Raw genomic sequence first — 72,089 nt, 5'->3', positions numbered from 1 at the left:
AAATAAAAGGTTGGTAACTGTCATCGATTTTCTCCACCTTTGGTATATGAACAGACGGCTTAACAGCTTTCACAAACCCTACGCTTTTAGGCTGTTGTTTGCGTTTTAACGTCAAACAATCTGCGATCACATGTCCTTGTTTATGACAATAAAAACATTCTCGATCCTCTCTAGCACGAGGTGGACTGTTTTTAGAACGAAACGTTTGGTTTTGCACAGGAACAGGCTGTGACCTCTCTGAACATGCAAGTGAAAAAACATTTTTGTGGGTTAAAACAAACTCATCCGCTAACACGGCGGCGTGAGACAACGAAGTTACTTTCTGTTCATTTAGATAGACCACAACACGATCAGGCAAACACCCTTTAAACTCTTCGAGCAGTACAAGTTCTCTTAACTCATTAAAGTCACTCACTTTGCTAGCTGTGCACCACTTGTCGAACAAAATGCCTTTGTCTCTAGCAAATTCCACAAATGTCTGAGCCGAATTTTTTTTATGTCCCCGAAACTTCTGCCGATATGCCTCTGGAACTAATTCATAAGCACGAAGTATAGCAGACTTCATAGACTCATACTTTAAACTTTCTTCTAAAGATAAAGTAGAACAAACCTCTTGAGCTTTTCCAATCAATTTACACTGTAACAATAAAGACCAGACGTCTTTAGGCCATCGAAGAGAAGTAGCTATTCGTTCAAAAGCATTAAAATAAGAATCTACTTCTGATTCTCTGAACTGGGGAACTAAGACAATGTGCTTACTTATGTCAAATCTCACCTGGGATGAATCAGACCGCGGAGGAACATCAGAGACCGGACCTGGATTCGACTGCGCAGCCGAACTGGCAGTGATCTGCATCGCGTCCAGATCGAGCTGTCGCAGCTTTACCTGAGTCTCAGCCTCAATTTCAAGCCTGCGTACTTCCAAACGCAGATTTATCTCAGCTTGACGTGCCTCGGCTTTCTCCTGCGCCTCATATTGTAAACGGGCTAAGCGGACTTTCAGTCGCGCGCCGTCTCTCGAATCAACAGAACTGGGAGAGAATGGATCAAACGGTGGCAAGCCGGCCTTAGCCTCGGCTCTCACCTCCGCCTCAGCATCAGCTCTACCGCTCCGCTTATCCTCATCATCCACAAAACTGCGATGTGCCACTGCAACGTCACTCACACCAACACCTCCGCTAGCCTCCTCATCACCCACGGCATTTGACATAGGAAGAATATTGATCTCTTTTAAACGTTGTATCAACTTACTTTTTATCTCACTCTTAAGAGCTTGTCTACTCACCACAACCTGATAGTGATCAGCTATCAGCACTAAGTCTTGCTTCTTACATGAACTAATCTGTTCAAAAGACGGGTTGGCAATGAACTTTTGCAAGCTAAACATTTCCATGATGCACAACCAGCAAACAAGTACAAAAATACTACTCTGCATGAATATGCCGCCAAACTAACGTAACGTCACTTACCACTAGCATACACACACACAATTGATCACAACTAAATTAACTTGAGATTAAATATCCCGGACGAGCCCCCATTAAATGTTACGCACCCTTAGACACAAAGTCTTTAAAGGGGCAACATTGAGGTCGTGATCAGAAGGTGGTGTAATTAAAATGGCAAGAGACGACACGTAACAAGGTGTTGTGAAAAGTAAAGTACGATTTATTGTACTTGTGAAATTTAAGTGCAAAAGATGAACAATAATAATACTAATAATGATAATACTTGTTGTGGACACAAAGAAAAATAAACAAAATATACAGTTTGAGAGTTCAAAGTAAAACCAAAGAGAATAAGGACAAATTGTGAAGCCAAATGAAAGAAAAGAACAGAACAAACTCCCGTTAACTTAATCCCAACCTCTTAACTAACTAATAACAAAAAGAAAAGAAAAGACAAAATTCTTCAGCGCAAAGCGCCCTCTCTAACTGCTCTAACTAATAATAAAACATCCAAGGGTGGCGTTCACTTCCTTACCTGGTGTTTGTATACATCGAGTTTGCTAAGTGTTGCGTTGTGTACGTCACGTGACATATTACCTGTCCGAATTTCTCTTGGTAACCTCAAAACACGCCATCATGGCAGAACACATTACTCTTGGCAATCTCAAAACACGCCGTCATGGCAGAACACATTACACTTGGTAATCTCAAAACACGCCGTCATGGCCGAAAGAAAAAAACAACAGGACAATATCTGTAACAGAAAATAACAAACACAAACGCGACAAGCAGAGCAACAGAAAGAAACAAGCCGACATGCGCTCCTCTCAGCTTCCTTTTAAACTCGGGTGGTAAAACCCGATAGGCTGCTGGAGGAAAGATGACGTCACGACGTAGATGGTGATTGACATCTCTCTCAGCCAACAGCGGGCGAGTGGTGACGCAAGCCTAAGAATGTGATAGACAGTAGAGAAAGAGAAACAAAAGAAACACACATGCGCGAGACCACAGGGACGTAACACTGTATTATTTGCACAAGTATGCATTAGTAAGTCAAACATTTTCAATGTTTTCCAGGTTGAAGAATGGGTCAACAGAACTGAGCTAGGTGAAAGGGTTGTGGTCGGCCTACAGGGGGATAAAACCTCAAAAATGCAGATCGCTATAACTAAAGAGGAGCAAGCTGTAAGTTTTAATATGATGCAAACAGTAAATTTCTTACCACCAGTGTTTTTTGTTTTACATAATTCTTTTTTTATTTTATTTTTGTAGTTCTTGGAACTACACTTTTTCAAGATCAGGCCTGAGAACCTACAGCCTCAAAAATACTGTAAAAGTTTTTTTGTTTCATCGGACGGCGAGGCAGTCCAGTGTGTCTCACGCGACATGAACCGGCTCCATGAATTGTAAGTACCTACATAGATTCATGTGCATGTGTGTAAATGGATCCACATTTTGTCAGTCACACTGTAACAATTCCCTTACGCTAAAAAACAAGGGAATAATACATCACGCAAATCATAAGGTAACGGGTGGATCTGATACCTGCTGGGGGTGAATACGGCCAACAGCCTGCTTACTTTCGTTAATCAACCCCTACATAAACCGTACACAACATCAATCAGCACTGGAATACACTCAAAATAATTATACCTTAACGAAAAGTCCATATTTGATAGGTTAGGCAACGTATATTTAAAGATACACCAGGTTTATACTGCGTCGGGCAATACACAGATATTGGAGGCTCGGCCGCACTCCAACACATCAAACAACATATTGCAAACCTTATCACAATCTTCCCCACACAATTAACCCTCAAAACCCCAATGTCCCAGCAGATTAAATGTTCATTCAAACATACTTAAAGAGTCCGGTTTAAATTAGGTGTCCTCCTCGGTAACGAGAAGAAAAAAGAACCAAAACAAAAAGAAAAACTGAGTGAAGCGTGGCGAGACGCCGCAGTCGGTAATAGTCCACAGTTAACTTACGCAACCTCGCCACAGTCTGTTTAGCCGATGGGATGTTGTAGTAAGTCCAGGAAAAATGGCCGCATATAATCCATCAAAGAAGAGTTTTTGTCCCTTGGTTGAGTTCCTCTGGCAAACATTACAAAGAGCCCGCTTCCCCGGTTACACTCCAGAGCGCTCTATTTCCCCCACGTCACTTCCCACTCTCCTTTTAAAACTTATCCAGTGGCAAAAACAATGAGGGAAAAACAAACACATAAAAGGAAAATCCTTATAACAATCCGTGATTACACCATAGGCATCTGATTTTAGTTCTTTTTTTCTTACATGTGAAGGAAAAACCAATACACACAATTATGTTTGTTTACCCACACATTAAAAGCTGTACATGAAGGCAGAATAGGTGACTATTACAACACCACAATTAACATTTCGTTTTTCATTGTCTTTCTTTAGGTATAAGATGGCCCCTTTTACCAGCCAGTGTTGGCGGAGGGCAGTTGAGGCGGCTGCCAAGAACCTCCCAGCGCAACAAAAGGGGGCACTTCTCAATTACATGGCCCCTAGTGCTGGTTTTTTCAAGCTTCAGGATGTCGTGGACGCAGCTCTGCTACTGGAATCATCGGCCAGGTATGTCTCTTCAACCAACCAGGACATAACTCATCACAACTATTTGCACTGCAGATTATCAAGTTTTCATTCTTATTTTTTTTGTTGCGTATTATAAACCTTGTATTCCTCACTTACACAGCGGGTCTGAGACATCATTGGCTACGTGTGGCGCTACTGGAGGACCTCGGAGAGACTTTGTGTCATTCTTAGAAAGATTTCCGGTTTCGCTGGACGGTCTGCCGCCATCCAAAAAGCAAAGGATGGAATCCGGCTTTCCAGAAGAGCGTGTCTTCAATGATAAGTTTCGGTTCTCTCAGTACGCTCAGAGAGAGAAACATCTGCTGTGTAAGTCTCCGAATCCATCAATACAGCATTTACAAGCATTGACTCAAAACAAACTAGGCCATTTATTTACAGTGATAAGTGAATCACATGAGTAAAGTTATTTCATTCTGTCTTTCAGCATACTTCACACTCTGCAAGCCGTCTGCAGCAAAGGTGGCAAGGTTAATTGCATGGGAGGGTTGGACGGTGTGTGTGTGTGTTGGCATCCTCCCCACCTGGCAGTTTGTTTTTGATACTCCAAAAAACGTTTTGCCCAATCGTAATCAAAGTCACTCAATTCAAATTTAAAAGTAGCATCACATATACAAACTGTCTTGAATTGCACAGATGGGCTGGTCATGTACATAATTAGGTTTGCAGCAAAAACACAAAATTCAAAAAAGAATCCCATCAGAAATCTTTTTAACAGCATTTCATTATAGCTGTGAAGCATGCATCATTAGCCTTTAAACTTCAGGACCACGGACAGCTCCCGTTAAGTACAATTACTTGAAAATATGTTAAGTGTGCATCATTGGCCTTACAACTTCAGGACCAGGACACATTTCCGTTTGTTCAAAACCAAATAATAGTTTTTTTCTTAGACAAATTAGTATAAAGTAAATAAACAGAAATTTAGAACAGATCATTAGTGAAACACATTTATTCTCATTGTGAATATGTACTCATGAATATTAACATCTGTAAAAAATGCAATCTGATTCATTATTGTCTTTGTAAACAAACAAAAAAAGCAGCATGACATCAGGGTGTTCCCATCAGTTGGCCACTGCTGGGTTTGAACCCAGGTCCTCACAAGCAAAGGGGCCCCAATAACATGACAGTCCCCACTGACCACTGTCCCAGAGAAGACATGAGAGTTACTTGACTGGTCCCAGGTAGTCTGTATGTGTGCATCATGGACAACTGTAACTCATTCAATGGACTCTTATTAGGGATTCTTTGGGCAAATTAGTAGGCTCTTTGTGAACTTTTAAATGCATTGTTCCGTTTTATGTTGCTCCTCTTAAAGTGGTCACAGCTGGGTTAGAACCCAGGTCCTCGTGAGCAAAGGACCCAAAACAAAATACAGTCCTCACTTACCACTGCCCCACAGACACATGTAAATTGCATGACTGGTCCCAGGTAAGTCCCAGCTGTAACTTATTTGACGGAGCCCCTGTAGGCAGTCCGTGGACAATACATTAATGGGTCATTTTTCATAACTACAGTGCTTTTATGAGGTTAAAAGTAATGTACACCACACAGGGGACACAGCACAACAGACTGATGTACATTACAGTCATTAATTATGCACAATTTGCATAATATTCAACTGTCCACAGACAGCCTATAGGGCACCCGTCAAATAGGTTTCAGGTGGGATGCTGTTTTTGACCGGGCATAACTTAGGAACCAAGCCGACTTGGGGCTCCATACTGTGGGGTCGGGGGGGGGGGGGGTGTCCAAACTCCGGGCACCTCCCCATGCCCGGAGTTTGGAGCTCCAACTCGGCTTGGTCCCCGAGAAACACCCGGTCAAAGTCCCATCTTTGACCGGGCATAGCTCCAAAGCCAAGCTGATTTTGAGCTCCATACTCAGGGGTCATGGGGGGCCCATGGGTACCTACTCATGCCCGGAGTTTGGAGCGGCAAGTCGGCGTGGTTTCCGAGATACACACGGTCAAAGTCCCATCTTTGACCGGGCATAACTCAGGAACCAAGTTGACTTTGGGCTCCATTCTCTGGGGTCATGGGGGCCCCATGGGTACCTACTCATGCCTGGAGTTTGGAGCTCCAAGTTGGCGTGGTTTCCGATACACACGTCAAAGTCCCATCTTTGAACGGGCATAACTAATAGGCCCATGGGTACTTACTCATGCCCCGAGTTTGGAGCTCCAACTCAGCTTAATTTCCAAGAAACACCCGGTTAAACCTGGACAGGAAGTGGCTGTAGCTCGGAAACGGAAGGTCCCATGAGCTGGGGACGGTGGGGCCCCATGGACACTCCTCATGCCCGGAGTTTGGTGCTCCAACTCGGCTAAACTTTCGAGATACACCCGATTATACATAAGGGACTTTTGGACAAAACAGTCTATATCTCGGAAAGGACGAGTCCCAGCGGATCGTCCTTTGGGGTGGTGAGGGGCTCCTAGGGGCCTTCTCAGACCCCAGAGTCCTGAGGTTCTGGGACCCTTCCTTCTGAAGTGAACCCTTTCATGTTGGCCCCCTATCTCGGACCGTGGGGGCACTAGAGCCTCGGGCTAGTGCCCGTTGGAGAGGGCCCCTCGAGACCCTACTTTGACCCGAGTTTGGTGCATCTAGGCGGCTTGGTCACGGAGTTTGCCATTTATGAGATCCAGTTGGGGAAGTCCCACCTGCAACTTATTTTACGGAGCCCCTGTAGGCTCCCCGTGGACATTGCATTAAAAGGTCATATTTCATAAATAAAGTGGTTATTTGTGGTCAAACCTACTATACAGGGGACATAGCACAACACACTGCTGTACACCCATTAATTGTGCAAAATTTGCATAAAATCACACTGTCCACAGACAGCCTACGGGACCCTGTCGAATAAGTAGCAGGTGGGATGCTATTTTTGATTTAGACATTTTCAGCAGGTGAATCCCTGTAAAGAATTGGGGATTTCAGCATATGAGCTGAAGTCCCACTTGTAACATATTTGACAGGGTCCCTGTAGGCTGTCTGTGGACGGCACACTTATGGGTCATTTTTCATCATTACAGTGCTTGTATGAGATAAAACCTGCTGTACACCACAACAGAATTATGTACATTGCAGCTATTAATTATGCAACTGCTAACAAGGGCCCTGTCAAATAAGTTACTCAAGGTTACGGGGGACACCATAGGCACTTTGTGGACGACTTCCGCACATATAGATTATTAGGGGACACCATAGGCCCTTCGTGGACGAATTCCGCTCATATGGGCCGTTAGGGGACACCATAGGCACTTCTTGGACAACTTCAGCACATATAGGCTGTTAGGGGACACCATAAGCACTTTGTGGACAAAGGGATGAATTATAGGCTGGAAGGGGACAAAAAGGCTTTCCGTGGACCGCGAGCTTGGCCTCCGTCGGGCGCACTTCCTCCGCGGCGGTGCGCCACGACCGGCTCCGGTTTGGCCAGGAAGGGTCAGGGGGCGAAGGTGGCTCGGGTCCCAAGCTTTACAGCCCCCTCCCGCTCCGGCTTTGCCACTCTCCCCGGGGCTGCGGGCAGTGTCCTCCGCGCCTTCCCTCCTTGGTGAGGGACGAGTGCCCCCGACGCTTGCATCGCCTGGACCGGACTGTTCCCAGTCCGAATCCGAAAGCGCCGTGCCGCCAGGACGGGGACTGGCCCCCGAAACGGGCGCTCGAGGTCCGCGACGATGTCGGCCACCCACCCGACCCCTCTTGAAGGTCAGATCTTGGTGGTAGTAGCACATTTTTTTAAACAAGAGCTTTGAAGGCCGAAGTGGAGAAGGGTTCCATGTGAACAGCAGTTGAACATGGGTCAGTCGGTCCTAAGGGATGGGCAAACGCCATTCGGAAGGGAGGGGCGATGGCCTCCGTCGCCCCCCGGCCGATCGAAAGGGAGTCGGGTTCAGATCCCCGAACCCGGAGTGGCGGAGACGGGCGCCGCGAGGCGTCCAGTGCGATAACGCAAACGAACCTGGAGAAGCTAGCGAGAGCCCCAGGAAGAGTTCTCTTTTCTTTGTGAAAAGCGCCGCAGTTCCGTCGGCCCTTGAAAATCCAGGGGAGAGGGTGTAAGTCTCGCGCCGGCCCGTACCCATATCCGCAGCAGGTCTCCAAGGTGAACAGCCTCTGGCGTGTTAGAACAAGGCAGTTAAGGCAAGTCAGCAAGTCAGATCCGTAACTTCGGGATAAGGATTGGCTCTAAGGGCTGGGCCGGTCGGGCTGAGGTGCGAAGCAGGGCTGGGGCCGAGACGCGGCTGGGGGAGCGGCCGACCTGCGGCGCCCCTTCCCGTTCCCATCCGAGGTCTCGGTGGGGCCGGGTGTGCTCGGTCCCTCTCCTCCCGCCCGCTCGGTGGTCTCCCTCGGGGCGGGCTCTCCGGGGGGGTGCGCGGCGGCGACTCTGGACGTGCGTCGGGCCCTTCTCGCGGATCTCCGCAGCTACGGCTCGCGTTGGGACCTCCGTCCGGGTGTCTCTCTTCACGGGTTCAGCCGGCTTAGAACTGGTGTGGACCAGGGGAATCCGACTATTTAATTAAAACAAAGCATCGCGAAGGCCCGCGGCGGGTGTTGACGTGATGTGATTTCTGCCCAGTGCTCTGAATGTCAAAGTGAAGAAATTCAATGAAGCGCGGGTAAACGGCGGGAGTAACTATGACTCAAAAAAACATAGTTACACGGCCTGGACACCTCCTCGTGGCGTCCGCTGGGGAGGACTTTATGTCTGAGCTAAGATCCAGACCACCCCCCGGGAGGGACAACTACCCTGCTGGGGAGATTTCGCTGGCGACAGGAACTGATAATGTAATGAGAAATCCTGGACCCTCTGGACTCCAGGAGAACAGTGAAGGAGGAGATACAAGAGGCAATGGCAGTACAGATGATGGAACATCTTGCAGAGATTGTGGAATGCACTTCCCCTCATTGAGGAGCCTGGGGATGCATCTACATCATAGGCACCCAGTAGAGCTCAATGAGGAGAGAATTGTGCTTCTGCAGAAGAAAAGGAAGTTTTGGAAGGTGGAGGAAGACCTACTGTTGACTGAAGTGGCAGACCGGGAATGGAGAGATGGTATGAAAAAGAGAGAACATCTGGCTAGAGTGAGACAACACCTTCCCTATAGGTCCATTGAGGCTCTGAAGAAAAGACTTCAGCTGTTGAGATGGTCGCCAGGGATTCCCTCTCAGCCGGGTTCAGCCATGTCGATCCATTCTATAACGACCAGGAAGAATAGGGAAGAGAGGGATGCCACCCATTGAGGCGATGAAGAGGATAGACATCTGATGGAAGACATCCACGTATTAGTGGAATCCGATCCCATCTCGACAACTGCATGATCGTCAATCGCACCATGTGCCATCCTGATGGGCAACCAACCAGTCGATCCACAACAAAGACCTATCTCTGAACCACCGTTAACTAGACGATCAAAGGTCTGGACGGCGGAGGAGGACAGAGAACTGCTGAAACAAGCAGGGATGCGGTGGAAAGCAGGGATGTTGAAAAAAGAGCTGATGAGTGCGCTGAACGCAGCATTTGAACATCGATCTGCTGAGGCCATCAGGAAAAGGCTGCAAAAGCTGAAGTGGCAGACTTCGCAGGAGCCTGATGTGGAGGACCCGACAGTAGTGGAGGAATCGCCCCGGGCCATGCAGAGTACCCACCAGCTTACGGAGAATGAAGATCAAGTCCCAAGAGAGATTCGATTCCAGGAAGGAGATTGGAGAACATCTATGCTGGAAGAGACCCGCGGGAGGTGTGACCTCGGCCACGGCTGGACCATAGCGTCCAACCCCAGAGGGGCTGGAAGACTGATGGAGAACCATAGATGACAATGCGTGGTCTCCTTGGAAGCGAATAGGTCCACCTCGGCGCGACTGAAACTCAACCAAAGGAGCTCCACCACCTCGGGGTGGAGTCTCCATTCCCCCGGCCTCGGCCCCTGCCTCGACAGGGAGTCCGCTACCACATTTAAATACCTGGGAAGATACATTGCTCTCAGTGATAGTAGCTTCCCCTGGGACCACAGGAGGATCTGACGGGCCAACTTGTAAAGCCGGCGAGACCGCAGGCCCCCCTGATGATTGATATAAGAAACCACCGACGTGTTGTCTGACTGAACTAACACATGATGACCTCTCAGGTCTGCTAGGAAGTGCTTCAGAGCCTGAAACACCGCCAACATCTCTAGACAGTTTATATGCCATGAAAGATGATGGTCCTGCCACAGACCTTGGGCTGGACGACCACTCATGACCGCCCCCCACCCTGTGAGGGAAGCATCCGTCGTTAGCGTTACGCGACGACAAAGAGCCCCCAGCACAGGACCTTTGGATAAGAACCAAGTTTCTTTCCACATGACCAGAGCACGAAGGCAGCGCCGCGTGACTCTGATCGTGCGGAGCGGATTTCCCCTCGGGGAGAATCGCTTGGTCCTGACCCACCACTGTAGCGGTCTCATGTACAACAGGCCGCAAGGTATGACGTTGGACGCTGCTGCCATCAGACCCAACAGTCACTGAAACTGTTTCACAGTGAGTAGCTGGCTTAGCTTTATTTGTTTCACAGCTGAGAGAATCGAAGCGATGCGGGTCGGAGAGAGTCGCGCCCGCATCAAAACTGAATCCCAAACGACAACCAGAAAAGTGGTCTTCTGAGACGGAGATAGTACACTTTTCTTTGCATTCAGCCTCAACCCCAACTTTCTGATATGAGCGAGGACGACATCTCGATGCCGAACCGCCATCTGCTCCGTATGAGCTAAAATCAACCAATCGTCGATATAATTGAGGATGCGAATGCCCTGAAGCCTCAAAGGCACTAGTGCTGCATCCATGCATTTGTGAAAGTGCGGGGAGATAAGGGTAGGCCGAACGGAAGAACCCTGTATTGGTACGCCTCGGGAGGAGGAACCCGTTCTATAGCCTTCTTTTTAAGGAGCGTTTTCACCTCTTGTTCCATTACCAGAGCCTGCTCGGGGCCCACCACAGTGTGCAGAACCCCTCTGAATTTTGGTGGACGACACCTGAACTGGATAGCATAACCCTTTTCTACTGTCTGCAGGACCCAATGAGATATTTTTGGAAGGCTTTTCCACTCTGCCAGAAAATCTACTAAGGGTACCAGTCTCTCGAGACTGGCCTCTGGTGTAACTTGAGCAGCAAACACAGCGCCCTGTAACAACGCACCGGCAGGGAACGACTGGTTTAACTGCTCTGAGACCCTCCTCAGAGGGAACTAGCGTCCCTTGGGAAAGCGCTCGCTGGGACAGCCTACACCCCAGCATTAAGGCGGGGTTGGCAGGACGGGCCCCTGAGGGCACCGAGGAAGAACGGGCACCGTAAAAAGAGGTGAACACCTTTCCGCCTCGGTGGGGACCACCCTCAGCATCCTGAACGCCTTGGCGTCAAGACTTCTTCTTAGCCGAAGCCTTCTTAGCCAATATAACTGTCCTCAGATCAGTTCTATTCCCAGATGGTTTCGGCTGAGAGTGCCGCGTCTGAGCCCACTGTCCAGCAGGGGGAACACGAGACGCGACACTCTGCTTCTGCTGCGCCCTATGTGACGAGCTCGTAGACGGCCGGGGCTGCTCCCGCCCAGCAGCCCCAGGGACGTGAACTTTTAATGGGATATATTTCTTAAAAGCGGCTGCTTGTTTTTTCTCTTCTTGGAATTTGTCAATAACAGAATTCATCGCATCACCAAAAAGACCCATAGGAGAGAGAGGAGCATCTAAAATAAATGATTTTTCTTTTTCTTTTAAATTAGTTTGACACAACCATAAATGTCTCTCTGCGGCCACCAGGGCTGCCATAGATCGACCAATCAGTTTGGCCGATTCCCTGGTGGCACGCAGAGATAAATCAGCAGACTGACGCAATTCTCGAACCACGTCAGTGGAAACCTCCTCACTCTCGCTCACATCCCTTAGCAGGTCAGCCTGGTATGCCTGCAAAATAGACATGGTATGCAGACATGACGCAGCCTGACCTGCCGCCGAATACGCTTTACCCACCAACCCCGAAGTATTTCTCAACGGCTTGGCGGGTAATGCAGGTGCGCTAAGCGATGACGCCGCCTCGGAAGAGAGATAGCTTGCGAGCGTCTCTTCTACCCTCGGCATAGCGCCATAACTATGAGCTCTAGCCCCCCCCCAATATTGGAATATGTTGAAGTCTGGGGACTAAAAACTCTATATGAAACTGGTTTCTTCCACGATTTCGACACCTCGGTGTGGAGATCGTTGAAGAACGGCAGGCACCTGCGTGGAGGCTGAACTCGTGACGGCAAAAATCTCTCATCCAACTTAGATTTTAATACAGACTCCTGTCTAGTCACTGGCCATTCAATGCTGAGTTTTTCTACAGCTCTAGTTAAAACCTCCATAAGCTCGGCACTTTCGGGAGTGTGAGGTGGCGAATCCTCCACATCTCCCGCAATACTAACAACATTCAGCTCCTCGGAGCTGGATAATTGCAGTACTGGTGCCTCAGCCCGAGCGGAAGAAACCGCAGCGCGTGCTTCCGAACGCGGGACTGAGGCACTGGATCTCACAGGTGAAGGGAGAGATAAGGCAGCGCCCGTCTCTAACCCCGCTGAGAGATCCATCTGCGATCCCCACGTTAAGCGCCGCCGCTCTGCCTCGGCAGAAGCAGGACCCGAACCGCGGGGAGCGCGCACCGAACCGCCCTCCTCAAAGAGCGCCCGGCGGGAGCGGAGCGTCCTCAAAGGCAGGACCTCGCAATGCTCACAATCAGCTCCCTCGAGAGATGACTGGGCATGCTGCACTCCCAAACAAACAACGCAAAGAACATGTGTATACCCGCCCGTTAGATAGCGCGAGCAGGGAGGAACACATTTCTTAAACTGCTGTTCGTTCGCCATTTCTCTCAATATATATATGATAAATTGTTTGTGTGGTGCAGAGTATGTAGGACAGACAATATTCACACAGGGACAGATTCACATTAAGCGCGACTGAAAGCACAGAAGCTGATGCGCTTTTGTTTTTGGGGTGCTTTATAGTTTCCTGGTCGATGACGTCACCCGCCTATGACGTTCCATCTCTCCATTGGGCTGATTCCATACGTGCTTCATGACGCACAACGCAGGGGCGTTCCCACAGCGTTTGACGCAGCTTGAAGTTCCCTTGAAAGGGAACCTCACTCAGTTTAATGGCTACTATGGTTGTGGGTTCTGTTACCATCCAGGAAAATATATCTGCGGAGCAGTCAGGTACCCTGTTAGTGAAGAGCAACATGCTGACAGAAATGATCCATGACATGGAGGAGGCTGTTAGAGGTGGACATCCTATCAGAGGGGTTAAGGGCCTATCACCATTGGTCAATTTGCCATATATTGATGTGGTTCATGGATTTGTGGCAGATTATATGCATTGTGTTTTACTTGGTGTGACTAAACAATTGTCAAAGTTGTGGCTGGAGGAATATGGTAGTGAGTTCTACATTGGCTCTCCGGACAATCAACGTGTTATAAATGGACGCTTGTCTAAAATAAAACCCCCTCAGTATATTTGAAGACTCCCCAGGGATCTCACTGAAAGAAAGTACTGGAAGGCTGCTGAGTGGAGAGCTTGGCTGCTTTTTTATGCATTGGTTTGCTTGAAAGATATTCTCCCATCAAAATATCTTTGCCCTTTTGCGCCATTAGTGCAAGCTGCTTCTGAGTGACAGCATTTCAAAAGATGATGTAAATGCAGCAGACCTACTACTCCTTGAGTTTGCATTTCGCTTTCAGATGCTGTATGGAGAAAAGTCTATGACATTTAATGTCCACTCACTACATCATTTGTCAGCGAGTGTGAAAAATTGGGGACCTCTTTGGGCACATTCAACCTTTAATTTTGAAAATGGCAATGGAAAGCTTGTAAGACTTGTTAACAATTTGAAGTGGTGCTCCCCTGGCATTTTAACAAGTTTATAATGAGTAAAACTCTTCCCATGTTAGCTAGCACAGACACAATCAGCGAGAGCGTACTCGAGTTTAGTAAAGATGTGACTGAAACAAACAGACTTAAGCATTCTAACTCAGTTGGTGATGTCTGTTTACTTGGCTCTGCTGCAGTTTTGGCATTCAGTTTTGAGGAGGAAGTTGCTGTGAGGCAAATTTTTCAAAACATGCCTATCGGTATAGAGTGTAACGTTTACTGCCGATTAATAGTGAACACTGAGGTCATTCCCTCCACAGATTACCTAAAACCAGTGAGGTCAAATGACAATGTAGTGGTCTTGAAGGATGGAACATTTGGCATTGTCAGCAAGATCTTAACTTTGAGAATTGAAGAGTCAGAGAGATGCATTGTGCTGATAAAAGAAATATGTCCTGTTGATGTACCCCTTTTGCAGAATGGAAGATCACGGGTTTTTCTTCCTCACATTTTAGTATGCTCTTCTAATTTTGGTCAGTTACGGGCAGTGTTACCAACCGAAATAGTGAACAAATGCTTGTACATTAACTTCACCAACGAAAAATACATCTGCATGTTTCCAAACACTATTGAAAGGGACATTTAATCTAATTGAAAATATAAATAACATGCTCTATAACAGCACCACAAAATCACTGTAAAAAGTTAGCTTTCACATATGATAATGTGTCACATGTTTTATGATATTTTTTAAACAGTAAAACTTTACTAAACAGTAGCTAGGTGCAAAAACAATTATTTTAAACAATTATAGTATGTTAGCATTTTATTTCGACTACAGTATTTTATTGCATTTTACCTATGGTATTTAGCATTTAAAGGTGCATATGTACTCTGTATTTTTTGTCTTAGATATTTAAAAAATATAATTCGTACATAGTTGTTTACCTATTTAACTTAATATTTAAAATGGCACATTTACGCTGTATTGCTTTGCTCTGTATTTTTACCTAATATGAATTATAATTATTTTTTACATTTGTTTCATTGTTTAAATATCTGTTTACATATTTAACTATTTTCATCTTACTTGTGTATGAATTATGATCATTTTTCATCATTCAACTGTTTCATTGTCTTTAATATAGCAATTTCACAAATTACTCAAAGCATATTTTACATTAAATGTACGGTGGTGAGAGCTCAACGTGCTGCAAATTAGAAAAACACCAGAAAATTAAGAACTTCTTCATCAGTTTTACAACACACTGCAAATACTCACATTTCATAGACATCTAATAGACATCCCAGAGATGTATGTGTGATATCAGAAATGGTTCCACCAGCTCATCCAGGTCCCCACCAGCTTAGCCAAACTGGTCCACCAGCTCATCCAGCTCATCCAGGTTCCCACCAGCTAATGACCAGCTTGGACCAGCTAATGACCAGCTACCAGCATGAGCTGGTATTAGCTGGATTCTCCAGTAGGGTGCAGATACGCATTTTGACCTCAAAGTAAGCTGGTACGATTTGTCACTCTAATGGTGCGTTCACGTGCTATGGAAAATATTACATTTTTCACTTGTGAACTGGTATTTACCAGTGTGTTGCGTTCAAGTGCTTTTGTTGTCGTAATGTGGTAAAAAGATGGAGATAAGACCTCCCAGATAGCATGGTAACATTGATTCAATGTTGAGTCAGTGTTGATGCGTCAATGCTGATTACATTGAAATGACGTTAGAAGGTAATGTTGCTTTAGCATCACTCTTGCACCCTCAGTTAATGTTGAAATAATGTTGGGATTTCAACCAAAAATCAATGGTTATAGTATTGATTCAACATTACAAAGTGATGTTGTTTCAACATCACTTTTGCACCCTCAGTTAATATTGAAATAATGTTGTGATTTCAATCAAAAATCAATGGTTATAGTATTGATTCACCATTACAAAGTGATGTTGTTTCAACATCACTCTTGCACCCTCAGTTAATGTTGAAATAATGTTGTGATTTCAATCAAAAATCAATGGTAATAGTATTGATTCAACATTACAAAGTGATGTTGTTTCAACATCACTCTTGTACTCTCAGTTAATGTTGAAATAATGTTGTGATTTCAATCAAAAATCAATGGTAATAGTATTGATTCAACATTACAAAGTGATGTTGTTTCAACATCACTTTTGCACCTTCAGTTAATGTTGAAATAATGTTGAGATTTCAATTACAAATCAATGGTGTTAATATGGCTTCAACATTACAAAGTGATGTTGTTTCAACGTCACTTTTGCACCCACATTTGTTGAAACATTAATATTAAAGACAAAAAACATGCTCATAACATTGAATCAATATTCAACCATATTAATAAAAAAATTTAAAACACACTTTTAATCACATCCTTCTTTATTTTCCAGACTTTGTCCTTTTAATTCATTCAACTCAAAGCACTCAATTCCATGTCAAGGGGAAAAAAACATCATACAGACTCAAAAGTAAACCAATAAAAAATAAATAAAAAAACAATGAACAAAAAAACAAATTAATTTGTATCTGGAGGCACCGACGGAACAGTTGCACTTGTTTGAAGTGCAGTTCCACCCACACGGTACAGTGCATATCGGAGCCATTTCTGGACTGCCTGAGTATATTCATACTGGGAAACTTTTCCCACACCCATCTGCAAAGTCATAGCATCTAACAAAAGAAAAACAACAGGATATGAAATGTATGCAATTGAGTACATTAATGGAGGAACTGGAACAGGGAAATATTGGATGAAGTAAGGTAAATTTTTGGGAACACAAAAGGCAGAACAACAATTAAAATCATTGATAGTTATAACTCACCAAATATACACATATTCAAGAATGTATCCTTGAATGCCCTCTTTTGCCTTGACTGCTTTTTAACCATCTTCCCAGCCCAATTTAGAGATGATGCCAGCTCATTGGTCAGTGCACAAGAAAGCATGCGACGGACCCTAACTTCCAATGAGGTTCCTCCAATTACGCTGAAGTGTTTTACCTGCCATACAAAATGTGTACACCAAGCACAGAGAACATGTAAAAAAAAAAAAAAAAAAGGGGTTAACAACAAAATGGTCTTCATAGATTAAAAATCTCACAAACCATTATTGTCCTTGCTTCACTGGATGCTAATATCTCCTCTGCACTCTCAAGCTCATCACTATTGTGCAGAGGGACTGAGACAGGCAACGGTTGCAGTGGTTTCTTTGAGGACACGGACTGTCTGAAGAATTCCTGACATTCCTCATGCAGTTCCTTGACTTCTTTTACAAGTTCAGTTACAGTTCTGATCAACTTTTGTAAAGCAACATCTTGTGGAGAATAAAAGACATTACAGGTCAAAACATATTTAACATGTATACTGTATAAGGAAAATAGGAAAACTTCTCTGCACTTGCCTTTCATTAACTGTCTTGCAGAATCCCTTGCATCTGCAACAACAAAAACTATTGCTAGTAAACAGACTCACACATTAGCAACCAAATTATATTTTAGGATAAAGTAAAAGTATTGTATATTGGTGTAAACTGCCTGAAATTAGGAAGCTGGACATTAAAAATCAAAGCAAATATTGGTCTCATTGCAAAACGGCCAAAGCACTTCTGGAATTGAGACCCTCATGATCCTTGGAAGATGGTTCCTGGCAGGGGTACATGGCAGGCTGGGCTGGTGAGTACTCAGTCAAGTATGGAGAACTGCTGCACATCTGGTGAGAGGACTCAGAGGGATGGTTATGCAGAATTTGAATGGAGGGCTGGACAAAGGTCTGGACTCTGGAAGCTGATTGAACAGGAGCCTGCATTTTATTGGAGACTGCAGTGAAACAGATTTTACACATTAGCAAAATTACATTTTGGGACGTCCACCTAAATGGAACAATTCCATATACTTTGCCACTCAGTCTTGGTAACATAACATCACTGTTATACCTGGATATTGAATTCTAGGAGCTGGGCAGAGCTTTCTTTTTTTAACTTCCTCTTCTGTATCAGATGTTGTGTTGTAAATGGGATTGGGTCTAATATAGAAATAAAACTTCAGATACATCTAGGAATTTTATGTTATGATTATTCTTTCCCCTTGCCATTCATTAATTGTGTTACCTGGATTTTCTTTTTTCAAACTTCTCAGTTTCTACTTCAGACTGAATGTCACTTGTGTCGCAGTTCTCCTGTAGATATCTTTTCAAACACTTCTCAGCTTCTTCATATGTGGCTGCAAGTTATATGTTGTGAGTGTAATAACAAAGTCCACAATAATTCAAATTCCAACTCAATAATTTATACACTTACCCAGACTTGCAAGGTGTCTAACAGGTTCATAGGACAACCATTCCTCAGAAGGCAGCTCATATTTTTTCACCGCAGCCCGTATCTTGGCTGTGTCTTTGGGTGGATATGGTGGCCAAAGAAGCTTATTTTCAATCAGCCAGCTGTGCGGCACAATTTCTGTGCCACCATTTTGAAATTGAACGATGCACCACTGCTTCATTTTTTTAAACAAAATAACTCCCCTAAGATACAAGATACGTAATGTAAACTTTCCCTTGGAGATGGAAAATCAGGAACTAATTATGTTAAGTACAAGCTTTTCTTAAAACAGTAAAATCATGTTTTAACCTACCAACAATTAATTATGTCATATGGATGAGTGGCATGGCAATGAAAACATTCTTGTCAGGACAGAGGAAATATTTCAGCTTAATATCTTGGAGCCTGGCCATATCAAGATTGTCATGCAACTCCCAAACTTTATTACAACCTATACTGGTTGACTCAAATGGGTAGGAGAAGAATGACTCTTGATTGTGAAACTTTTAAAACCAGGACAAAAATCCCTTCTCCATCTACCTGAATGATATTTCTTAAAATAGCAATGTGGCCAACTATTTGCACACAATTATCTCCTTGCACTATTGACAGAGTGTACTTTTCAGTGATAGCTTTTCTGAACTGTTTGCCAAGACTTAGGCTATGGAGAACTGGACCGTCAAAATGTGCCTGACTTAAGTTGCACTTGTGAGGCTTTGGTGACTCTGGACTTGGCATCTCAGATAACCTTTTCACAACTTGCTGTAAGGGTAAGTGAGGCTTGCGCAAAAGACGTTTTATTTGTCCTAAATAATTCTCAAAAGGAAATGCTGACACATTATCAGCAATCAGCAACAGGTCCAAAGAGACGATACTCTTCAGCCAGATGAGTGAGTTGGTGTATATTGTAGACTATTTCATGTTTACCATACAGTTGTCCAAAGTGGCATACAAATGAGACAAGCAATTCGTGAGCAAAATCAATCATCGCCTCTGGGGTTCCAGAGGATAAAAGCAAATGCATCGCAACAGAAAACAGCATAAAGTTCTCACACATTGGCATTTGAATGCTATTCTGAAGCACAACAGGGCCTGTGTACAACATAAAAGAGCGCAGCTCAGTCGCTTTCCAGCGGTCAATTTCTGATAACCCTCTTGATTTACGACTAAATTCAACCGGCGTGTAGGAACTCAGCAGCTTTAACTTTTCAGAAATTTCAGCTACAGTCTGAGTGGACAACCTAGTAGTATGTGCTTTACCTCTGATCCATAAGTTCAAAAGTTTCCTAGTGACGCCTAGACAGCACAAGTGCATATAATCTAATGGAAACATGGTAAACATTTTTACCAAGCCAGCTAAAGGAGAAAGTTTTTGGTTCAAGTGGTGGTCTTCATCAATCATATCATTAAAATCAGAATCCGTCCTCAACTTTGCATCAGTTTCTGGGTATGTTATTTTGTTTTGCCACATACCCACTTGAACACATTTGTCACAGCCTGAGTAGCCATTGTGAGATTTTATATTTTTAACAAAGGCTCTGGAAGGGGCATCACACACAAAAGAGCTTACTTCTACCAATATGTTTTGACCATTGTAAACAATACCACCCATAAGAACATCAGCTAAATCATCAATAAATGGCTTTAAGAACTCACTTGGGCTTTTTCATACCACAGTAAAGGCCAACGAGGAAGGGATGTTTAGTATAGTCACAATTGAGAATGGCAAGAATTGGCCAGAACTGAAGTGTACAGCTTTTGAATAGTGGAAGGCCATCTAAATTGAACTGTACTTTAACTATTTTCAATTGTTCAGGCAGGATTAATCTTTTCAAACACGACAATATCCCCTTTGCCAAGCCAAAATGATAATACTCCCCACCTTCCATCTTTATGGTAGATACATGGGTTTGGGTCTTAAGAATTGTCCTGGCATCTGTGGGCAATTCTGGATGAAACAGTTGCAAAATACTTAAAAGTGCACTGAGTGCAGCTAGTGAGACTGAGAAGGTTGTGGCCCAATATCGCAAACTCCTTAAAAGAAAGTCACTCGTTGGAGCTTCTGATTCAGTATCAGAGTCAACGTCTGATAAGTTGACTGTGTCATTATTAACATTGTGTATATTGGTTGGATGCCACAGAACCTCATCAGACACCACACCAGGGAACTGATCTGTGACTGAATCATTACAATCTGAACCAGCTGAGTCAATAACAACTTTTGGGAATTCAACATGATCTTTTACTGCTTCAACATGTTTTTCTTCTGACACAGTATCCTCTGCACTAGCTTTATTGAATTGTTGTAGTATTTCTGACTCTGTGGACGTAATCATTGATTTTAATTTACGCCTCTTTGACCACCGTGAAGTCATTATTGCTGCAAGTGGTGCAACTGTTCAATTTGATCAAAACTGACTCACTGTATGTCAATATGAATGTTTACCTGATAACTCTGCTAGCAGGAGATGGGATACAACACAATCTTGTGACAAGCAGTTATGATGTGGACTACAACTCAATGATCATTGTCAGGATAATTAAGGGTGTGTTTCTCATTTCTCTAATTATCCATCCTCATCAGCCTTAACCCCTCCTACTAAATGCCTTGGAGTAATTGTGGAGTAACAGAGAATTAGGCTCCTAGAGATCAGCTAAATATTGTAGAATTTTATTAATCAAGGCTAAAGATGAATTAGAGATAATTTTTCATCACTCACTGGCTCTTGCCTTTCATCAAAATATCAATGATGATTCAACATAATCAAACTTTGAAATTAAATCTCAGTCAAAATTATGTTTTGGATGAAAACACCACATTGTATCAATGTCCCCATGCTATCTGAGCAATTTATTTAAACACTTTACTTACTCTGAAAAATAATGTTAGTAGATTTAGTAACAATAAATAAAATGCAAGAAAAAAGCATGCCAAAATCAGAAATACATTATATGCACCACTGTTTGAAACTCAGAGAGTTCCTGCATGCCAAACACACACAAGACTTCCATATATACTGTACCTTGTGTATTCTCTCTAATAAGGAAGCATCAATTAACTACTGAGAAGCCAACATGCAAAACCAAAATGGGCGTATACCAATTAGTGCCAATTTTCAAACAATTAGTATTTTTCAACCATTTTTCAAAAGACTTGCTAAAATCATGAGGGCCCACCCCTAAACCAAACCCCCGGTGTATTAGAGCAAATGAGGTAACACCATTGAAAGTACTTATCATAAACTGAAACGCCCCACTGATTGGGAAACACCCAGTAGTGTTTTGCACAGATACATGCCTGCAAGATCTTGTGCTCATAAACTAAGACTCACTGTTAGTTCAATGTCACTGTCTTCACCCATGTGTTCTGTTCCCTTTCATCAAAATTTCAATGCTGATCCAACACACTTTAAACATTGAAATTTTGATGTCAACCAAAATGATGGTTTGGATCAAAACTCAACATTGAATCAATGTTACCATGCTATCTGGGCTGTTATTTAGCTAAAACTATTTTAGATTGCTTAAGTCATTTGCTGCAGCAAGAAAATTATTTATCAAAACTCAAACGGTAAATAATATGCTGTATATTTTCTAGATCATGAATAGTACATATTTTTACCATTCACGACTCTCGCGTTGCTCTCCGCCATTTTGAAAAGGTCAAAGGTTATCTCATCTCGGCAACTCGTGCATCAAAATATTCTACGAGCTGCCCAGTGGAAAATACCACATGAGGGGTGTTCATGTGCATTTTCCACGTCGGCTTTTGGTATTTACCATAATTACCATAGCACGTGAACGCACCATAAACTACGCAAAAACCTGGGGCACGTTCAAGTTCAAAACGGTTCGCAACGTTTTGCTACGGTTTCCGGGTTGAACGTCATGTTTCCTGGAAACGGCGTGCACCGGTGTGCAACGGGGTTTGAGATGCGTTTTCTCTTGTTTGGTGGGTGTGTCAGAACTGCAGTCCAATCAGCAGCAACATGTATATAAAGCAAACGGTATTAAAATGAACTCGCACAATGGGTTCAAGGAAAGTCATTTACAAATGTGTTCGATGCAGCTCGGTATACGCAACAACTGAGGATATTAGAAGACATGTTTGTCGTAAGTTTAATTGTAAAAATATAGGATATCAACATAAGGATGTAGTTGTTTATATTTAGCTTCATTGCAAGTGTATGACATTTGGTATAGAAATAAACAATGGTACTTAAGTGCTTTTCCTAAAAATGAGAAAGTAAATACAGGGTATTAAAACAGTATGAACTACAAATAAAGTCAGTATGTGAGGCTAAATAGATGTGTTTTAGTCTGAATTAGGTAAGATGTGTGCTTCCATTTCAGTTCCCACAAATCCCTTCACTCGATTGGGATGTTCTCTTGTGTTTTGGGTGGCAAGTGCAGTAACTGTAACATCGGGAATATTTTATAGTATTAAACGCATATTTATTCTGACTTCATCAGGCTCCTAGCCTGGGAAAACCCAGACAACTTCCGGCAAATTTATATTTGCTCTGCAAGTTAGTCTGGCAAAGAGCTCATTCAAGCCCATTTCTAATCCGTCGAAATCGCGGGACCAATCAGAAACGTTGGGGCGGGCTTTACACGATGACGATAGCACAGCGACGGTGAAGCAGATTTTGTGCACTTACAAAGATGGATGCCGCTGTGGAACTAGGGGTGTGACGGTTATAGTTGAACACCGTCATTAGAACTCTATAACCGCAAAAACCATGTTATAAAAATATTTTTTTCACAATTTTTTATCATAGAGAATGTTTAAATTCTAATATCAGCTTACGAGGGAAACGGAGGCGGAGTTAGTGGTGCTTCAGAGGCTGCTACTGCTGGAGATGATTCGGGAGAGGTCTGTGCCACTTTACCGATCAGAGTACCACTGACACGCAGTAAAGCCTTGTTTATACTTGACACGAGCGCGAAGGTGCGCGAGGCAAAAATGACGCGTTGGGTGCCCATGACCGACAAGACCCCATTTCGCTTGGCTGTGTGCACGGCTTTTTTTTGTAATGAGGATGAACGACTTCAAGCCGAATCTGCCCGAGCATGTACGTCTCACCGCACTGCCACGCAGTTTGCGCGTCTAAATTGCAAAGTTTTTTTTTGTCAAGGTTTTGTTTACTGTGTGTGATTTATTTAATGGAAAGCACATTCACTTCTAGTTGTATTGCTGTTAATTTTAAATAAACGTAGAGCAAGTAGCTAATCAGTGCTCGTTTATTCAGACTAAGTTGTTCTATAACAGACGAACATCGCTCTGCATTGCGTCATCTGCTTCATCGCTCTGGGCGCAATTGGATAGACCTAAAACCAATCAGAGGCATTTGAGCTACGTCCGTAGGTGACGCCCCTTTGGAAATGATTTGTCTATGAATTTTGCCAGACCATAACTCAGTTACAACTGAGAATGGTCTGGTTTTAACCCGGCTATCAGGCTCCGAAAATTCTTCACAAAGAACACAAAGAATGGCCTTCTCAGCTGCCATAGTTGCAACTCTTGCGTCATCAGAACAGTGTGTTCAACGCATCACCGTTTCTGTTTAAAAAATGTTGTGCAACGTTTTGTCGGGGCTGAACGCAGCCCTGGTGACTAGGGCTGGGATAAACGATTATTTTTTAAACGATTAATCTAGCGATTCGTTTTTCGAGTTCGATTTGATTATCGATTATCTCCCCATTAATTGACTAATAGCAGTTTATACATGTTGATTTTCATATCTGAATGGAAAAAAAACATTAATTCCTTAACATTGCAATATATGTTTATTGCTCTTAAAATTCCAAAATAGAAGACTATGTAAGTGCAAAGTAATGCATTCTTATTTTCGTAACATTCTCATTTTCCACTAGATATGTTCCTCTATATCTCATCAGCAATTTCGATGTCGGCACGCTCTGCAGCAGCTGAGCACTAAGGAGCGAATGTACAGTGACGTGACATCACTGCCAGATTCAAACTGTGCTTTCGCGCTATGGCTGGCGCTGAGCCAAAGACGGACGGGCTCAACGCTTGTCATCATAGGCTATATCACAGGCTATATCACAACTGTTCAGTGTTTTTAACCACATAATGTTTATTTTAGGTTTTAGACATTTAAATACATTTAATTTATAATAAAACAATACATTTATAGTTTCTCCAAAGCCCGTCTACGGAAAGCCTGGCCACTCCCTATTAAGTCCTATTGTACCGACTTTTTGGTTGTAGTTCCACCAGAGTTTCACTGGGGGCAATAGTCCGAGTGCAAAATGAATGGGAGTCTATGGGGCTAAACGGCTAAATTTGTCTTTTTCACCTGATTGTCATTGAGAAATCTTAGATTTGAATGTAGGTTTTGCAAGTCCAACATGGGTTATAGGTCGAAAGTTGAATGAACGAGTACTTATGTCCTTTCGATTTCTTACAGGTTGAGTTGTTGTTGCCCATAACACGCTAGCATTCTGCTAATGGACGCTGATTGTTCAGTGAAGGACTGATTACGACCAGAGATACCGCTTGATGGCATCGTGGCATCTGAAGCGGGACCACACATGTATTTACCTGTGTCAGTTGTGTAGTAGATGCCTCGAGAGAAAAGAAAGTGCAGAACGCAAAAGCATAGACATAATAAATACATAGACGCCCTATTGGCCGCTTTGGAGCGTTGCTGCGATAGTTTTCTTATTGTGGAAAAAGCATTTTCTGTGATTGACCCGATTTTAGCAATAACAAAGATAACTGATGGATCCTTTATCTATGGTAGCCTAATACGATATGGTACAACTACAGTGCAGTGCAAATAGTAACTATAAGATAAAGTGAGAAGTAATAGTAAATAGTTTAGTCAATAAAATAAACAAACAAACAGTACAGCAAATAAAATAGTAATGAAAAGGCTATATAAAATATAGGCTATATAAAAAAAATGACACAACCCTGTCTATTTTTCAGTTTTATTGATCAGTAAGAGACATTATAACAGTATAAGTAGCCTAAAAGGTATAAGAAGAGTTATACAAGACAATTAATAAAGTAAACGATTCAGACACAGCAGGATACAACGTTAAAATAGCCACAATATAAAGTTATGAAACTTCACTTTGCCGTCAGCCAAAACGATTTGCCAGGGAACAAGATTAATGAGACCAAAGATCGCCCGTTAGATATACACAAGACGAATTATATGTCATGTTTAACCACAAACGTCAGAAGCACTAACCGAGTAAAGGCTGTTCCAGGCGGGGTGCAGAGCGCTGAGACCCCGGTAAAGGCTTGGATATCACAACTCCGAAAACGTCAGATCAAATTTTTAAATAAGCGCTATATTTATAAATAAACCACATATTTGAGCTTTCAACAACTACATTGTCGACTGAAAAACTATTAAAACTACATTTCGTGATACAATAACAGTAATATTTTTAAATTTCGCGGCTTCTCTAGTCTGTCTATGCGCGTAAGCACCAAAGTGACTGAAGGATTGCCGTAAAGCAGGTCTCTGGTCGTACGATGTGTATGACGTCATTGACATTTTAAAAGACTTTTTAAAGCAAATAAGTGACTCTAAAAAATCTAACACCCAGCAATGTGTAATTTCTTTGCATCTTCTTTCGAATACAACATTCAAATTACTAGACAAAAAATTATATCCTGAGAAAAGTGGATTTTTAGGGGTATTGCTCCATAGACCTCCATTCATTCTGCACTCCGCCTGTGAGCGCCCTCATATGGACCCAGAGTGGAACTGCAACAGTTCAGAACCCGGAAGTTTAATGTGAGTGGGAGTTCTCCCCATATTAGACTTTCTCTGGTTTCTCCCAGTTCACCGGCCACTTACTTTCATGTATTTCGGGAGAAACTGATGAATTCACGTGCTGAAATAAATCCAACAGACAGGAATCTCGGAATTGCGGCCCAAACAAAAACATGACTCGACATCTCTCGCATGCATTGTGCGTGCGTGCCGCCTTGCACTTCTGAAAGTCTGAGGAGCCACTCGTGTTGCTATACTACTCTCCGGCGCCACCGTCTTTGTTTTGGGTCTGACGAATCGACGCGAATATTTTGCGTCGACGTTTTTTCGATGACGTCGACGCGCAGTCCTCAAATCAAGCAACAGCAAAATAAGCGGAGTTCGACCAATCATAGCACTGGGTTCATTCCCCAAATAGCAAGCAGGGATGAGTGACTGGTGCGTGAAGCCTATCATTAAAAAGAGACTGAAAATCGACAGCAATAAAGAATCCCGCTCGATCCCGCTTCCACTCCTGTGGCGCGCCGTCTGACTGAGTTCATAAGCGAGGACAGTAGTCACAGTACTTCTGACTCCTGGAGGGAAACGGGCTGGGGTGGATGTGGAAAGTTGAAATATTGTTTTTAGTTAACTTAATCTGGATTCGATGATCACATGGGTTATCTTAAAATACTCCGTCATTCATGGTCACTCAGATAAGGTTAAACCTCATTCAGCCATGCAAATTATAAAATGCTTAAGTAATAATGAACAATAAATCGCTATGGCTTAGTGATTATGAACGTTCTGTGATTTGTGGATTACTGAAGCGCGAGTCTGGAGAAACCATAGACTGTAAAAAAAAGATGGACGACGCCCCTTCCCTCTCTTCCATTGGTCAGAAGTGAAGCCGCTGTACTGAAGTGTTGGGTCCCACTGAAGTGTTGAGTCCCAGCTAAGAACCCCAGCAATCCGATTGGTTCAAAGCACGTTTTATGGGTAATCGCTTTAGTGCCTGGTTACAAATTAGAGAAAATCACTTTATTGTAGAAGACGTTTGACCAAAATAAAGGTCCTTAAATACCACAGGTGCTACCACCTCATTGGTCTTCTACCCACCCTCTGATAAACCAATAAACGAACTCCTTTATCCTGCCACATTTGGACTGGAAACAAGACAAATATACTAAGTAGGAAAAGCATTTTTTTGGCATTATCCCCAAATGGCAAAGGGAGATTGAAATTCGATTTATCTCTTTTTCAGAAAACAACAAGATACATAATGTTTATCTAGTAAATGGTTATTGATTTTTAAGACTTTTTAGATATCTGGACTGGTACATATGTGAAACTTCAGTTAGGTCTTTTAACAAACAAAAACAAGGCAGCTTAACCCAACTAATGTAATAATAGTTCAAAAATTACTCACCCTTCAGAAGCCATTTCATGTTTTGAGATTAAATTTCAGTTTTTTAGAAGAAAAAAAAGTGATTTTTGTCTCAACTTGAGCAATTCAGGATCTCCAGATGAACAGTTAACCGTTTACGTGGATGACCCAAACTCTAATCCTTACCTGAGTCTGTATTCAAACTAGCCAATCAGAACCCACCCCACACCAGCCCCCCTGGAAAGGTGTGAATTCCACCCAAGAAAGGTGTGAAAGTTTAGGGTCAGCCTGAACTTATTTGCAAGTTTATCAGGTTACAGAAGCTGTTTTGAAAAATTCCTGCATGATCTGTTAAGGACACATTGATATTTTAATTGATGTTTTCTAAAATATTTATTATTTATTCATTTATATCGTGGCTGAGTAAATAGTTTTATCTTGTTTTACTGACCCTTACTATTATTAATGTTTTATCTTGTTTTACTGACCCTTACTATTAATAATGTAATGGAAAGAAGTCTATTATGCTCATCAGGCCTGCATTCATTTGGTCAAAAATACAGGACATATTTGGTGTAAGTGGATTCAAAAAGTGACAGTAAAGATTTAGAATAAATGCAGTTCTTTTTATTTTGCATTCATTTGGTAAAAAAAACACAGGACATCTTTGGTAACTGATCAAGTAACTACAGTGTAGAAAATCCTGCTGTGATCTGATTGGCTGATTGAGTACTGATTGAGTACTGATAAGATCACCTGTTGTCACTAGCTAATCATGCTTCAGTCTCAGCTTGTTTGTATGTAAGAGATCGTCTCCCCATTCATGCATGCTCTGTGTGAAATTGTTGCATGGTTGACCATGTAAGTTCCTCTCTTTTGGTTTGTTTAGTTAAATGGATTGTGTTGATATGTTACATTGAATTCTGGTTATGTATATTTTCTCTTTGGTCTTATACATTTGATTTGTTACAAGCTGATTTCAGATGTATGGTTTGATGTGCAAATGTGTGTAATTTATTAATAGTTTCTATGTTGTTTATTGGTTTAGCATCCAACAATTACCACCTAAGAAATGTCTACTCCTACATGTGAAGCACAATAAAATGGGAAAAGCAAATTGATGACTGAATGAGTTTTAATGGACCCACCATCCCAGTAGCAACAGCTAAATCAGCCCAAATATCCTGCTAGTTTTTTATAACAGGCTTGATGATCTTCTTTCAAATAAAAATAATAAATGCAGCATTTGTGTTTAATAATAGTAATGATAGCCTATATATTTGTTTTCTTTGTTTCAGCGTGTGCACAATGATGAGTGACAGCAGTGACACTGTGAGCGACAGCGGGGTTGTCACATCAGGAGTAAGTGATGAGGTAAGTAGAAATAAGTATTGATAGAAAATGCTTTGTCGTTTGGCCAAATCTTAATCTTTATTAACTTGATTTATAACAAATTAAAGCTTGTGGTAATAATTCACATTTTATTTATTTTTTCAATGTTTTTTTTTCTTCCCCAAGGCAACCACTGTGATTATTAGCCGAACTGTGAGTACATGACTGTAAGTGTATTTTAGTAACTTAAAAAAAAAAAAAAGATTTCATCAATGCCTCATGTTTTTTGATTTATTAGTGAGACCTGTCATTGAATGTGCATGCCTGTGTGTTTGCAGGTTGAGGAATGGCAGGGGAGAACCCGTACACAGAACGGCTCTTCTCTCTCAGGTCAGGGGACGACACGGCGACAGAGGGCCATTTCTTCATATCCAGCTCCGGAAGGCCGATCCACAACCCCTGCAACGACCTTGAGACTCCATGACAAGTAAGTGCCAATTATGCATATCTGTATAATTTTTTTTACTCAATCTAAAGTACACAAATGTGCACGTGATCCGCTTGTTATTTTGCATTCTAATGTTGCCCTGTGTTCTACACTCACCGGCCACTTTATTAGGTACCCCATGCTAGTAACGGGTTGGACCCCCTTTTGCCTTCAGAACTGCCTCAATTCTTCGTGGCATAGATTCAACAAGGTGCTGGAAGCATTCCTCAGGGAGTTTGGTCCATATTGACATGATGGCATCACACAGTTGCCGCAGATTTGTCGGCTGCACATCCATGATGCGAATCTCCCGTTCCACCACATCCCAAAGATGCTCTATTGGGTTGAGATCTGGTGACTGTGGAGGCCATTTTAGTACAGTGAACTCATTGTCATGTTCAAGAAACCAATTTGAAATGATTAGAGCTTTGTGACATGGTGGAAGTAGCCATCAGAGGATGGGTACATGGTGGCCATAAAGGGATGGACATGGTCAGAAACAATGCTCAGGTAGGCCGTGGCATTTAAACGATGCCCAATTGGCACTAAGGGGCCTAAAGTGTGCCAGGAAAACATCCCCCACACCATTACACCACCACCACCAGCCTGCACAGTGGTAACAAGGCATGATGGTTCCATGTCCTCATTCTGTTTACGCCAAATTCTGACTCTAACATCTGAATGTCTCAACAGAAATCGAGACTCATCAGACCAGGCAACATTTTTCCAGTCTTCAACTGTTCAATTTTGGTGAGCTCTTGCAAATTGTAGCCTCTTTTTCCTATTTGTAGTGGAGATGAGTGGTACCCGGTGGAGTCTTCTGCTGTTGTAGCCCATCCGCCTCAAGGTTGTGCGTGTTGTGGTTTCACAAATGCTTTGCTGCATACCTCGGTTGTAACGAGTGGTTATTTCAGTCACTGTTGCCCTTCTATCAGCTCGAACCAGTCTGGCCATTCTCCTCTGACCTCTGGCATCAACAAGGCATTTCCGCCCACAGAACTGCCGCTCACTGGATGTTTTTTCTTTTTCGGACCATTCTCTGTAAACCCTAGAGATGGTTGTGCGTGAAAATCCCAGTAGATTAGCAGTTTCTGAAATACTCAGACCAGCCCTTCTGGCACCAACAATCATGCCACGTTCAAAGTCACTCAAATCACCTTTCTTCCCCATACTGATGCTCGGTTTGAACTGCAGGAGATTGTCTTGACCATGTCTACATGCCTAAATGCACGTAGTTGCCGCCATGTGATTGGCTGCTTAGAAATTAAGTGTTAACGAGCAGTTGGACAGGTGTACCTAATAAAGTGGCCGGTGAGTGTAGATACAACCTTTCACCAGTGACCAGCGGTGACGCCAGGATGGCCTTCGAGACGGCGGTCAAGAACCTGCCGGAAGTGGAGCGGAATGCGGTGGCTTGGCTGTTGGGACACACTCCGGAAACAGCCGAGAAGCACTACCGCATGAGAACTCCGGCAGACGGATTCCTGGTGCAGCGTCTGGTCGAGCAGATTGCTGGAAAAACGCGGTAAGCAATATGAAATCTCTTGAACGAGATGATTATTATTATTTGTAATGTTGCTACTCAAAGCAGTCATTCATTGGCACTTTCTTTATTGTTTATTCATTGATCTTGTAGACATGGGTCTGGTGCGTCCACGAGCCGGCAGGACAGGATGGATGAACATCGTTTGAGTTGCTGGTCCAGTCCTGCCCTGTGACTCTCGACGGGCCTCCTCCTAAGAGGGCACGGAGACACCAGCTGTGTGGAGAGCACGAGCGGCACTGCTACGACCGCTGGCGTAGCAAACAGTTCAAGCTGCGTGAACAGCGTGTCCTTGGTGAGGGTCCATATACACGTTTTGTAACAAAAATGTGTGTCAGGGATGGACAATTAGTGAAATCTCATAAAACATGTCACCACAATGGCTAATGCTCCTCGTGATTTGTCTTTATAGAACACTTTGGTCGCCATCAGCCGTCTGAGACGGGGGTCCACATCTGGATGGAGAAGCAGGGGTGGACTTCCAACCTTCCCTGATACTGAGGCAGTGGGAAGCAGAGGAGCAGTGAGGAATTCACCCTGACTTGAACTCACTCCCCAGCCAGAGTGCAACCGCCTGGGCCACTGCCTTGAAGGCCCTGGAGATTTCCACCCACTGCAACTTTTTTTACAGCTTGACTCCAGAGGAAAATTCCAGCATGCGCTGTTTAATCCAGTTCTTTTATATTTTATACCCTTTTTACCATTTTTAAAATGTATATATATTTCCAACATAACATATTTAATCCATGTTTGTCATTTCTTATTGTGTTGTTAATAATAAAATATTTTAAGCAAGTACCTGTCATGTGCATTCCTATATTGTTGTCATAAAGATGTATTTTGATATCTTTATTGTATATTGATTTTTCACCCCCTGTCTCCCTTTGTTCACTTTGAGGAACTAGCTTAATGAATAAACATGTTTGAACTAAAAAATAGTCCTTTGTTTAACCATTTGCTTCATAAATAACAAAAAAAAAAAAAAAAAATTTGTATATTGACACATGCTGACTTCATTTATTTAGTGTATATAATTATTTTGCAATGCATTTATTAGAATATACAAAGAAAATACAGTAAATTTGTATTAAAAACAGATAAAAACTTCCAAAGTAGCAAGTATTTAGTGTGTTCCCCTTACAACAGAGCAATAGCTTTAACCTTAATTTAATGTAAAAGGACTTGAAGGAAAGTCCTGTTTTTAAAGAGGAAAAAAAAACATTCTTTGAGTAATTGGAAAAAATGCTGCTGCTTTTTTACATTGTGTACACATTTCCTGTGTTTGCTGTATGCATCCCAAAAACAAGAAAAATAAATATGGATGGTCAATAAAAACCTAATACTTGTTCTGTGTATGCCTAGTCTTGCAGGCCCTCTTTGTTTTTCCCCACACATCGTGCATTTAAAAAGAAAAGCAATGCAACCCTTGCATACAACTGTAGAGTAAAATACATGATATATGTATCTATGACCTCTAACCTCCCCCACCAACTCAATCTCTCTCTCTCACACACACACACACACACAGAGACAATGGAAATGCTAATTAAAAACGAATGGCCAGTTAGGTATGCATCTTAGCACTTAACTTGACAACACAGGTCTGGGTGACCTCCTCAACTTTGCCTTTCTGAAGTTTGCCCTTTAATTTTAACTCCCTGAACAAGATACACAAAATTGATTAGGCACACTTTAAAGCTGCAGTCCGTAGCTTTTTTGGGGTTAAAAATGATCCAAAACTATCTGCTTGCCTTAGCTCGATTCAAAACGGTAATCTTGTAATAATGTTTTTAATTCCAGTGGTACTGGTGGATTTCCGCGGGAGATTCGAGCATGTCTTTGCGTCATTACCTCACATCTGTACACACACATCTGTACACATAAAGAAGGAGTCTCGGCTAGTAGGCTATATTGCGTGTGAGGATGCTGGAGGTGGAGATTTATAGCCTTTTCTCACAGCACTTGATATATAATTAAACATCAATTTGATGGCGGATCCAGAAAGGTTCAAACGACAATCACCAGTGACAACCAGTGATTTCGAAGTGGCTACAGAAAAAAGAGACTGCAACCAGCTCATGTGAAAACAAGGATAAATATCGGAAGGACATTACATGTAGTCACGAAATGCGGACGTTGTTAACATTACCAATTTGAGAACAAAGTATAATTTGCACGGTTTTGCGTGATATGATAACTTATAAGTAGGGCCGGGACTTTAACGCGTTAATTAAGATTAATTAATTACACACTTTAACGCGTTCATTAATTACACAAATTATTTTAAAGGGTCACTCCACCCATTTCAACATTAATCTTTATTGAAAGTGGGTTATATATGAGGAGCTCTTTTCCAAAACGCGATAAATCCATTTCAATAGTTTTCAGGAAAATGATTTTTTTTACCTAGATCCACACATTTTGTGAATATTCAATTTAGCCTGTTAAAATGTTTTTTCCCCTCAGTCTGAACATGTTGAACAATGATTATTAAATCAAACAACAATATTGTTGATGATAAATTCAAAGTAAATTTTTTTTTTTCAAAACGCTATAAATCCACAAAAGAAAAATCCAAAAATGGATGATTTTGGCCACTTAATTAAGTTTGGTTTTGTAGAAAGCCTTTCTTTAAAGTGAATTTCGTTTTGTATAAATTGTATCTTCATTTTAATAATTTTTTCATCAACCAATTGCCAGGATTTATTAAAAAAGAAGGAAATAGACTATAGAAATAATCATGACATGGAGGCGCCCGCGTGGTCACTTGCATTGCACGTGAACTGGTGCGCATCTCATCATAAATTAACCGAAATTCAGCGTATGAGAAATATATCTATATAGAAAGCTCGAAATGTCTTTAAACGAAACAATTAAAAACGAAAATAAATAGCATACTCTCTGATTATGTAATCCATTACATGCATTTCTCTCTAGGCGCGTTCACTACAGAGATGATGATCGTCAATTTCATCTTTGCAGACACTGACACACAGAAAACAGTTGATTAATAAAAATAAAATAAAAATTTCGATTTTCGAACGATATTCGACTTTTGCTCCTTGATTGTCGAATGCCATTTTTGGCAGAAATTATAAACGGAAACCTTTGGCAGCAGCATCTACCCCAGGTGTAGGTCTCACTGGCTCATTAAGGCCATCAAACATGTTATCACCGTTTAAAGCACTCATTTTGAGGAATGAATGAACATAAACAAACCTCTGTTCAGCGCGCCGATGTTGGATTGCGTAGAACGCTCACTGAATTCTGATTTGTCGAGAGAGGATTTATCGCGTTTAGGCTAAAAATAGGTTTGGCGCTTATCGCGGTTTGGAAAAGAACTGCATCTTGCAGTACATTTTAAACAAGGAAATATAGCGATTTGGCATGAAACATTGATGGAGCAGTGAATAGGTTCAGAACACAGCAAAATGACATGACAAACTAATTTTTTTTTTAAATGGCGTTTATCGCGTTTTGGAAAAGAGCTCCTCATATGTAGTCGAAATGTAAAAGAAATTTTGAATTTGGTGCCCTCTTGACCGAGAAAAGACAGAAAATAACTTTAGGGCGCATTTGTATGTAAGACAACAACTCCCACAATGCACCACGTTGCACAGCTCCGCAAGCCACTCCCACTAATCCAGAACAGCGCAAACATCAGAGAAATCACTCTTCCGTCTACAAGAAGGCTAGCTGCTAAATGAGTTTGAAATTCATTTCACAAAAAATGTCTAGTTAGTTGGCTGTGGCGAGCAGGACGAGGGCGAGGGACGTGAGAGGACGACGCGAGTGATAATGAATGGCACCTGTGCAGCGGTCTCATATCTCTCACGGAGGAGCGGAAGCACAAAAGGAACAGGCCTGATTTTATGTTTTGTTTCTGTTGTGTGTGGCCAGCTGGCTTATACTTTTGTTTTGTATTTGTTTATTTTACTATTAAAATGTTTAAATGTTCGCCGGTTCCAGCCTCCTTCTTCCCACAACAACGAACCCCGTTACATTGGCAAACTCATTAGTGAATTACTCGTTTGTATTTCTTTCTATATGGTGAATTATTGCATGATACCTGGATTTTCAGTCAGGCGAAACTAGGATGGTTCACATCACAACACAAACGTCCGTGTGCTCGTCTGATTCAGAGATTTCGTCTAGGAGAAATTGCGATCGTTGAAATTCTCTGCAGCAGACGGACTCTATCTGTGTCCGTAGCGCACAGCGAGAGCACACGCACCAGCAGCCCGCCTCAGCTCGACCCAGTCCGGGCTCCTCGTTCGCGACAGGCAGCCGCCTCCTGATCCTCCATCAGCCTCAGCTGCTCTTCACTATATTGCGGCTCGTAAAGATAGCCACGAAGAGCGGATTCGAGCAGCAGAATTTCAAAATCCTCTACTTCCATATCATGTTTAGTTTCTTCCGTCATTGTCGTAACTTCCTATATCCACAGCGCTTGTTAGCTTAGCTTATAAACAAGATGGCTGATATTGCTTTCAGTATCTGCAAGTGAAGCCCCACCCACTGATCTGTGATAGCTCTGTTAGCGCATTAGGCACAACCCCCTATGGGCGGGTTTGAAAGGGTGGGAATTTGTGCTTGTAGTCTATACAGAAATCCCCCCTTTTTACACTTCCTCCTACAATGACGTCAAATGACGATTTTTGCGTCATTGTAGGAGGAAGTGAAAAAGGTAAATAGTAGATTTCTCTCGTCTCAGGGGAAAATGAAAGAATGTTGCACGACCATTCAATAGTATGACTGGTTGTCTAACAATGGACCTCTTAATGCAAATGGGTGGAGTGACCCTTTAATCGCACTTATTTTTGCACCGCGGAACGTTTCTCACTGGATGAGTTTCGGCGGACCGATTATACTGGCGCACCAACTAGCGTTCATGACGAAGAAGCTGACGAGATCGCTATGGGCTCTATGCACGGCGGTATTTCCGGTGAAGGTCTAAGGATGCTGGATTACTTCCGCCGATCGTAGAGTCCAATGCTATACCGAGAATTTATATTGGTTTTTATACTCTATTGCTATACTAAAGAAACGTTAGTCACAAAAACAGACAAAACAGACACCCCTCATTTTGTTTATGCTTCTTTGTTTATTATATTAAATAAACATAACTATATATAAAATTACATCTAAACGTATTAAAGTTTCGTTTCAAAGACGAGAGGACAGTAAATTTTGAAGACTCTGCCATAATCCCGTTTTCCTCGGTTTTCCTCCGCTTTAAATCTCCCCAACCGGAAAAGCAAGAGCATCCTTGCATCAAACGCGGAAGTTATGCGTGCATATAGCCCATTCGCTTTGGTTGGCCGGTGGCTGGGAAATTTTGTTACAAAAAACGAACGGATTGAAGCGTCGATAAGAGCATGGTTGTGTGCAAGCTATGCAACAAGGAATTCGCTATTGCTATTAGTGTAGTGTAGCAATATGCTATTGCTACACTTAATGGCAAAAATTGCACTGGTCTGCTGGACTTGGTTGAACAAAAATAAACAATATTTTGTTGCTTAAGCTTATGTATTCAGTCATTATTCAATGGTATACTAAAAATCCATGTGAAAAAAATTACTTCTCACTGTTCTCAGGTCAAATATTTATGCGATTAAAATGCGATTAATTTCGATTAATTAATTACAAAGCCTCTAATTAATTAGATTAATTTTTTTAATCGAGTCCCGGCCCTACTTATAAGCAATTGTTAGATTTAATCAGCGCGATTTACTGCAATTTCAGAACCAGAACAAAGGTGGATGTTTCTTACTAGTTCAGATGACATTTTCCGGTGAAAATTCTTATGTTGGTCATACTTCCAAAAAGAATAATCTGTGATTCTGAATGCCAGTCTCCACACCGGCGCGGGACTGACAGCCTCACAGTCTCCTCAAACATTGTGTTCATCCGCGCTGTGCCGTATCGAGGGTGTTTAAGTACAACTCACGTAAAGTTGATAATTCCGCGAATGACTGCAATAGCAGATTTCGAACAGAGATGGCGACAAAGAGGAAAAACGCCAGACTGCAGCTTTAAAGAGACATGGCTGTTGCATAAAAATTGAATGAAAGAAAGTAATTTTAACAGGAGATTCAAAGTTGAAGCCAGGTCAAGTGCTCCCAAACATTCACAATGCCAGTAAAATCATAAGGAAACAAGGCCAATTTGATGGTTTAAAATTAAGAAACAAGGCCAGGGCTCACTTGTAAATGAGATATTTATCTCAATGTGATTATTTCTCTGGTTAAATAAAGGTAAAAAAAAAAAAAAAAAATGTTAATCTGAAGACTAATAAAGATAATGTGCATTGTCCCTTTTAAAACAAAATAAAGAATAAAAAGAATGGCCAGTTAGGTGCAATTAAAACTAGGGATGCACCGAATCCAGGATTCGGATTCGGCCGCATATTGGGCTTTTTAACGGGGTTCGGTTTCTGCCGAACCTCATAATTTTTTTCCACCGAACCGAACCCTAGGCTTGCACTACGCGGCTACGTCGAAGTCACCGATCAGTGAATGACATCAAAGTACCGCGTGAACGAATAGAGAGCAGACGGCTCCTTATGCTTTTGAATTGCTCTCGCGGTACTTTGATGTCATAAACTGATCTGTCTGTGCAGCTCTCAGGTTCAAGTCGAACAAGCCTGTAGTAGTGTGTAACGCGTTGTGTCAGGAAGAAAAATAGGGATAGCTCACAGCTAAAGTTATTGCAGAGGCCAGACAGACTCACGGAGGCGATTGGCATCTCACAACTCGCACTTTTATTCCACAACCGAACTTGTGTAACTGTCTGTCACACGTTCTACCGTCCACAGCGTTACTTAACAAAATAAGGTAAAAATGAGCATCAAACAGAAATAACCCGCATACATGGGCATGTGTTCGACTTCGAGGCGCACGGCACATACAATATGGACTGCAGTGCAGACAGTTTAACAGGGTGCGCGCAGTTCTTAAAGGGGCCACACCTTATTTCCACTCGTCGTTACAGTAGGTGGACCGTTCGAATGCAGTAGGCTGTGAGAAAGTGAAAATGGAACTCGTGAGCAGAAAAAGTGTTGTTTGGCAGTACTTTCAGTGAAAAGAAGGCAATTCAAGTCGAGCTACATGTTCAATTTGCAATGCCGATTTGTCTCATGGTGGCAAGGACTCTAAACAATAGGCTACACAACATCGCCGCTGTTAAAATGCATAATGTTGCTTATTCTTTTTTTTTTTTTTTTTTTTTTAGTTATAAAAGTAAAAGTAGTGTTTATTATTTACAGTAATAAAATAAAATGAAAAATCCACTTTGTTTACTTCATTAATGTGTTTACTGTGTTAATGGACTGAGGAAGAGGGTAGGATTCGGGATTCGGTTTCGGATTCGGCAGAATCTTAACCAGTGGATTCGGTATTCGGCCGAACCCCACAAATCTGGATTCGGTGCATCCCTAATTAAAACAAATCTAAACATCTATTAAAACATTTAAAAAAATTAATGTTAATACAATTATGTGCAAACTAATGTCAAAAGAGTGAGAGAGCAAAAGGAATCTGAAGCGAGCATCCAGATACGGGCCTGAAGGCGTGAGTTGCTGGTTTATGTGAGATTTTTGCAATTTCGTACGCGGCTCACCCTTGCGTCACAGCGCAAGCACGTTAATTGACCCATGGGTACGAGCTGGAATCCCAAAAGGGTGAGAGAGCGAAATTAATTCGAAGCAGGGGGTCAACAATGAGCCTTAGCGCTCACTGTGACGATACATGTGTAGATTTGTGTAGATTTGAAAATCCTCCCACCGCTCACCCCAAAGGAGCAGTTGGCACGTACCCATGGGTACGCCCGGGAGAGTGGCATGTCGTAAAAACGTGAGGGACGACGTTTTTGTAGAAAAACTATGAGCCTTAGCGCTCACTGTGATGACACCTGTGCTGATTTGTGTTGATTTGAAAATCCTCACACCCCTCACCCCAAAGGTGTGGTCCGCACGTACCCATGGGTACGCCCGGGAGAGTGGAATGTCGTAAAAACTGGGGGTTTTGACACAGAAGGGCGCCGACAGAGGCCGGGTGCAGCGGGACCCGACGCAAAAAGCAGAGGCCCGGGGGAAGATAATGTCAGAGTGTGACCCTCCACATCCACATACCCAATTGTGCAAAAGCTGTGAAAAATGCAAAAAGTGCACAAAAAAGCACACAGGGCATGTCTGCGGGATAGCATGCATGAAGCCAGGGGATCAGAAGCGGTTGGGGACACCCCAGGGGGGCCTAGGGTGGTTTTCTCCACACCAAGAAGTGAAAAGTTTCCACTTCAAGGCATAAAGCTTCCTCGTGGATGGAGCTCTGGAGTGAAGAATGGTCTCAACAACCTTGGTTGAGAGACCAGACTCTATGAGCTGGGCCCCCTCAGAGGCCAAGCCCACAGTTTCCACAATTCTGGGCGGGGGTGACATATCGTGCCGCCCGTCTGAGAGAGTAGATCCCTCCTGACCGGGAGCTCCAAAGGAGAGCCGTCCTGGAGAGAAATCAGGTCCGCGAACCATACTCGGGCCGGCCAGAACGGGGCTACTAATAGTAGGCTGACCCCGTCCCGGCGAACCCTCTCCAGAACTCCTGGTAGCAGAGCAATTGGGGGAAAGGCGTACAGGACCCAGTTAACTGCCCAGTGGGTGCAGTGCTGGAATTCCTGCAGGAGCGCTTCTCCACAGGGTTATCCCCCTCCACACTAAAGGTGTATGTGGCGGCACTAGCTGCTTACCACGTCCCTTTCAGTGGAGTTTCTCTTGGGAAACACCCGCTTATAACTCGTTTCCTCCGTGGCACTTTGAGGCTGAGGCCAGCGGTTCGTACGAGGGTGCCGACCTGGGATCTGGCCATTGTATTGGAAGGTCTTTCCCTAGCTCCTTTTGAACCTATCGAAGAAGTTCCTGAGAAGTTTCTCACTTTTAAAACTATCTTTTTACTTGCTATCTCCTCATTAAAAAGAATCAGAGATTTGCAGGCTCTGTCGGTGTAACCCTCGTGCCTGGAATTTTTCGCCTGGCATGGTTAAGGCTTTTCTGCATCCTAGACCAGGGTACGTTCCCAAGGTCCCTACTAATGTTGTTAGACCTACGGTTCTGCAGGCTTTCTGTCCTCCTCCATTTATGTCATCGGACCAGGAGAAACTTAATTTACTCTGCCCTGTTAGGGCAGAACAACTATTTGTATGTTTCGGGCCACCCAGGAAAGGGTGTCCTGCGTCTAAACAGAGAATGAGCAAGTGGGTGGTCGAGGCTATCTCACTTGCTTATGAGTCGGCTGGTCAGCCTTCACCTTTGTCTGTCCGAGCCCACTCTACTAGGAGTATGGCTGCTTCCAAAGCTTTATTGTCTGGGGTTTCCCTGAGTGATGTTTGTGATGCGGCTGGATGGTCTTCACCGCATACTTTTGTTAGGTTCTATGACCTAGACTTAAGTTCTACCCCTGGGGCACAGGTGCTCTCGTCCTCTGTGCGCTAGTTCTCACATGACGGTCACTTGGTCCTATGGCGACGTGGGTATTCGCGTTCCCACAGCGTTTGACGCAGCTCGAAGTTCCCTTGAAAGGGAACGTCTCGGTTACGTATGTAACCCTAGTTCCCTGATAGGGAACGAGACGCTGCGTCGTTCTGCCATACTCCCGGCATTCCCGTTAAGCGCTCCTTCAAGCCTATCAGAAGCTAATGCGCTTGTGTTTTTGGGGTGCTTTATAGTTTCCTGGTTGATGACGTCACCCGCCTATGACGTTCCATCTCTCCATTGGGCTGATTCCATACATGCTTCATGACGCACAACGCAGGGGCGTTCCCACAGCGTTTGACGCAGCGTCTCGTTCCCTATCAGGGAACTAGGGTTACATACGTAACCGAGACGTTTTGCATCAAGGGTCTAGCAACAGAGTCCACACGACAGCATAACCCTACCAGTTTACTTTTTATCCATGAATTTGTGATTTTGTTCCACCACATTACCCCATCTACAACCAATTTTTTTGCGTGCTCTACAAATTTGTCAAGAAATATATCCATCCTTGGTTCCCCTTTCCCATGCCACAAACCAGCAAGTATCATGTTTTTTCTACGTTCGGCAGGTGTAATTTCATTAATAGCCAGCTGTATTGGCCAGATTGATGTACCTGAGGCTTTGTACAAGGGACTGCCGTCTGAATTGAACACATATGAAAGGTTATCCTTATTGTGCAGGGGCCGTATTCACAAATAATTTTATCTTACCACTAGGAGTACTCCTAAATCGCACTAAAATATTTTAGGTAGGAGTTTTCTCTTAAAAGTTATTCACAACGCCTTTCAGACCTACTCTTAGTAAGGAAAAATGACGACAACTCCTAAACTAAGTCATCGTTGCTATGGATGACGTCAATTCTCATGCACGAGCTTCCCCGCAATGATCACGGTGATTGGTTGTTAGATGACAGGGCCATCATGCGGAACATAACACAGACGCAACAAATCATGGAATTACGACATCTAAATATGTCTGTGTCCTACACAAAATAATAATACTAATGTCATCGAAATGCATGTATAATGACATGTTTGTGCAGGCCCCAGTGAAGTGTAATTCTAAAAAGGCAGAGAGAGAGAGAAAAGTCGTGAATTAAATTAAATCAAGGTAGCCTAATACCCCAATGAAAACCGCCACTTGCCTAATAATGAAAAAACGACACTTGCATTGATACTTGCTTGGTTAATTGACATCCTATTAGCCTAAATAGACTACTTAAAGCAAGGAAATGTTGCTCCTACTGATGTAATGTAATAGTTGAATGACGGTGGATTATGAACTCACCAAAATGGAAAAGAAAGCCCAACTGGACGCAGGATTAGTTACTGCTGCTGCCCCGGTTGGTGCTAAAAAAAAAAAAAAAAAACATAATAAAAGTGAAATTCGGCACTGGGATATCAAGCAAAACCAAGCGTGAGACATGGGAGAGTATTGTTTGCAGATCAATGCAGCATTCCCGCTTGTGTCGCGGACCCCGGACGACTGTGAGAGGCGGTGGTGTGCGCTACAATCCTTTGTGAATAGGTCTTAGTGAGTTAGGAGTCCTCTCGACTTCTTTTAAGCTGTCCCAGACTTAGGTGCTACTTTTAGGGCTAAATTCTCTTATGGCTCGTTTCCACTGAGTGGTACGGTACGGTACAGTTCGGTTCGGTACGCAATTATTTGCGTTTCCACTGTCAAAAGTTGTGAATGGTACCAAAAAGCCGAACCGTACCGTACCACTTTTTGGGTACCCTTCCGTTGGGGTACCTAGCACAGTGGTACGGTACTAAAAGGTGGAGCTAGACTCACTGCAGAACGGTGATTGGTTGACAGAGTATCGTCACTTGCGCGTGCTACAAGGGCATTAGAACCATAGTTGAAATATAATACTACTGTTATTGTGTCACGAAGTGTAGTTTTTCAGGCGAGAAAGTAGTTTTTTAAAGCTCAAATCTGTGGTTTATTTATAGATTTATGATAATTTGACAGATCCATTCCAAGCAATCACCGGACGCTCGGCGCTCATGCACCCCGCCTGGAGCAGCCTTTCCTCGGCTAGTCGTTCTGATGTTTGCCGCTGACTCTGACGTCTCTGTAGTGGTTAAACATGAGATATAATTCGTATTGTACAGACCTAACAGGTGATCTTTGGTCTCGTGAATCTATAATTCGTTCCCTGGCCAATAGTTTTGGCAGAAGGCTAAGTGAAGTTTAATTTATTTGAGCGCTGAATTTGTATATTTGACTGAATTGTTTGCTTTATGTTATTAAAGCTTTACTGTATATATTTTTGTACCTTTTACTTATACTTTTATAATGGCTATTATTGATAAAACTGAAATTCAACAAAAAGAGATAGTTTTGTCATTTTTTTTATTTATTACAAGAACATGTTGTTTATTGCAAGATTTGTACCAATGCAATATGCAATACATTGCCTGGAATACGTTTAATATTTTTACATTTAAACGAAAAGAGGCAGGGTTGTGTTTTATATTTAGTTTTATTATAAATATAACGTTACATACATCAAATGAATATATTCAATAGGCAATGCGTTGCCTTAACCACATTTGTGTGCTTATAATGTTTAAAATGTATTTAAATGAAATCGAAAAGAAGCAGAGTGGTGTTTTATAACATATTTCGTTTTATTGTTGCCTAAAATGTACATAACCGGAGTAGCAGAGCGAGCTGAGTGGCGCTTTCAAGAACGCCCTGTTCCATCAGCAGAATTACTGGACTCGCGTCCTCGGGATCATTCTCCTGAGTCGGACTTTGCGTGGCTACTTGGTATTGAGAAATGCCTAATGCCAGCGCTTGTTTCTTGTGACAAACATGCCGAGAAGCAAGATCAAGATCTGCTGTCTGTCATCCATTGTTGTTTACTATGTCGCTTTCTTGGCGCGAAAATGATGTCGATCGCTTCTTTCTGGCAAACACCACGCCTATCAAGTAAGGGTACTGTTGGCGGTGGAAATGCAAGCCGGATCATGCTGTACCGACCCGTACTGTACTGTACCGTACCGTACCGTACGCCTCAGTGGAAACGAGCCATTAGTGAAAAAAATTAGGAGTCCTAAAGTTAGGAGTGACACGCCCATTATTTTTAGGAGTTGCTCCTAAATTCGCCAGTTAGGAGCTACTTTTAGCCTTAATTTTTTTGTGAATACGGCCCCTGAATTCCACCTGGGCGCGAGAGCTCTTTGTACATATCGCCATCATAAATGTCTCTGAGTACGTTCTCTGATGTTGCTCTTGTAAATCTCAAATTGAGTGAATTTCTGAAGTTGTCATTTTCAAGGAATGACTTAACCTGTAAATCAACTGGTAAAGTTACAAAGTAACTCTGGCTTTTCAGATCTTGGGTACTGTTTGTCTTGTTACAGTGTGAACACACATAGTGTTTCCTCTGATTATTGTTTTTATGACTTGCAAGATATGACTGACGATCAAAGGAAATGAAGTTCTGTTCTCTGACTGAAGTGTGTGAACACCTTACTAAGCATGTGCTTACTGGCTGGCAGTACTGTTTTAGAGAAAACAAAATGAATCAGTTTCAAAAGGTCAAGTAGTGTAGCAAATGATAAATTGTGCCTTAGTGTGAATGTTATGAGCAGCAGGAGAAGTTCACCCTTTGTAATTGAGAGAAATCTGCATACTGGGACATTTAGATTTATCAAATTTTGGACCAGTATCATGTGCAAATGACTGGCTTTCTTCTCCATCATGTTCCTCAACATCACTGCCTTCATCACTTTCATCGGCTTCAGTGACTTCCCCATCACTTGCCGTTTCACTGTCACCATCTACACAGTTTCCTTCCTCCAATTCCATTACTTCTCCGTCGCTTGCTTCGTTTGTCTCACTTTCTTCCTCATTATGTACTTCAGTGCCATTTACACTAGTTCTGTCCTCTAGTTCAGGGTGCTCATTGTTAGATGGTCCAGGTGCGTCATTGTTGGAGCTATAAGTGTTTGATCTAAATTTTGTTGTCCTTGGCAACAGATAAGTAGTATCTGGCTCCAGGTACTGCTTATACCTCTTCAGTTTAGTCCCTCTGTTGTTCTTATCGGCCTCGATACCACATTTTCTAAAGTACTCGTACTCGTACTCGTTAAAAGTCCCCCGATACCGGGGACCGATACCACGGTCTGAGAAATGTCTATGTTTGAGCGGCGTGTAAGGGGTTAATCACAGGCGCCGAGTGCCCGCCCCCAGGCCCCGGCTGCAGCTCAGAGCGGGGAGAAGGCGAGGCGAGACGAGACATGTCAGCCGTGTGGAACTATTTCAAAGTGAATGAAGACGACAAAACAAAGGCGGACTGCAAATTGTGTTCAGCGAAATTGTCCAGAGGAGGCTCAAAAGGTAGCGCATTTAACACAAGTAATTTAATCAAGCACCTAAAATCCCAACATGACAACGAGTACAAAGAGTTTACCCACGCTTCTAAACCAACACAACCCACGCTGCAGCAAACTCTTGCAAGACGAGATAAAATGTCCAGAGACAATCCACGTTCTGTGAAAATAACACAGGCAATTATCGAGTACATTGCATTGAGTGACCAGCCACTCTCGGAGGTAGAAAATGTGGGATTCCTGCGTCTCCTCCATGTTCTGGAGCCCAGATATGATGTCCCAAGCCGCCACTACATGACTGACACGGAGCTGCCTAAACTACACGACTCCGTGCAAAAACATATCCACAGCCTACTGCAAGCCTCCCCTGCGTTTATTTTCACCACGGATATTTGGACAAGTAGTGTTAGCCCCGTGTCGCTAATTAGCCTAACCTGCCAGTGGATAGACGAGAGTTTCACGCCGCAACGAGCCATATTACATGCGAAACAATTCCGCGGCTCGCACACAGGCCAGGCTATAGCGCATGTGTTTGAGGAAATGCTCCAGACATGGGGTATACCTAAAACATCAGTACATGTTGTGCTTCGTGACAATGCCAAAAACATAAATAAAGCCATGAATGACGCAGGGCTCCCAAGTCTGCCGTGTGTCGCGCACACGCTCCAACTGGCTGTTCACGAGGGCTTATTACCACAGAGGAGCATAGCTGACCATACCCTTGTTTTTTTGTTAAATTATATGACTAAAGCTGTTACCTGTAAATTTAAATCATGTTTTTTTTATTAAGTACTCGGTATCGGTATCGGCGAGTACTCAAATGCAAGTACTCGTACTCGTTTTCCAAAAAAGTGGTATCGGTGCATCCCTAATTCAAACACATCATACATTAACAGACATAAAATAGTATACCTTTAAGCTACAAAGTTGTAACATATATATTACATTCAGCTGGTATGCTTATAGCTGTAAATAACTTGTAAATATTGTATGTGTGCAGCTACACTAACAAACTATTGGCTACCTCTTAGCTGAAAGGCTATACAATAGCAGTTTCACATGTTAACAAATAAATATTCAAGTAACATCACAGAACATCTTACATGACACTTGTGTATCAATGTAATTAACTATAAATTCAAATACAACTTACAAGCGATGCTTTCTCAAGGCTCAAACAGAGTGGGAACAGGATAAGGTGACTGGAGCTGACCGCATGTAATTTAACTACTAATGTATCCTGATCAGACTGCATCATGTGATAAAATCAACCAATGAAAGCAATGTAAGACGGTCGGTTTAGCCAGTCTGTCTGCTTCCTGACCTGAGCCCCAGATTGTCATGTTTTAGCTCTAAAGGGGGTCGCACACCGGACGAGAAGCGCAGCGCCGCGTCGCGCAGCGCCAGGTCTTTAAAATTCGAACACATTATTCTCTATGAGAGTACACACACCGGCGGCGCCATTCGGCGTCTGTCCGCGGCGCCCAGCTACGGCTCAGGACCTTGTTCAAAACCCTGCCGCGCCACAGAGCGCCATTTGCATAGTTTTATATTAAATTTACATTTATTTGTCTCAAATCGTCGTTAATGTACATGGCTTCACCCCGTGCTGTTTTCACTCGGGTTAGCTAAACACTAGCTAAATAAATACTATTGTATTATGTGACATAGTTGCCTAGACAACGGATAACGTTACAACAAAATAACAGACTGAACGTGATAGACACTTTTACTTGATTAACGTTCAAACATCAGCTATTATTCAATGAACATAAAAAAAAAAAAAATTAATCAAGATAAAACACACATCGTGCAGCTCTTCTACCAGGAGTTGATTCAAAATTGTGCTCGCGCCATTAGAATGTGCGCGTCCGGTGTGCGATACCTGGAGTTGTCCTAGACGTGGCGCGGCGCTGCACTGCGCTTCTCGTCCGGTGTGTGACCCCCTTAAGACTATGAGCCAAATTACTAGAGAGAAGAGCAGCACCATCCCAGGAGGGATGAATACCATATCTTTTATACAGGTCAGGCTTGCCCCAAAAACTTTTCCAATTGTCTATGAATTCTACATTATTTTGGGGACACCACTCAGACAGCTAGCGATTCAGTGAGGCCAATCTACTAACTATCTCATCACTCCTGCGAACAGGAAGGGGGCCAGAGCAAATTACAGTGCCTGACATCGTACTTGCGAGTTCACACACCTCTTTAATATTAATTTTGGTGATCTCCGACTGGCGGAGTCGAACATCATTAGTGCCGACATGAATAATGATCTTAGAGAATTTACGATTAGCATTAGCCAGCACTTTTAAATTTGCTTTGATGTCAGGCGCTCTGGCTCCCGGCAAACATGTGACTATGGTGGCTGGTGTCTCTATTTTCACGTTCCGTGTGATCGAGGAAGCAGCGGCTGCAGCGGAGGAGGTGGGCACAGCAGAGGAGGAAGCAGCGGAGGAGGTGGTTACAGCAGAGGAGGAAGCAGCGGCTGCAGCGGAGGAGGTGGGCACAGCAGAGGAGGAAGCAGCGGAGGAGGTGGGCACAGCAGAGGAGGAAGCAGCGGAGGAGGTGGAGGAGGTGGGCACAGCAGAGGAGGAAGCAGCGGCTGCAGCGGAGGAGGTGGGCACAGCAGAGGAGGAAGCAACGGCTGCAGTGGAGGAGGTGGGCACAGCAGAGGAGGAAGCAGCGGCTGCAGTGGAGGAGGTGGTTACAGCAGAGGAGGAAGCAGCGGCTGCAGCGGAGGAGGTGGGCACAGCAGAGGAGGAAGCAGCGGAGGAGGTGGGCACAGCAGCGGAGGAGGTGGAGGAGGTGGGCACAGCAGAGGAGGAAGCAGCGGCTGCAGCGGAGGAGGTGGGCACAGCAGAGGAGGAAGCAACGGCTGCAGTGGAGGAGGTGGGCACAGCAGAGGAGGAAGCAGCGGCTGCAGTGGAGGAGGTGGGCACAGCAGAGGAGGAAGCAACGGCTGCAGTGAAGGAGGTGGGCACAGCAGAGGAGGAAGCAGCGGCTGCAGCGGAGGAGGTGGGCACAGCAGAGGAGGAAGCAGCGGCTGCAGCGGAGGAGGTGGGCACAGCAGAGGAGGAAGCAGCGGCTGCAGTGGAGGAGGTGGGCACAGCAGAGGAGGAAGCAGCGGCTGCAGCGGAGGAGGTGGGCACAGCAGAGGAGGAAGCAGCGGAGGAGGTGGGCATAGGTGCAGTGGGCACAAGCTTTACAATCTAGATAGGGAGTGCTCAAGTTAAAAACTGGTATTCTTCACATTATGATTTAAATTGCATAACACAATTAATAGGAATATTTTTAGGGAATACAATGAAGAACGTAACCTGTGTCATGTCCACTGCTTCTCTTGACAGAGGATAGATGCCTGCCTTCCTGAATCCTGCCATGATGTTGGATGCAGTGACTGACTTCTCATAAGCATGTTTTAGCACAGAGGAGAAGTGCTTTTTCCCCACCACCATGTCTCCTCTCACCAGGCCCATGCGACTGGCCAGGGTGCTAAACACTCCTTTCATGGGGTTGAAAATGCTTATGTCCAGTGGCTGCAGCATGTGAGTTGTGTGGGGGGGTAGGAGAAGAACTTCTATATGGTTTTCCCTGTAGACGTCTATCATTTGACGGCCACAGTGTGTTTCGTGCTGGTCCATTATGAGGACTAGAGGGCGTGCAGGAGGTGCGTATTTTATAAAATGGTCCAACCATTTCAAAAATAGCTCAGTTGTCATGTAGCCTTTGTCTGCATATCCGTAAAGGCTATTTTCTGGTCCAGCCAAGGCATACGCCACACTGGGAAGGCAGCGGGGATAAATAATAAAGGGAGGGACACTTTCACCAGCTGCACTTATGGCTACATGCACAGTGATGTGCTCCCTTGTGGTGGTCTGCTGCCGGTAGATGTGGCGCTTTCCCTTTTGGCAGATCACCTTCTCCTTCGACTTTGGCTTATCTCCAAACCCCGTCTCGTCACAGTTCCACAGCTGATTAGGTTTGTCCTGCAGACTGTGGAGGTTAATCATTTTTTGAAGTAGTGTGAAAAAATTATCTACTGCCTCCGGTGTTGCAGCAAGGACCCTGGCCCTATCAGGGGAATCCGGTGTCCGGGTGGTCAGCTCTGGGTGGCGAGCTTTGAAGCGGACCCACCAGTTGTCACTCAACCCCGTCTCCAGGTTAACCAGAGTCTTCCGACTGCTTTCTTTAATTATTTCAAGTGCAAGACACTTGACAATGGTTCTCGTTAAAGGAAAACCATGATCTGCCATCCAAACAATATAATTGACCAGGCATTCTTCTTCCTCCAGGGTAAGGGTCCTATTTGGATGAGGCCCACATTCAGATTTCCCCAGCTTGTGGTCTGACAGGGTAGACTTTGGTATGCCACATTTCTGCGAGACACTCCTCACACTTTCACCTGACTTAACTGCATTTAATGCTGCGTCTAGCATTTCCCTGCTGTAACATTTCTTTTATCCTGACATTCTTACCTAACATAACGTAGCAAAAGAAGATGTGCATTTGTTAGCTTTTCTGTAACTTAATGTTGAAATTGTAATGTTAATACTGTTGTGAGTTCTTATACTTATGGCTTTAAATGTTTTTAAGTGTTTCTTTTTAACAGGTGGGGAGAGAGGCCGGGACACACCAGGGAGAGGAGGAAACCTAACGTTAACCTTAATGTTAAATGTATATAGTTTTTTTGTTGATGTTCATGTTGATGTTCATGTTATTAAAAGTTCCTTTTATAAAATGAAGTCTAGATAAATTTTTTATTGGGTCCTCAAATAAATGTTAATAACTTAATGTCATAGAAATTATGATTATTAAGTTACTTTTATGGCTTATAACTAAGTAACTTAAACATAACTTAATGGCTTTAAATGTTGTTAAATTGCATTTAACAATTGCATTTGTTGTGAAATTACACTGTGTAATTACACAATGTGTTGAAATGACCTTTAAAACAGCATTTACCATTCACGTTATTTTAACGAGGTGTTTTAATGAGGGTGCAGTGATGCGCCGCTGCCTCAAATTTCATGTCGGACAAAGTGCCTCATTGAATGTGTATATCCCTTTAAAAAAGTAAAAATATTTGCAAATTGTAACTCATAATTATTTTATAAGACCATAAGAATAGTTTTTTTTGTCATTTTCTGGTGGGTGGACATGTTTAAAAACCATTTTCTGCTGAGGTATGCTTCTCCCCTTTTCCTTTTGTCCCGCCGGAAAACCTTCCCCCCGCCATTTTCTGAACAGTCATTGGTGTATGTCAGAAACTCACGTTGATTTCTCTGAAACGACTGGCTCTGGAGACACAAGGTTGGTCGGAATCGAAAGAGGAGGAGGCAAAGATGACACAGATATATATTGTTCTGTTAGCAGTGTTGTATCGCCCCCCTCATCTTGTAAAGGACTTTATTCTTGAGTTTACAGAATTATTGGGGGACATCACTACTAACTTTGATCGCTTTCTAATAATTGGTGATTTTAATATTCATGTTTGCTGTCCATTAATTACTCTTTCGACGGAATTTTTAAGCCTCGTTGAGTCTTTTAATCTTGTGCAGTGGATAAATTGTCCTACTCATACCCATGGCCACACTTTGGACTTAGTGCTTACCTATGGTTTTTCCATCTCTGAGATTGAAATATCGGACACACTGATCTCAGACCACAAGCCTATTGGATTTAATATGTCTCTCCCTAATCTGCTCTATTCACCTGAAAATGTTCAAACTCAAGCTCTGCACTTTTCATCTCAGTTTCTTGTGAATTTTAATTTGCTCTTTAATGACCTGAGTTCTCAATTGTCGCTAGATTCAGTTCTTCCTGATCTAGATGTCGACCAACATCTGGAGCTGCTTAAAGACTCATGGCTGGAGGTGTTAAATGAAACTGCCCCTCTGAAAGTTTTTAAACCTAAAATTAGGACTGATCGGTGGCAAACCCCTGAGACCCGCTCATTAAGACAAGCATGTAGGAAAGCAGAGCGGAAATGGAAAAAAGACAGACTTCAAACATCATCCAAGTCGCTCAAGACCTGCCTAGTGGCATACCAGTCAGCTGCAAAGGCCGCAAAAGCTGCTTATTTTTCTAACATCATTTCTAATAACCATCACAGACCTAAGATCTTGTTCTCTGTTATAAACGCTGCCTTAAATCCACCTGTCAACACTTTCCCAAACCCATCGAATGCACTATGTGAGGGCTTCTTGAGTTTCTTTATTGAGAAAATTGCTAATTTAAGGCCCCAGACAATAATGTCATATAATGTTCCGTATGCTTTGACTATGCCACTAATCTCATGGGAGGTTTTCAAACCCATTACTTCACAATCCCTGGCTGAAACTATTGCCACCCTCAAACCCTCTTTCTGCCCTTCTGATGACATTCATCCTCGGTTTTTTAAAATGTTAACAGAGTCTATTGGGCCTGGCCTGTTATCTTTTGTGAACAAATGTTTAGTAACCGGCTCTGTCCCTTCATCCCTAAAAATGGCCTTTGTCACTCCAGTTCTCAAGAAACCTTCCTTAGACATTTCTGTTTTTAACAATTATCGACCCATCTCTGTGATTCCTTTTATCTCAAAGATTTTAGAAAAGATTGTATTGTGCCAACTTCAGTCATTTCTAAACACGTCAAAAATCGCAGAAATGTTTCAGTCCGGCTTTAAGTCTTCCCACAGTACATAATCTGCTTTGCTGAGAGTGCTAAATGACATTTTAGTTGCTACTGATGCTGGTGACTCTGTGGTTTTAATTCTTTTGGACCTAACTGCAGCTTTTGATACTGTCAATCATTTGCTTCTGCTATCTAGATTAAAAGATGTGGGGCTGAAAGGTTCAGTCTTAAAATGGTTTAAATCCTACCTAACCGACAGATATTTCTCAGTCAGGATTGGCAGTTTTACCTCCTCTGCTGCTCCCCTTGAAACTGGACTCCCTCAGGGCTCTATTTTATCTCCCTCACTTTTCTCTCTGTACATGCTTCCTTTAGGCTCGATTATAAGAAGGCATGGTATCTCTTTCCATTTTTATGCGGACGATACGCAGATCTATTTGCCGATAAAAAGAAATGACCCCTCTGCATTTAAATCTCTAATGGACTGTCTCGATGAGGTAAAGCTTTGGCTGGCAAGTAACTTTTTAACTTTAAACGATTCAAAGACTGAGGTTATAGTTTTTGCACCATCTGACAAATTTGAGTTTGACTACACCACTTTAGGTAATTTATCCATATTTAATACAAGCTGCGTACGTAACCTAGGAGTTTTCCTGGACAGTCGAATAACTCTAGAGAAACAGGTGTCTTCTGTTGTCGCTACTAGCTTTTTTCAACTCCGCCTTCTTGCCAAAATTAAGCACTTCTTGCCCGAAAAATCCCTTGAGACAGCTATCCATGCTTTTATAACATCCCGCCTGGATTACTGTAATTCACTGTACTGCGGCATTTCTAAGTCCCAGCTCATTCGTCTTCAATTGGTCCAGAACGCTGCGGCCAAATTTCTCAAGAAAAAACGAAAATTCGATCACGTCACTCCCATCCTGCGAGCTCTCCATTGGCTACCAGTCCAATTCAGGATTGACTATAAAATTCTCCTTTTAGTCTACAAATGTCTGCATCATCTTGCCCCAAGTTACCTGTCTGATCTTCTACACTCCTATAGTCCGTCCCGCGGCCTAAGATCAAGTAACCTAAATATCCTCAATGTTCCTCGTACAAGACTCAAACGTAGAGGAGATAGAGCCTTTTCGGTGGTGGGGCCTAGATTGTGGAACAGCTTGCCACCACAACTTAGAGTAGCTTCTTCTCTATCTGTTTTTAAATCTCTGCTGAAAACCTACTTGTTCTCATTAGCTTTTAATACTTGTTAACGTCTATACTCTGTACGTTATTTATTTGATTTCATTGTCTTTTTTCCTTTATCTATACATGTAGTTTCTTAGTTGTGTCTCCTTGATTTTTAGCATATACCTGTACAGCACTTTGGGCAGTCATGTGAGTGTTTTTAAATGTGCTTTATAAATAAATGAACTGAACTGAACTGAACATATATATAGATGGCATAAACTGGAAGTGTTTATTTATAGAATTTGCGGGAAAAGTGTCCGGAATATAACATCTATTGTTATGAAAACTTCACCTCCCTAAACTGCACACTCCCTCCCATAGAGATGAATTCTGCTGTTGATCAAAACTCTGAACAAACTTCAGATAACAATGAGGTACGATTTTAATTCAATAGAATATTTAGGAGGGGCTGCTTGTTACTTACTCCAGTGTTTATATTAGTTGGTTTAAGCTGGATTACATTTTTGCATTAGGTACATACCTCAAAGCCTAAAAAAAAAAAAGCTACCAAGCATTTCCACCGTTATGTACCAGATTATATTATATTTATATGTTTATGTATATTTATAATGTAAAGATTATATTTAATTGAACACACAAATGTGAGGCATTATGTCACAATATGTGGTAAGCTGTCACAATGGAACCAGTTCAAACTTTTGGGTAAAATTTACCTTCACTGTATATTGTAGATACAAGTGTGGTTGCACTTGCAACAGCAATACAAATATTACACTAAAGTTTTAAATAAAACATTGTAATATGAGTTTTGAATTAGTTGTTTGAAACAACATACAAACAAACAAATAATCAAAAAGATGGTGGCGAGTGCGGCTGTGCGTGCTGGAGGAGCTGGATGCTCAAGAACTAAAACTGAGATTTGTGTGTATAAAACTACTGATGGCAAAGTAATCATTGAGGATGAACTTTAAAACTTTATTGTCGTTAAAATGAGAACACTGGCCCATGACGAAATTGTTTTGCTGGTAGTAAACAATTTCTCTTCTGAATGGATTGAAGAGTCAAAGCGGCTGCTGTTTGAAATGTGTCCTTCTTCAATGCGCTGCGTAAAGCACAAAGGGTCCCAGAAAGACATCAATAACATAAAAGACTGCCTGAGAGTGCTTAACCCTCTGGGGTCTGAGGTGTTTTCGGGGTCCTTGAGATGTTTTGGCATGCTCTGACATTTGTGCTTTTTTCAGTTGCTTATAAACATATTAATGGCACAGGTGAAAATACACTCTATATAGCACACACAGGGCTACCATAATATGTGAGCAACATGTATGTACATGTTTGTATTTTTGAGAGAATATTGTTTATGCGTGGTTATTGAAAAAACTAAAAAATAAAGTTTCTAATATAAGGCCACAAATAACATACTAAATATTTGTCCACAAGACTTTTGACTAGTGGATGTTATCGCCTAGAGTTTTTGCTTCAAATTGATCTGAAAATCATTCTGCCTAATCATTCACATAAAACAATAGATTGTTTTAAATTGTGAAAAACATTTTTTTGTTTGCAAAGGCAATATGCGTATGGGCGGAACGGCCCAACCCCCTCATGAATAATTAGGCAGTTCTCACCTGAGCAGTCTGCATACTAATGAGCCTTTCATTCAGGGGTGTCACACAAGAAAGAATGCAAGGACAATATATATACACTACCGTTCAAAAGTTTGGGGTCAGTGAGAATTTTATTTTTATTTTTTGGAGGAAAGAAATCAATACTTTTATTTATCAAGGAATAATTAATTTGATCGAAAGTGACAGTAAAGACATTTATAATGTTACAAAAGTCTTTTGAACTTCCTATTCATCAAAGAATCCTAAAACAAAACAAAAAAACTGTACAACTGACAGACCAACAACTGTTTCAACATTGATAATAATAATAAATGTTTCTTGAGCATCAAATCCTCATATTATACTGATTTGTGAAGGATCATTTGACACTGAAGACCCTGACACTGAAGACCCTGACACTGGTGATGCTGAAAATTCAGCTTTGATCACAGGAATAAATTACACTTTACTATATATTCACACAGAAAACAGCTGATTTACACTGGAGATAATATTTAATACTATAACTGATTTTTGTTGTATTTTTAATCAAATAAGCGCAGCCATGGTTAGCAGAAGAGAATTCTTTTAAAAGTATTTAAAATCGTACCGACCCCAAACTTTTGAACGGTAGTGTATATAAATAAATAAATGTTTATACACACACACACACACACACATATATATATATATATATATATATATATATATATACAAACAATCAAAATATAAATGAAAGCCAAAAGCACATTTATAGTCACACCTTTTAGCCATCCACATACCATTTTTAGCCATCCACCGCGGTAAAAATAAACCAGTCGCATTGCAAAGTCGTTCGCGAAATGACCGCCAGGTGGCGCAAAGGGAAATTTAGCAAAACGTAAGTGGGGCTAATGTCTATTAACAGTAGCCTAAGGATGAAATACTACAAGTTATGGTAATTTCCAAATAAGCCTACAACAATTTGTCGGTCATACAGATAAGATATAATCTTTTAAAACTTTAAAAGGCTAAAGTAGGCCTACACTCTCACAGGCTAAAGACAAAACGTTTTCTCGCTCATGTGAGAAACAAACGTTTGGGTATTTCTCAGTGAGAAACTTCATAGCCGAGCGGTAGAACTTACGGTTCATCATCAAGATGACACGGGTTCAAATCCCGCACAAACATGGTCTGCTGTAAATTTTATATTTATTATTGCAGAGAGATTTGTCTAGCTCTAAAACTCTGTTACACCATAGTTTTTTTTTTTTTGCTTATATTTATAAAATACAATAGGCTATGTGCCAGTGGCGTAGGTTTGATTTTGAAATTGGTGGGGACGGGGACATCAATGTATTAATAAATTATTGCTACGGATATATCAGTGTCACTGGATATTGGCAGGGACACGTCCCTAGCGTCCCTACTAAATTCTACGCCCCTGCTATGTGCACAAGCGTAATTTCGAACTTCCGCTATTGTCAGAAGTCGGCATATCAGTTTCCGGTTTACGGCTGTTCATCCGCATCCGCTATAAACGAACAAGATGAGTGCTGCTGTTGTACGAAAAAGTTGTTAAACACATCTAAGTTTCTAAGAACTGTAGGTGGATCTATCATCTAACGCCCGTTTCACACATACCCCGTTTGCAGTGCGTGTTGCGGTGCAGGAGCAACGCACGCTATAGTGCTTTCACATATGATGCGTTTGCAGTGAATAACTGATCCGCGGCTGTAGCCTACCACAAACACATACTTCTCATTATTACAGCTAAAATAACTTAGTAGGCGACTCCGTAATTTTTTGGTCATACAGATAAGAGTAGCTTACATCGTTCAAAACTGTAAACTTGTATTCATATTAGGCTAACGACAAAAACAGTAGGCTATATCTGTCGTCTCTGTCTCCGGGAACGGCGAGTCACAAAAATGAACCGAAAGCCACTTCAGCTCAGTCACGATAAGAAATCGGCTATGTCTAAAGCCTTTAAATGTCTAAATATTTAGGCTAATAAATGTTATCTGATTATTGGCTAATCCATATGAAAACGAGAGGTATACAGAGGATCTACTCAAACATAATGTAAGCGCTTTCCCAATGAGAAAATGACAAGACAAGGGTGAAAATCTCGCTCTAATTAAATGTAGGCTAAATCGCCCTGAATTAAAATGTAAAAACAGATCAAATAATGTATTTGTCGAAATGTTGCGATATTTAGTTTCATTTAAGTTCATAATTGTTCTATAAATGTTATTTAATTTAGCAGCATTACCACGAAGCACCGTGTTTCGATATTTATTTGAATAATACAAAATAAAATAAAAACTTAATTCACAAATTGCATGCCTGGTTGTAAGGATCCAAAGATCCCTGTAGACTTTAATATTGAGTTGAACATTTTGTTCATGACAACAAATTAACAAGCGTTTTTTCAGATTATATTTAGTTTTGCTTGGAAAAAGCTGCCCCAAACCAGTTTTATTTCATCAATTATTGAAATAATGAAATATTTAGTAATAAACTTTTATGACAGAAATATCACTAGGCTACATGTAATTCCATTTAATTCCTTCATTATCAACACTGTCTAGAATAGCGATTTAAGTGTGAATTGCGACTTCTCTTTGTGTTAAGTCAGCCTCAGACTCCGATAGCCTGTGGGGGGTTGGAGGGACAGTTGCTGGACAAAGGTGTTAATGTTCCTCTTTCATATGGAGAGTGTCGGATAGCCAGCCTGATGAGCAGGTGTCGGATAACCAGCCTGATGAGAAGGCAAAATTATTGTAAGGATAAATCTGTGTCCAAATGTAGGCCCCATATTTTATTAAATTATAAATATTGTAGTTTATTTATTGTAGCCTATTTAAAGTTTTTTTTTCACACAAAATTTCAATTGAAGTTATTGTAAGGTGAATTCAACAAGACATGCTGTGTCTTTGAAGCAACAATTAAAGGCTAAATAATTTTTTCGTGATTTGTATGGCTGACACGCAGCGACATACATTAGTATTATCAGAGCGAGGTAGACTAAATAAACTTGTTAAAAAGAGATCCAGCGCGAGAGAGGCAAAGAAAAACGCATGTTTTTAATTTAAATATGTTTCTTTGGACAATTTTCGTTTTGTACTGTTTTAATTGTTTAATTTAGCTGTAATTTCTTTGGCAATACAAATTTAAAATGTCGCAAGAATAAGATTAGCCTAGTGTTTCTTATTTTGCATCGCAAAAGAAATAAACTCTAAACCCGATGCAACCCTGTTTTAAATAAAAAAAAACTGTCCCGACACTTTATTTAAACCTTGAAATGTTCGAACTTGGTTTCAAACATAAGTCATTTTTGTGTTCTTTTACATTACACAATAATTTAGCAGACTAAAGACGAGCTTCTTCTTTTTCATTTTGGCAATCGGCTGAAAATCTTCCTTCAGTTTTTGTCGTTTGTGCAGCGGCTGCGGTTCTACAGGAATGTAGCAAATTTATGTTGTAATGATAATTAAACAAAACTCTTGACTTTAAATAAGTAAACAGCAGTTACCTATTTAAGCATCAAGGTGGTAAAATATAAACGCTGTTGGCCAACATCGGTTAACAACATGTATGCTACATTGAGATTCGATCTCGGGTCGATTGAAGCTCCTCGAAGCTCGTGTTGTTGCGTTGATCACCGAGCTACCGTCTGTACGCTGTTAAAGCTGTAAAGCCTGATTGATGTAGCCTAAATGTTTTTATTGCACTGTTTCATGTTGAAATGTTTTCATTATTTATTCAATTACATTTCAGTAGCCTAATTTCAGTATTGTGATTATGAATTATTTTAACTACGTTTCACTTGTTGCGGCAGCAGATTACGCATTAGAGAGAATAAAACGGAATAAACGAACACTTTTCAGAGTCTATGATTGTAGCGCCTCTTAGCGGTAAAAGGCAGTAAATACACCACACATTTTACCGCCGCGGTGGAACGGCTGATGTGGGCATTGTCATGGCTTGCCTCGACATTTGCGTTTGAATAGCGCGCGTCCTCAGTGGGCGTGTCAGATTAACGCGTAATGAAGTGTAATGAGCTGGGAAAAAAAATACTGACAGCACTCTCTTTTCATACAGATTGCATAAACTGAGAATATTTGTTTTTTATATAAATTACATCATTTAAAAGAAGATAATTCAAGCTTCATAAAGAAAAATCTCTCGTGCCTGTGTGACAAGTAATCGCGGAGTTACAGTTAATCTTAGGACGCGTTTCAGAATGGACTTCACTGACAGAGAGAACGCAGAACTCGCATCATGTTTGTTTTTCTTTATTTGGTGAAAAGCACAACACTTTGTTTTTATTGTGAGTATCCACAAAAAAAATCGAAACTTAACAGGATCTAATGATGTATAACACTTAAATGTTAGATTAAAATCAACTGAGTATTTTGAGTCTCTTTTGCACTGATAAGAAAAAAAGCGAGCAGATCACGCCGGCGTGATTGCCGACCCCAGAGGGTTAATGAGTGTGGAGAGAATATTCCCAGATTTGTATCGCACAATCTGGATGAGCTCCCTCCTGTTGGATTCGAGCATGTGGACGCATCTGCGTTGCTCAGCAGAGTACAGCAGCTGAGTAGGGATGTAGTCAGTCTGAGAGCGACTCTGGAAACTCAGACAAGTGAGAATGAGAACGCGAGGGTGGCCGCGGCGGATGTGGAGCATCGATTGTCTGCCTTGGAAAGGCTGCGCGTACCACCAGGCCAAGCCTACGGAGACGCCGGCCAACAAGCCCACGAAGCGGCCCTTGTACCATTGACGAAGACGGGGGTTGAAACGGTTCCGGCGTGCTCATTGGTGAGAGAGATGGGCCGCGTGGGTGAGAACACGAACGTTATACGGCCCTCGGAGTGGAGTACGGTGGTAAAGAAAGGAAAACATAAGCAGCCAAGCATCGTGAAGCAGCCCAATGCAGCTGTGCAACCCCGTCCAAGAAGTGAGCAACGGAAAAAAATGGGAATAATCGGCACTGGAACCGAGAGTAATATCCCCGTGGTCAAAACCAAATTAGTAAGTGTCTTTGCCACTAGGTTTTCCCCTGAGCTAGACGCTGATACTTTGTGCGCTTATTTGTCTGGGAAACTGGGCAAACCGGTGACTTGTAAGAAAATAGCGTCCACTAGCAACCGATTTGGTTCGTTTCAAGTGGTAGCGGAGTGTAAAGAAGTAGCCGAACTGTATGATACTCAACTCTGGCCTGCGGGGATCTATGTGCGCCGGTACTACGATGCTCGTAAATCGAGAGAGCGTGGTAGCTTAGCCCAAATGGCCGGTGAGTCCGAACACAGCTCTGCACCTGATGTTACACCTGGGCCTGCGGCTATCGAAGCGATCCGCGAGGAAAGTGCTCGTGATTTTCCTTAATAGACAATGAATCTTACAATTGGATCATATAATGTTCGAGGATTACGTGTTGGGCACAACGAAGCCGACAAAGCTCGCCGCCTTGTTGTAAACAAGCTTTTAGAAACCTACGATATATTGTGTGTGCAGGAGACTTTCTTATCAAAACAGGACTTAGAAAAGTTGAACTCCATACGTGAAGACTTCTATGGGGCAGGGGAATCTACCACAGACTGTAGTACCAGGATAATCCGTGGCAGAATTCCTGGAGCTGTTGCGGTGTTGTGGCGAAAAAAGTATGACCATCTGATTAAAGTGGTCAGGCTGAACGTGGACTGGGCTATAGGGCTTGAATTATGCTGTGAGGATAAAAAGTTAACAGTATTGAACATATATACACCATATGAATGCTCTGATAATGAATTTGAGTACCTCAATAGGCTGGCCTATATTATGGCTTATATACAAGACAATGCTTCTAGCAGCATATTCATTGTGGGGGATTTCAATGCGGATCTTACAGATAATAGGTCCTTGTTTGCTAGTCATTTAAAGCATTTCTGCTCAGAAAATAGCTTTTCTCTCGCCAGTGTAGCACTTTTACCTAACGACAGCTACACTTACATTAGTGAGGCGTGGCACACCACCTCCTGGTTAGATCATTGCATATGTACCAGTGATGCTCTTGATTCTATTGTATCCATTCGGATCAACTATGAATTTGCTTATTCGGATCATGTGCCCTTCTCTTTGTTGGTGAATGTGGGCAAAGTGCCATCTCTTAAATGTGTGAGCAATGAGACTCAAGTTGGAAAAATTAAGTGGTCAACCTTAACGCAAGAGGACATTTGTACATATATTACCCAGTCTGAAACCAGGCTGAGTAATATTGAGCTGCCTAAAAGCGCTGGAACCTGTAATGATATTAACTGTCAGAATCTGCAGCACAGAGTTGAACTGTGTTCTTTGTATGATAAGATTGTAACATAAGATTGTAGATTCTCTCCTTGCCTCAAGTCAACCGCTGTATAAAATGAAGACATATAAAGCTAAACCAGGCTGGAATGAATATGTGGAGCAGTCCCATGCTGAGGCTAGAAGGGCCTTTAAAGCTTGGGCTGAATCAGGCAGACCCAAGTGTGGTCATGTTTTTGAATATATGAAGAAAGCAAAGGCACACTTTAAATATGCCCTACGGTTTATTAAAAGTAATAAGAACACTCTCAAGGCTGACTTACTGGCAAGGAAACTGCAAAGCAATAGTCCTACTGACTTCTGGAAAGAAATAAAAAGAATGAACAGCAATAAACTGCTCCTACCAACACATATTGATGGTGTAAATAGAGCAGAACAGATTGCACAGATGTGGCAGAAACATTATTTTGACATTTTCAATGCTGTTAAGAGTGATTATTTTACTGTTGGCAAAATTGAGAAGAATGAAGATGTGATTGTCACTCCACAAGAAGACTTTGAGATAGTGATGAAGCTGGATTATAACAAGGCATGTGGTGCTGACGGGGTATCTGCTGAGCATTTAAAATATGCTAGCAGTAAACTGTATCCCTTGCTCGCCATTTGTTTTACAGGCTTTCTAATACACGGAGTCTTACCTGACCGATTATTGTCTGTCATTTTGGTTCCAATTGTAAAAGATAAAACTGGCAAAATTAACAGTAAAGACAATTACAGACCAATAGCTCTGGCCAGCACTCTGTCTAAGGTACTGGAAAGGTCCATTCTAAATAAATTGGAAAGGTTTTTGCTGACCTCTGATAACCAGTTTGGCTTTAAACCCAAACATGGAACAGATATGTGCATTTTTGCTTTGAAAGAAATCTTGGATCTGTATAATAGACATGATACAACAATTTTTATGTGTTTTATTGATGCCTCAAAGGCCTTTGACTATGTAAACCATGAAAAAATATTTTCTAAGTTGTACAAGAAAGGTGCTCCAAAATGTCTTGTGAGAATTCTGGTTTTCTGGTATGGCCATCAGTTAATGTCTGTAAAATGGGGTAATTGTTTATCTGCTTCTTTTTGTGTGTCAAATGGAGTAAGACAGGGAAGCATTTTGTCTCCGTTTTTATTTAATGTATATATGGACGATTTGTCAAGGCTTTTAAATGACTGTGGAACGGGCTGTAGGGTTGGTAACAGTACCATTAACCACCTAATGTACGCTGATGACCTTGTTATTTTTTGTCCTTATAGCGCGGGGTTACATGAGCTGTTGCATGTGTGCTCTCAGTATGGAAGAGACTTTGATATAACATACAACTCTAAAAAAAGCATTCTCATGATAGCCTGGAGCAGAGACAACTCCACACTGACATTTCCTGATTTTTTTTTGTCAGGCAATAGACTTAAGGTCACTAATGAATGTAAATATTTGGGGCACTATGTGACTGCAGACTTGTCTGATGACCGAGACATCTACAGACAGTGTGGTATGATTTATGGACAGGCTAACATGCTGATTCGCAGGTTTGGAATGTGCTCTATACCTGTTAAAATTAGACTCTTTAAGGCGTACTGCACTACCATGTATACTGCACACCTGTGGAGGCGCTACAGAAAGAGTAGTATGCAAAAGCTAATTGTAGCGTATAATGATGCCTTGCGGATGCTTCTGAGGGTTCCACGATGGAGTAGTGCAAGCCAAATGTTTGTAAATGTGGGTTTGCCAAACTGCCCTGCTGTACTGCGAAATCTTATGTACAGGTGCATGTGCAGGCTTTCGAGCTCGGCGAACAGTATCATCACTGCATTGACCAACCCTGGACTAAGCTCGGTGCGATATTCTTCTGGTATTTGGTCTCACTAGCTTATGAGCCTATACAGGAGATAAATGTATTGCTTTTATGTGTGTCTCTTCTTGTCTGTAATATGGACCATTATTTATGTGTCTGAAATAAAATAAAATAAAATAATAAAACATATTTGTAACGTGTGTAATTCAGACTTTGAGTCGAAAACGCAGTTTGTGATTGAGACAACTTTCCATTGTGATTGCCAACCTCAGTCTCTCTTATGCAAGATGGATATGGCCCTCTACTTAACAAAACAACAAAAAGTCAAGAGAGAAATGTTGATTACAAATTTATACGAATGGAGACTACAGTAGTGTTATGTTTCTTGATAAATGTTTAATTTTAACATTTTATTTCTTGTAGGTAAATATCGGAGAAGGTGTAGTTATACACCGTGAAAAATGGATGAAGATACAGCTCAATGTAAAGGACAGCTTGTTTGTGAAAGAGCTGGCAGTGTGCATTTGGGGAACAAGCACACTGGCCAACCGAAGCCTGGAAGGAAAAAGTTGCCCCACCACAAAATCAGATCCTAGGCCACCTGACACCTCACAAAGAACACTAAAATAAGTGATGTGTCAACTTTAGAGGACTATTTATGCCTTATGAACAGGGCTTGACATTAACTTTTTTGCTCAGTCACTGGCCAATGTGGCTAGTGGTTTTCCAAAGTTACTAGCCACACAGTATTTCTACTAGCCACATTTTTGTTTTTGTGAAATTACCTTTTAAAAGTTGACTATGGCATGCTAAAATTTACTTGAACTAAATTTACAACCCTTTTAAATGTAAAACCACTGTACACACCCAAATCGAGACTACACAATACAGGTCATTATCATTAGCTCTGATAAGGTTGTGTATAAAGCTCCTTTTTAAAAAAAATAAAACCATGTATTATGTATTATATGTCGCCACATAGCTCCACCGGCATACACTGTGTGCATGTAATACTCATTAGGGCTGTCAAAATTGCTCAAAAATGACGTTCGAATATTCGAAAAAAAAAATACATAGCCTATATTCGAACTATTCGAACATGGTTGCGCATTTTGTCAATGACGCGCATTACGTCAATAACAGGGCAAATTAATACAAAGAGACATAACTACTTGTATAGGTAGTTTATTTAAGTTTAAACATATTTGACAACGTATTAACTTACACAAAAACAAGTAAATCAACTAATGGCCAAGACCGCAGACCTCACTCTCGCTCGCTCGCTCACTCGCAGGCACCCTTTCTCTCTCTCACCCTCATGCTGCGTTCACGCCAAACGCGAATAGAGCGTCTGGCGGGAGTGTAAAGACGCGCGCGTCTGGAGGTCTTGCGGCGAGAATGAGGCGTCATGCTCTCTGTGCATAACGGTTTAAATGAACAACAACAAGCAAATGTTGAGTGCTGATCAAGAGTTTTGTGCAAGCAATTTAAGGTCGCGAATTTTTATATAGCAGGCTTCATTCAGTGATTGACACAAATATTATTAACAATAATTGAAGTTTTACATTAGCCTATATAGAACCGACATTGAACGCTCTGAGCGAGCTGTGCTGTGAAAAACATGGAACTTTTCCTTGACATGAAACGGTAAATAATCAAACCAGTGGAAGCCTGTAGTGCATGAAACTGCTGTATCTAACCTACCTTATTCATGCAATATCTATTCAGTCAATACAGTAGCCTTTAGTAATGTTTCTGTTTAACGTTAACGCTTCTTCCTGTTACCTGTCCCTGACCCCTCAGGCAGCGCGCCCACTCTCAAAGCAGACAGCCGCGCCTCTGCTGCCGCGGGCGTTTTTCGAATATTCATTTTCACCTTCGAAATTCTTCGAATATTCGTTGACAGCCCCATGGGAGTTGTAGTGTCGTAGTGTCACACTTATTTCAGATGCCTTTTGAAAAGACTACAATTATTCAACCTGCCAAAGTGGCTAGTTGGAGTGACTATGTTACCCGCCACGAGCAAAATCCACCCGCATTTGGCAGGTGTTAATGTCAAACCCTGCTTATAAAGCATTTAAAGGAACATGCCAACGTTTTTTGAAATAGGGGTTATTCACCGTCTTCACCTAGATTTATTTAGGTGGGCAAGAGCATTTTTGTCATGCATTAACTTAGTCTGGCAGAGCTGCCGCTAGCTTAGCTTAGCATAGTGAATGGAATCCTATGTTGCCAGATAGCATGTCGAGAATAAAAGTGAACCAAAAAAAAACAAAACTAATCTAATTACTTCTTGTGGCCTGAGTATTCACAACGAGTACAAATAGCAATGCAGATTAAGACTAGGTAATTTCCTAGGCAGAGATTGACATGGGACTATATTGGAGGGAAGCACAGGCGAAGCACTGCTACTTGAGCGCAGAGATATTACGCATGCACCCAAGTAGCAGTGCTTCGCCTGTGCTAATGATCAACTAATAATGCTCATACTGTCAAATTTAGCCTTATTCAAGAACAGCATTATAGATATTTGTGGTAGTCAAGGCTTAAATGATTTCTCTTGTATATGTAATTTTTTTCCTAGGTTGCTTTCAAAAGTGGCTGGAGGGCAAAAAATTGGAGGAAGCAGAGCTGAAGGCCAGAACAGTGAAGCTTGGGCTCTCTTGACAGAAAAAATTCAAGACATCAACAAAAAAGTCAAAAAAGCCAAATAAGTAAATTGCTTGCTTCACTTCATAAACTACATTAATTTTCTCTTAAGTAGTTAAAATGAAATGTTTTATTGATTTTAGCTTACAAATAATTAATAATTTCATACGAAACAAACCCACATCTTTGTATTGTTTAATTTAATAAAGATGTTAGAATGAAATTCACATAAATAAATTTAATTCTCCTCTTGAATGTGTATATTTGTGTCTGTGTGCTCCATTCTTAAAGCATTGTTTTGGTTTTTATCATAAGCCTAGGGTAGGTGTTGTAACTAGCAGCTAAATTAAATCAGTGACCAGCAACATAAAACAGCTTCAAACCCTAGCTGGTTACAATTCTCAGCAAAGAAAATCCCCCCAAAAAACGCTACCAGCATAAGCTGGTATTAGGTGGTCTAACCAGCATAAGCTGGTATTAGGTGGTCTAACCAGCATAAGCTGGTATTTGGTGGTCTAACCAGCAACCATGTTCCAAAACACAGCTTGAACTGGTGACCAGCTTGAACTGGTCTAGCTGGTTTTTCCACCAGGGAAACGTTGCGCACCGTTTTGAACCTGAACGTGCCCCAGATTTTTGCTTAGTTTAGAGTGACAAATCGTACCAGCATACTTTGAGGTCAAAATGCGTATCTGCTACACAAAATGCATACAGGTTGGCAGGTCTGGGATTAACTAATTATATGAAAATTATACTACATAAAAATAACACCAACCCAAATAAAATATACAAGCACAATAAATGGCATGTCAAGGACGCCCCAGCCTCCTGTCCAGGTATGGCCAAGCAGAGAGTAGTGCCTGAATGGTTGCCAATAGAATCCAACTCAAAACGGTTACATAATAAGTTGCACAAAAACAAACATAAATCATACCTGCCAACTTTTGAGTTTTGCTCGGCGTGAGATTTGTTGACGGGGGGGGGGGGTAGAGACGATTGAGATTTGTTGACGGAAGGGGGGGGGTGGGGGGGGGGGGGGGGGTAGAGACGAGTGAGATTTGTTGACGGGGGGGGGGGGGGGCGGTCTCGCTCGCGCAAGGTCTCTCGCTCGCTCTACGCGGTTTGGAGCACAATCTCTGTCTCGCATGCACGCTCGCTCTAGATAACGGGAGATTTTTAACGAATTTGCGGTATAACTAGTCGATCACGAGTGGCTCAACAGGTAGATATATAGATAAACTCATCTTCCAGGCATTTGACCGCCCGGGTTGACACTTCAGCGTGAGAAATCGGGAGTGTGGCGTGTGAGCGTGTGAAACCAATCAAATGCGGGTGTCTCACGGCCAATGCGTGAGAGTTGGCAGCTATGATAAATTAATATGTAGTGATGTTAAAGAAAAATAACCAATAACCAAAACCCATAAAGAAAACAACTAATAACAAATAACCAACAAGCAGTAGTTACAAAAGAAATCCAACACGACAGAACAAGGGAAAAGACAGCTGAAATCCGAAAATAAAGAATACACACTTAGGGCGCTTTCACACTTTTCACAGTTTGATTGCTCCCCCACCCACCCCCGCCCCCGCCCCCGCCCCCGCCCCCGCCCCCGCCCCCGATGGACTGTGTTCACAAATATTATTTGTATCCGAACCGCGGTACGCTTGCGTCATCAAGCTGCAGCTGGCGTGTAATCATGTTGCTTGGTAACCGGCGCTGCTATGAATGAAAAGGCGTCAAAATGGATAGAATTGCTCGCTTCACATTTGTTCTTCTTTTTTTTAACCTTTGGTTTTGTTTTCAAAGAAAAGATACAGAAAAACACTTGGGTATGTCTGCCGCAAAAGTACTAAAATCGTTCCGAAGACAGCTGGCTGTCAGCCGAAGACAATTTTTGCAGAGGCAAGCATAAATCATCTCTCTGCTTGCAGTGCGTCAATCCCGCTTTTCGTCAAGGTAAGTGTACACACACACGCGCGCGCACTGACGACTGTCCTGTCGACCACATTATACATTATACGTCATCAATAGCGGTTCACTTTCGCGATTTGGTTCGATTGCGTTCATATCAGCAGCGAACCGTACTGGAGTTCACATGAACCGTACCCCAGACCACCTTTTTAAGCGGACCCGAGTATGGTTCGCGGGTACGCACCCGAGTTCGGAAGACAGGGTTCACATCATCCAAACGAACCGAACTCTGACGTCATTTGAACCCAGGTGCGCACCAAAAGTGCTAGTGTGAAAGCCCCCTAGGGGTGTATTCACACCAGGAGAGTCCGATAGTTCACTTGCTTTGGTCCGGACCAAATAAAATGTTTTTTTGTTTTTTTTGGTACGTTTGCTTTCACACTGCTCTTTTTGCAAGTGAACCAAAATTTGTAAACAAAACCACACGTGTGCTAAGGTCGTCCATTCATTGGACAAGGATTCTCAAGTAGGGAAATCAGGAAGTGCAAAAAAGGCTTAACGTAAATTAACACAGCATCATCCTTGTATTGTAACTATGAACTGCAAATGTTTTTTTTTGCATCTATGCGCGATTAGACTAAAGAGAATGCTCTGTATGTGAATGTCCTGATGCACACACTCATTCATTCCATTCCAATGATGCACACATGACGCGCAGAAAGACACGCAACAGATGTAATGTAGTAGGCTACAACAGATCACTTACCCATAACGCAACTCCGACTACGGAAGCCTGTTAACTCAAAGGCGCAGTGCTTTCTTGCAATTGGGTCGGTTCATGTTCACACCGTAAACAAACCGTTCCAGAGTTCGTTTAGAACCGTACCGAGACCACCTCTTCAGCTGGGTCTCGGTTCGGTTGTTTGGTCCGCACCCGAGTTCGATTGCTGTATTCACACCTGCCCAAAAGGTCCGCACCAAGGGGGGAAACGAACTAGAGTTCGATAGGCCTATTTCACAAAATGGCCCCCGAGACCGGAAGTAGGGTAAACTCTTTTCCGGTGAAAGCGCTAGCTGTTACAGTCGTAGGACAAATGCGGAAACTATAAGCGGTTTAGTCCTGTTGCTTACCTTTTTATGGTGTTTATGTCAACCCAAAGAAGAAACAACCCTATTTATCACTTCACAGCTTTCCGTGTTTTACGGGTTTTCATGGAACAACTGGGGAGAGGTCAAATCACGCCAGACACAGACGGCAAAAAGACTTCTGGTCGCGCCGCCGCCCGCTACGACCGCCATTCATTTTCAAAATGGACTTTGAACAGCTTGTTTTCTCTCTCAGTCATTCATATAACGTTATCTGACAAAAGTAAGAATATCAGATGTTGTCCGTTTTGTTGATAGTTTTCAGGGAGTTGTGAAAAGATCGAAATTGGTTCGACCAAAGATCGAAATTGGAACTCCGTGTTCAAACAACTTTAAAAGTTGTTCCAATATGTTTATTTTTTTATATCACAAACGTCTGAATTTATAAGACTATATGTAACGGTTTGGAAAGTATTTTATACGTTTAATAAATGTCCCAGCTGCCATTGCTTGCACAAGTAAACAGCAGGCCTGGCAAAGCGCACCCAGGTAAAAAGGCAAGAAAGTTACAGAAAACAACTTCTACAAACAATTTTAATTTGCCAACAGTTAATAATAATAAATAAACGTGAATGACGTGCAAATCGGATAACAATCAAGTGCAATATAAACATGTTTTGTCAGGGCATCAGTCCCGAACCGGCATCAACACTCCATTTCAACATTTGCTTCCTCCTTCACATGCGTCTGGCGTGATTTAACTTCTCCCCGGTTGTTCCATGAAAACCCGCAAAACACGAAAAGCTGTGAAGTGATCAATAGGGTTGTTTCTTCTTTGGGTTGAAACATAAAAAGGTAAGAAACCGCTTTTAGTCTCCGCATTTGTCCTCCGACTGTAACTGCTAGCGCTTTCACCGGAAAAGAGTTTACCCTACTTCCGGTCTCGGCGGCCATTTTTGTGAAATAGGCCTATTCAATCGAACAAGGCAGGTGTGAATACACCCGCTATTTCAAGGTTTGAGAGGAAGTATGGTTACTCACAATGCGCCGCAGGCCAATCCGCCAGCCAGCACTCACACACCCGCTACTTTAACGATCGCATACAGCCACCATTCATCACAATGCCTGTGTCACCAGCAGCGATAACTCAAACTGAGAACCACGGGAAGGGAAATGCCAGGGAGGGAAAAACCCGGAATCAGCAAGATGCGTAAACAGACGTCAAAATAAAGGTCCTTAAATACCACAGGTGCTACCACCTCATTGGTCTTCTACCCACCCTCTGATAAACCACTAAACGAACTCCTTTATCCTGCCACATTTGGACTGGAAACAAGACAAATATACTAAGTAGGAAAATGATCTACCGCCTGCAGTCGATTTTGATATTCTAGGTATTATCAACTGGCCGGAATTTTGAGATCGCAATAGACGTGAAGGACTATAATGCGTTAAGAGCTCGCTCAAGTACTGCGGATCTAAACCATTTAGTGCTTTGTAAGTAATCAACAATATTTTACAATTTATACAATGTTTAATAGGCAGCCAATGCAGTGTTGACAGAACCGGGCTAATATGGTCATATTTCCTGGTTCTGGTAAGAACTCGAGCTGCTGCGTTTTGAACTAGCATGTACAGAGTGAACAGCAACGGTCCTAGTACTGAGCCTTGTGGTACGCTATACTGAACTTGTGATCGATAAGACATCTCTTCATTTATTGCTACAAACTGATAGCGGTCAAATTAGTATGATTTAAACCATGCTAATGCAATTCCACTAATGCCAACATAGTTTTCGAGTCTATTTCAAGTAACACTAATAGAGAGATACAACCGCGATCGGATGATAAGAGCAAATCATTTGTGACTCTAATGAGAGCAGTCTCAGTGCTATGGTACGGTCTGAATCCGGACTGAAAATCCTCGCAGATATCATTTCTTTCAAGAAAGGAACACAGTTGTGAGGATACTGCTTTTTCTAATATCTTTGATAGAAAAGGCAGATTCGAGATCGGCCTGTAATTGACTAATTTTGTATGATCAAGTTGCGGTTTTTTAACAAGCGGAAATTAATGATAGCAAGAAGAGGATCTATGACTTCCGGTATGGCGCAGACGTGGTCGGCAGCATAAGTTAGAGGCTCCCAGACGGTCTTACTCCCCCGAAATAAATATTGGTTATCCATAGGGATGGCCCGATACCGATACTGGCATCGGGGATCGGGCCGATACTGTCCTAATATACTCGTACTCGTACTCATAAAAATTCGCCGATACCACGCACCGATACCACGTACATTTTGCAAAACGAAACTGGCCGCCGCGAGAGCTTTGTCGAGGTGAACTGAGACATAGGAAAGTATAATGTCGGCGGTTTGGGCTCATTTCAAGATAAGGGGTGATGACAACAGCAAGGCAGACTGTGAGTTATGTTCAGCTAAGGTGTCGAGAGGAGGGAAAGAAAGTACATCGTTTAACACCAGCAATCTAATTAAACATCTGAAGACGCATCATAGATCTGATGGCCGAGCGCGCGCGCGGGCGGTAATGCACTCACTCTGTGTGTGCGGGTTACGGGAGAATAAAACGATTCGCGGGACTCCCGCAAACTAGAAATATCTATGAATAAAAAATAAAAACTAAAAGATTTTTATTCATCTCTTGCAGAAAAGCAACAAGAACAACTACAACAAAATAGAAACGATTTACAGGACAGAGTTTCTATTCATAACATGGTTACAGCGTTGAGCGATGTAGCCAATCACAGACATATGTGTTGATTTCTGGAACGCAATGGCAAATCAGAAGCATTTATGAATAGACTCCCCTCACCGCTCAAAACGGACTTTTTTGTTCAGTGCTGAATTCTGTATGCTGGCAAATCCTCTAATTATAACAAACAAAGTGTGGATATTATGAAAGATTGATTGTGCAGTCAGCTTCATTGATAATAACAGAGATGTGTGAGATCGCGATGAACTGTCAGCTTTTAGGATTTATTAAGGGAGCGCACTTTGCGCGCATTCAGTCATGCCAAACCATGCACGCAGTAGCCTGCTTGCTTTTATGTTAAATTAACAGTGGTTTGTGTGTTAATACATTTATTATTTTACTAATTTTTATTTATTTTTAGACTTGTTAAAACAAGCAGAGAAGAAAATAAAAACAGTCTTCTAACCTGTGTTCTAAAATAGTCGTCTTCTTTTCTGGGAGCCTATTACTTGTTCGGTAGAAATATCGGTATCGGTACTCGGTATCGGCAAGTACACAAATGTAAATACTCGTACTCGTATCGGTTTGAAAAAAAAATGGTATCGGGCCATCCCTAGTTATCCAGATAGGAAAAGTTGTTACTTATAGCATGAGAGGGGGAAATAGGAGAATGACAAAGGGAAAATCGCAACAAAACTCGAAGATAGACGATAAATCCCCGATTGAAAGTGGAGATACTGACGACGGCGCATGCAAGCAAGTTGACCACGAGGATATGGATGCTATCCAGGCTAACATTATTGCCGAGATAAAGGCGGTCCGTTTGGACCTGAAAAAAGAATTTAGCGAAACAATGGGGACACTAAAGAAGGAACTGGTGGACTTCAGGGAAGATGTTAGCCAGAAACTAAGTGCTATCGTTATGGACCTAAAAGAAATAACTGACAGAGTCGAGGAGACGGAGCAGAGAGTGGCTGACATGGAGGAGCAGGGTGCAGAAAACAGTGAGTTGCTCTCCCACACTTTGGAGCTCCAAGACAAACTACAAGCTCGGCTAACAGACTTGGAGTCGCGCTCACGCAGAAACAACATACGCATCCATGGGATCCCTGAGGGGGCCGAGGGAGACAACGTACAGGAGTTCCTAGAGACATTCATTAAAACGGAGCTGTCCCTTCCTGATGTCACTCTCGCTATACAACGCTGTCACCGATCCCTTGGGGCTAAACCACCGCAAGGTGCTAACCCGAGGTCTATGGTTATCTACTTCCTGGAATATAAAACCAAAGAGCTGGTGCTCCGCACTGCCTGGAAAAAGAATAACATCCAATGCGACGGAAGAAGAGTGTTCTTCGAGCAGGACTACCCAACCGAAATAGTGATGAATAGGAAGGCTTACTCCACCATCAGAAAGACGCTTAAAGAACAGGGACTCCGGTTTCAGACTCTTCATCCAGCAAAACTTAGAGTGTTTTTTGACACTGGTGCAGTTATCTACAACAGCGCATCAAAGGTGATGGATGACCTGAAAAAAAGAGGACTGATCCCGAACGGCGGGGCCGGGACCC

This window comes from Rhinichthys klamathensis, unplaced genomic scaffold (genome assembly GCF_029890125.1).
Source record: "Rhinichthys klamathensis goyatoka isolate OS25496 unplaced genomic scaffold, OSU_Roscu_1.1 h1tg000223l_1, whole genome shotgun sequence".
NCBI classification, from domain to species: Eukaryota; Metazoa; Chordata; class Actinopteri; order Cypriniformes; family Leuciscidae; genus Rhinichthys; species Rhinichthys klamathensis.
Note: the sequence above shows the minus strand (reverse complement) of the source record.